Consider the following 72089-nt stretch of genomic DNA (forward strand, 5'->3'; position numbering starts at 1 on the left):
AATGTTTGATCGTTTAATATAACTGTCAGGGAAGCACGGTGGCGCAGTGGTTAGAACAAAGAAAAGTACAGCACAGGAACAGGCCCTTCGGCCCTCCAAGTCTGTGCCGATCATGCTGCTCGTCTAAACTAAAATATTCTACACTTCCTGGGTCCGTATCCCTCTATTCCCATCCTATTCATGTATTTGTCAAGATGCCCCTTATATGTCACTATCGTCCCTGCTTCCACCACCTCCTCCGGCAGCGAGTTCCAGGCACCCACTACCCTCTGTGTAAAAAACTTGCTTCGTACATCTCCTCTAAACCTTGCCCCTCGCACATTAAACCTATGCCCCCTAGTAATTGACCCCTCTACCCTGGGGAAAAGCCTCTGACTATCCACTCTGTCTATGCCCCTCATAATTTTGTAGCCCTCCCACCTGGTCGCTCCTCAACCTCCATCATTCCAGTGAGAACAAACCGAGTTTATTCAACCTCTCCTCATAGCTAATGCCCTCCATACCAGGCAATATCCTGGTAAATCTCTTCTGCACCCTCTCTAAAGCTTCTGGTAGTGTGGTGACCAGAATTGAACACTATACTCCACGTGTGGCCTAACTGAGGTTCTATACAGCTGCAACATGACTTGCCAATTCTTATACTCAATGCCCCGGCCAATGAAGGTAAGCATGCCGTATGCCTTCTTCACTACCTTCTCCACCTGTGTTGCCCCTTTCAGTGACCTGTGGACCTGTACACCTAGATCTCTCTGAATGTCAATACTCTTGAAGGTTCTACCTTTCACTGTATATTCCATACCTGCATTTGACCTTCCAAAATGCATGACCTCACATTTGTCCGGATTAAACTTCTTTTGCCATCTCTCCGCCCAAGTCTCCATGAATCCTGCTGTATCCTCTGACAATCCTCATCGCTATCCGTAATTCCACCAAACTTTGTGTCGTCTGCAAACTTACTAATCAGACGAGTTACATTTTCCTGAAAATCATTTCTATATACTACGAACAGCAAAGGTCCCAGCACTGATCCCTGCGGAACACCACTAGTCACAGCCATCCAATCAGAAAAGCACCCGTCCATTGCTACTCTCTGCCAGTTCTGTATCCATCCTGCCAGCTCACCCCTGATCCCATGTGACTTCACCTTTTGTACCAATCTGAGTAACAGGGGCTGGTTTAGCTCACTGGGCTAAATCATTGGCTTTTAAAGCAGACCAAGCAGGCCAGCAGCACGGTTCAATTCCCATACCAGCCTCCCCGGACAGGCGCCTGAATGTGACGACTAGGGGCTTTTCACAGTAACTTCATTGAAGCCTACTCGTGACAACAAGCGATTTTCATTTCATTTCATAAGAACATAAGAACTAGGAGTTCTTTGAGCCTGCTCCGCCATTCTATAAGATCATGGCTGATCTTTTTGTGGTCTCAGAACCACTTACCCACATTCTCACCATATCCCGTAATTCCTTTATTTTTCAAAAAAAACATCTACCCTATCTTTAAATATATTCAATGAAGTAGCATCTACTACTCCTTTCGGTAGGGATTCCATACTTTAGCCACCCTCTGAGTGAAGAAGTTCCTCCTTGATTCAGTCCTAAATCTGCCCCCCCTAATCTTGAGGCTATGCCCTCTTGTCCTACTTTCACCTACCAGTGAAAACATCCTTTCTACTTTTATCTTATCCATTCCCTTCAAAATGTTATATGTTTCTATTAGATCCCCCCTCAACCTTCAGAATTCCAGCAAATATGATCCCAATCAACTCAGCCTCTCCTCATGCGATAACCCCCTCAACTCCGGAATCAGCCTAGTGAACCTCCTCTGCACCCCCTCTAGTGCTAGCACATCCTTTCTCAAGTGTGGAGACCAAAACTGCACACAGTACTCCAGGTGTGGCCTCACCAGCACCTTGTACAACTGTAACATTACCTCTCTACTTTTAAACTCAATCCCCTTCGCAACGAAGGACAAAATTCCATTTGCCTTCCTAATTACTTGTTGCACCTGCAGACCAACCTTCTGTGACTCATGCACAAGTACACCCAGGTCCCTCTGCAAAGCAGCATGCTGCAGATTTTTACCATTTAAGTAATAATCCGTTCTATTGTTACTGTTACCAAAATGCACGACTTCACACTTATTGACATTATACTCCATCTGCCAGACCTTTGCCCACTCACTCAATGTGTCAATGTTCCTCTGTAAGGTTTTACAGTCCTCAGTACACTTTGCTCTGCCACACACCTTCGTGTCATCTGCAAACTTGGATACCTTACACCTAGTTCCCAACTCCAAATCGTCTATATAAATTGTAATTAATTGTGGTCCCAACACCGATCCCTGAGGCACACCACTCGTCACTGATTGTCAGCCAGAATAGCACTCATTTATTCCCACTCTGTTTCCTGTTAGACAACCAATCCTCTATCCATGCCAGTACTCTATCCTTAACACCATGCATCCTTATCTTATGTAGCAGCCTCTTGTGCGGTACCTTGTCAAAGGCCTTTTGGAAATCTAGGTACACCACATCCACTGGGTCCCCTTTTGTCTACCTTGCTCGAAATGTCTTCATAGAATTCCAAGAGATTCGTCATGAATCTCTTTCCCTTTTTAAACAGTGGCGTCACATTTGCTGTTTTCCAATCCTCTAGGACTGCCCCAGTGTTCAGCGAATTTTGGAAAATTACCGCCAGTGCATCTGCTATTACTCCAGCCATCTCTTTCAGTACCCTGGGATGCATTCCATCAGGGCCAGGAGACTTATCTATCCTGAGCTCCATTAGCTTGCCCAACACTTGCTCTTTCATGATAGTAATGGTTTCCAGGTCCTCACCTACCTCTCGGTTAATTGCTGGCATGTTATTAGTGTCCTCCACTGTGAAGACCGATACAAAATATTTGTTCAATGCCTCCGCCATTTCATCATATCCCATAACTAAATGACCACTCTCATCCTCTAACGGACCAATGTTTACTTTAGCCACTCTTTTTAGTTTTATATAATTATAAAAACTTTTGCTATCTGTCCTTATATTCTGTGCCAGTTTTTTTCGTGTTCTGTCTTACTTTTCTTTATGGCTCTTTTTGTGGCTTTCTGCTGACCTTTAAAGTTTTCCCAATCTTCTAGTTTCCCGCTGATCTTGGCCACTTTGTAAGCCTTCTCTTTCAATTTGACAGCCTCGTGTATCTCCTTAGACACCCATGGTAGATTACCTCTTTTCTTACAATTCTTCCTTCTCACTGGAATATACTTTTGTTGAGCACTATGAAAGATTTCTTTGAAAGTACTCAACTGTCCTACCATAAAATATTTGTTTCCAGTCTACTTCAGCGAGGTCCTTCCTCATTCTATCATAGTCCCCTTTGTTCAAGCATAGGACCCTGGTATTGGATTCTATCATCACACTCTCCATCTGTATACTAAATTCAACCATGCTGTGATCACTCCTCCCAAGAGGATCCCTAACGATGAGGTCATTAATTATTCCTGCCTCATTACACAGGACCACATCTAGGATAGCTTGCTCTCTCGTCGGTTCCATTACATATTGTTCCAGAAAACTATCCCGGATACATTCAACGAACTCCTCTTCAAGGCTACCCTGACCGAGCTAATTTGACCGATCTATATGCAGATTAAAATCTCCCATGATAACTGCTGTACCCTTTTCACAGGCATTAGTTATCTCTTCATTTACTGCCCATCCGAGTGTAATGCTATTATTTGGTGGCCTATAGACTACACCTATCAGTGTCTTTTTCTTCTTCGAATTTCTAATTTCTACCCAAATGGATTCAACCTCATTCTCTATAGCACCTATATCATCCCTCAATGCCACCCTGAAAATGAAAAATGAAAATTGCTTATTGTCATGAGTAGGCTTCAATTAAGTTACTGTGAAAAGCTCCTAGTCACCACATTCCGGCGCCTGTCCGGGGAGGCTGGTACAGGAATCGAACCGTGCTGCTGGCCTGCTTGGTCTGCTTTAAAAGCCAGCGATTTAGCCTGGTGAGCTAAACCAGCCCTGATGTCATCCTTGATTATTAGTGCTACTCCCTTACATACCTGTCTATCCCTCCGAAACATCTGGTACCCCTGGATATTTAACTCCCAGTCGTGACCATCCTGCAACCATGTCTCCGTTATGGCTATCAAGTCATATTCATTCGCGATGATTTGTGCCGTTAATTCATCAACTTTGTTACGAATGCTATGAGCATTCAGGTAAAGTGCCTTAATGCTGACTTTCTTATCATTAATAGAGAAATTGGACATCATGAGATGTCCTAAGTTATCCTTCCTTTTTGCTTCATTCCTAGTCTGCCTTGAACTTAAACCCACCTGCGCACATGCTAACCTGCTGCTTCTCCTTCCATTTAACTCCCTACTCCCTGCCGCTTTCCCTTCACCCCGACTCAGAAGTTTAAAGTCCTACTGACCACCCTATTTATCCTCTTTGCTAGAACACTGGTTCCAGATCGGTTCAGGTGGAGACCGTCCCAACGGTACAGATCCCCCCGGTTCCAAAACTGGTGCCAATGCCCCATGAAGTGGAATCCCTCTTTCCCACACCAATCCCTTAGCCATGTGTTTACTTCCCTAACTTTCTTATCCCTATGCCAATTAGCATGTGGCTCGGGCAGTAATCCGGAGATTATGACCCTCGAGGAACTGTTCTTCAATTTCCTTCCTAGTGCTTGATAATCCCCAAACATGTCCTCCACCCTAGCTTTACCTATGTTGTTAGTCCCAACGTGGACCACAACAACTGGATCCTCCAGTATCCTATCAAGCGGGTCGGAGATGTCCTGCACCCTGGCACCGGGCAGGCAAGACACCATGCGAGACTCCCTATCCGGCTTGCATAGGATACTATCTGTCCCTCTAATTATAGAATCCCCTATAACAACTACTTGTCTTTTTGCTCCCCCCTCTTGAATGGCCTTTTGCACCATGGTGCCATGGTCAGCTGGCTCATCCTCTCCAAAGCTCTTTTCCTCATCTGCACAGGGAGCAAGAATCTCATACCTGTTGGACAAGGTTGAGGCTCCTGCACTCCTGAACTCCGAATCCCCCTGTTTCCTTGGCGCGAGCTAACGACCTTCATGGGTGGTACCCGGTTATCTATCATAGAATCACAGAAAGAAATACATTGCAGAAGAGGCCCTTCAGCCCATAGAGTCCACGCCGACACATGGAAAGCATTTTACCTACCTACGCAATCCCATTTGCCAGATACTTTTTAAAGGATTGGATTTGTTTATTGTCACGTGTACCGAGGAGCAGTGAAAAGTATTTTTCTGCGAGCAGCTCAACTGATCATCAAGTACATGAAAAGAAAAAGAAATAAAAGAAAATACACAATAAAAGAAAACACATAACAGGGCAACACAAGGTACACAATAGAACTACATAGACACCGGCATCGGGTGAATCATACAGGAGTGTCGTGTTAATGAGGTCAGTCCTTAAGATGGTCATTTAGGAATCTGGTGACAGTGGGTTTAGGAATCTGGTGACAGCTGTTTTTGAGTCTGTTTGTGCGTGTTCTCAGACTTCTGTATCTCCTGCCCGATGGAAGAAGTTGGAAAAGTGAGTAAGCCGAGTGGGAGGGATCTTTGATTATGCTGCCCGCTTTCCCCAGGCAGCGGGAGGTGGAGATGGAGTCAATAGATAGGAGGCAGGTTCGTGTGATGGACTGGGCGGTATTCACGATTCTCTGAAGTTGTGAGGTGACCCGCCTCTACTAACGCCCCAGGCACTGCCATCCAGACCGCCACCACCCCGTGGATAAAACGTTTTTTTTCAAATCCCCCCAAAACCTCCTGCTCCTTACTTTTAACGTTTGTCCCCTCATGACTCGCCCTTGAAATAAGTGGAACAGCTGCAGCGGCCCACCCTGCCCACGCCGCTCATCATCCTATACACCGCGCTGCACAGTGGTTAGCACTGATGCATCACAATGCCGGGGATCCAAATTCCGGGGCACTGATGTGTGGAGTTGACACATTTTCCCTGTGCCTGCGTGTGTCACACCCTACAACCCAAAAATGTACAATACAGGTGGATTGGCTATGCTAAAGTGTACTTTAATTGGAAAAAAATAAGCATTTTTAATTTATTTTTTAAAAATCATAATAATCTTGTACATCCTCGTCAGATCCTCCCACTGACTTCTCGGCTCCAGCAAAAACAAACAGAGCCTATCAAACTGTTTTTATAACTGAAAGTTAATTGCCAGTCAACATTCTTGTGAATCGCCTTTTTAAACTCCTTCATTGCAATCACATTGTGTATATAATATGGTGCCCTGAATTCGAACCCTGAAATAATTATTGGGCAGCAGGAGGCAATTCGGCCCATCTGTCAATGCCAGCCCGAGGATAACCAGTTTCCCATTCTAATCTAACCTTTTTGCACCTGTCCCATTGCCTTGTGTCTTATGGCCATCAACGTGCAGACCCAGGTACATTTAAAAAGAGGGTAGAGTCTCTGTTTCCACCACCAACTCGGGCAGCCAGTTCCAGCCTCCCATTACCGTCTGCATAGAAAGTTCGTCCTCATGTCGCCTCTCCCTTAGTGCTCGTGGCTTTGTCGGGGCAGAGTTTATAAGGATCATCCAGGAGGGCTTCTTAAAACAATATGCAGACAGTCCAATTAGGGAAGGGGCTGTACTGGACCTGGTATTGGGGAATGAGCCTGGCCAGGTGGTAGAAGTTTCAGTAGGGGAGCATTTCAGGAACAGTGACCACAATTCAGTAAGTTTAAAGTGCTGGTGGACAAGGATAAGAGTGGTCCTGGGGTGAATGTGCTAAATTGGGGGAAGGCTAATTATAACAATATTAGGCAGGAACTGAAGAGCCTAGATTGGGGGAGGATGTTTGAGGGTAAATCAACATCTGACATGTGGGAGGCTTTCAAATGTCAGTTGAAAGGAATTCAGGACCGGCATGTTCCTGTGCGGAAGAAGGATGAATACGACAAATTTCAGGAACCTTGGATAACGAGAGATATTGTAGGCCTCGACAAAAAGAAAAAGGAGGCATTTGTCTGGGCGAGAAGGCTGGGAACAGACGAAGCCTGTGTGGAATGTAAGGAAAGTAGGAAGGAACTTAAGCAAGGAGTCAGGAGGGCTAGAAGGAGTCACGAAAATTCATTGGCGAATAGGGGTAAGGAAAATCCCAAGGCTTTTTACACGTACATAAAAAGCAAGAGGGTAGCCAGGGAAAGGGTTGGGCCACTGAAGGATAGGCAAGGGAATCTATATGTGGAGCCAGAGGAAATGGGTGAGGTACTAAATGAATACTTTGCATCAGTATTCACCAAAGAGAAGGAATTGGTGGATGTTGAGTCTGGAGAAGGGTGTGTAGATAGCCTGGGTCACATTGAGATCCAAAAAGATGAGGTGTTGGGCGTTTTGAAAAATATGAAGGTGAGGAATTGAACAAACAAATGTGATATAAAATAGGATTATCAGTTAGAATAATGTAGATGTGAGCCAGTCTGATAGTAGTGAGCTCAGAGACAAAGGACAAAGGGATTCAGCAAAGCATGGCTAGGAGGGGGGGGGGGGGGGTGCAGGGTGGTGAAAAGGATGCTGGGTAACAAGAGTAAGAAGTCTTACAACACCAGGTTAAAGTCCAACAGGTTTGTTTCAAACACGAGCTTTTGGAGCACTGCTCCTTCCTCAGATGAACGAGGAAGGAGCAGTGCTCTGAAAGCTCGTGTTTGAAACAAACCTGTTGGACTGTAACCTGGTGTTGTAAGACTTCTTACTGTGCTCATCACAGTCCAACACCGGCATCTCCACATCATGGGTAACAAGAGGCCCAGGGTTGAGGAATGCAAAGTGAGCCAATCAGGATATATGGCCAGGTCAGTAGGTGTATAGGGTGACCGATGGAAATCTTTTAGTGAAACTTGATGCCATTTGAATGATATGTGTAGAGTTCTCTTTGTCTCCGATTTCACTCGGTTCTGGGGCTTCAGAATACTGCCTGTGTTCTGAATCTCTACAGAGCGGGTGAGCCTTGCAAGTTGTTTTAAAATAAATAATACTATACCGACAGATCCCTCTCGAGTTTTATTGAGGCCACACTGATGTGTAAAGAACTCAATATTGTCATTTGGTGCCGAAACCCGGGATTTCACCAGACGGTCACCGGCCAGCTGCGAAATCAGAATTAGACTGATGTTGGACAAGGAAAGTGGAAATGGGTCCACAGTGTGAGTAGCTGGAAAATGACCACATTGATTTTCCCCTTTTCTTATGGTCTGATTGATTGGGTCACACGCGGTTGGCAGGGAAAGATCGTCTCGATGAAATCAAAGGTCAGTCTGGGGATTAGAAAATTAAAAAATTCAGTCGATGTAGGTGCGACTGAGGGTTGGAAAAAAACTGATAGGATGTTGGAAAGACAGTTCAATTAAGGGTTGATTGTCGAATTGATGGGATGTCGGAAGGACAGTTCAGTTCCACGTGTGTTTTGGAAACTATAATTGATTAAGTTAAAATTGTATCCTTGGACTGTAGTGGCGAACAATGCAGTCTTGAGGACTAGTTCGAGATTACGGGGAATTGCTTGGCTAACACGAGTGATCCAAACAGTTCATTGCAAATATTATGTGATATTTATCCAGATAAACCGAGAGATTTTAGAAAAATGTCAGCAACTTTAAGGAAGAAATTGGGTGACGAATGGCCACAATTAGAATTAGCTAAAATTGGTTATATTAAATTACACTTTAATTCAGTTAAGTTCTTTAACGGGTTGAGGGAATGTCACAGAGACAATTCAGTTAAGACGGCTGATGGAATGTTCTGGAGACAATTCAATTCCGTACATTTAGAATTGGCTAAGTTAAAATTTATTGTTGGGAGATATGTTTTCTGAGTGAAACAAAGAATTGGGAGATGAATGGCCACTAGTGGGAACTAGAGACTTGGAAAGTTTAGAACTGTATCGGAAAGTGGAGGCTTCAGGATTGTTAAATTTATATTCTGGTTTCTTTGAAAATTTTAACTTTTATTGTTCAGTTGGCTGAGATGAATGTAAGTATAATGATTTGAATTCCTTTTGTTTGAATGGAGATCTCCAACGAATGAATGAGTCCGTTTAAATTTGTGAACATCCTCTGGTATTCCTAGTTTTTAAAATGTTGTGCTTTGCAAAACGAAGTTGCACATCAATTAGGAGTTGGCCGTTAAAGTGAGATTTAAAACGGGGTAAGTATTTGAAAGTTTTTTAGAAAATCAGTAATAATGATTAACATTGTGTGAGTTAATTAGAACATAATTCTCAGGAAGTAAACAAAAAGCAAAATCAAAATGTATAAATTGGGATTTGTAAATGATTAGTTTCAACTCGGCATAGTCTTGGCTGCTCAAAAAAAAATTAAGAAATAAGAGAAGAAAGGAATCTAAATTGAAATGACTAGGCATGTGCTCCTTTGTTAGATTCAGCCATGATGTACCTACAATTAAACATTTTGTTTGGTGTGTTCCAAATTTCAGTATTTTCTCTGGAAACTCACTACACATCAAATTTACTGATTGGGGATTTTCATACAGCAAAGACTATGGATTTTTTTGGACTACATTGCAGATGGAGCTTTAAGGAATAAAGATATAGAACATAGAACGATACAGCGCAGTACAGGCCCTTCGGCCCTCGATGTTGCACCGACATGGAAAAAAACTAAAGGCCATCTAACCTACACTATGCCATTATCATCCATATGCTTATCCAATAAACTTTTAAATGCCCTCAATGTTGGCGAGTTCACTACTGTTGCAGACCGGAGACAATATGGGACCGGAGCTTAGATTAGGAGTATTACTTGCAGAATCAGGAAATGAGAATCTGATGGCAGGGAAAGATTAATAAATATAGATGCAAAAAAAAGAAAAAATTAAGATATAAACACCAATTGATAACTAGAGGAGATAAGGAAAGCAAAACTAGTAATACCTTTGGCACTAAACATTACGTATACTGTAAATTGCCACAAGGATATGTTAATTCCCCGAACCACTTTCAGGCAATTGTAAGGGAGCTGATTAAACATGATTTGGCTTTAGTATGTATTGATGATGTGTTAATTAGAGATGATGATCAGGGGGACACATGTTGAAAGAGTGACCAAAATTATTAAAACACTTAGTGAAGTAGGATCTAAAATAGAGTTAAAGAAATGCCAGATTGGCAGGAGCGAATACCCTACCTATTTAGGGTATTCAGTGTCAAAGGCAGGCAGGGAGGCCAGTGTTGGGATGAGAGAGAAAGTTACTAGAATCACAGCGCCTGTTTCACAAAACGGGGTTCAGCTAATCATGAGAGTATACAGGCCCTCTTTTTCCTCGGAGCAGCAAAGGTAATTTGTACTTTTTAATCACAGCTGATAGAAGCACAGGGGAAGTTGCATTAGATAATTGGTCCCCAGTTTAAAATGATTCATTGTGAACATAATGAAACATCGTGTCAAATATGTGGCATGTCCTGGATCCCAGTAGTTTGGTCAAGGAGTAATCATATGAAACCTAGGAGAATGACAGACACAGCGTAGTCAGACAATTTGATATTGCATTTAGAACAATAGAAATGGGGAAATGCTTCGGCTCAAAGCAATACTTGTGATTGAAGTTTGTGATGACCTGGGGACGTAAAATTAGCCTATCAGTGCTTAGAGACTGTATCACTGCAATGACGCCGTGCCACAGGGTAGATCATATTCCCTAACCGCTCGGACAAGGGAAAAAATAATGTTTGGGTGTGGGTGTCAGGATGGCAGTGAATTGAAACCTGTTAGCAGCATCGATAGGACAGGTGATACAGTGAAAATATCATGTTCGGAACTTAGCTTTCAAACAAAATCCTGTCACAATCAGAATTAAAAACATTGAAGTAGATGCAGTAGCAATATCCGAAATGAAGCAGGGAAAGTTTCGACCTGATTGAATCACAGTTAGGAAAAGAGGAATGGTGGCAATGGAAATCCGGAAGTCCTGGAGAGAGTACTTCTGGAATATCCAAGCAAGGATAGGAAGATACAAATCAAGAAATAGGGCCCTCTCCGCCTTTGATCTGTTCATTTGGGTTTCAGATGAAGCAACAATAATACAGATGACGAACCTGAACAACACTCCGGAGAAGAATGTTTCAGACAGTATGGGGGAAACACTAATGATACAATTGGCTACATATTTGAGGGAATTAAATGACAGAGCCCGGAAGAAAAACCTTACGGGTTAGAAACAAATCAAAATATCAAATTATTACTGAATAGTGAAACCTCCAGTCAGACATCTCTAACTGGACGTTAGCTGATGGGTGATCTGTGGTCTCCAGGAGGGGCGTATTACACGGTGGAGTTATTAAGGGTCTCGGCAGACAGCAGCGATTGACGAGGAACCCCCCATGTTTTAAATGACAATAGTTTAAGAATCTTGGCAGCTTGATGCCACGAGGGGAAATTTGTAACCAATGCAGCAACCAATATAGCATTGGAGACTATAACAGTTATTACAGACGAATTGTCCTGAAAGTTGTTAGGGACTGTTATGTATGGATTCAATTGGGTTGTAACCCCAAAAAGTTAACTGTATTAAATGTGCGAGTGGTGTTATTGCAAAAAAAAACCGAATAATGGCAAGTATACACATCATGCTGTAAGGAAAATGATAACGGACAAAAGGGGTTTGAAGAAAACTGAGTTATTGTCTCAAGTAAGCCAGGGCTGGCAGGCTACATGGTTCAGTACAATGTTCGACGTTAGAGTAAGGAAGTCAGGAATAGAAACAGGATCGGTTGAAACTCCTGCAATTAATAAAGCAAGATAATCAGTGGATAATACATGATACATAATTTACCATTCCAATGAGTAACGGAAAGCACTTCCTATATAAAAAAACCCAGTGAGGGATAAAGACCTATTGGTCGCTGATGGACTGAGTTGTGTGCTGTTTCTAAGGGACATGAGGAAGCTTTTACGGTGCTGCTACCCCAAGGTAGTCAGGTGCCTTGGAGGTAGTGGAACACACGGATATCGCTATTGTTTTACCTTCCTGAGCGGCGACAGCTATGGTTCACGGTGATTGGACTTGAGGAAAGCACAACACAAAGGGCCTATCGACACTGGTCTGTGAGATGGATGCATTTACCATTGATTTCCGTGCACAGATTACAAACCATGACATGTACATACGAATGACAAGAATGAGGGATAGTTGCTAGTCAGTACAACAATAAGAGGGATATAACCCCTACAGCAGGATTCAGCTCAGAGTTAGCTCTCATAGCTCGGTCATGGTGTTTTAGCTGATGCATGGATTGATAATACTTGGTATTATAATTGTATACTGTCTAATCATTGGATGCCTTAATATGTGTTGTAAGCTGCCTATGGCTCGGATGATGCCGATAAAGCCAAGTCGGCCCATCATTACTCACCAAGATGACATCCCGTTACTGGTGACCATCACACCAGAAGGAAGCTGGACGGAGAGCCAGAGGCTGTAAAAATGTGATGAGGTGTTTATGTACGGAATACCAGCTCAGTTAAGTTCTGATAATGGGCCCCATTTTATTGGACAGATTAACGAGGAGGTCTGCTCCCAGTTGAGCATACGCCAGCAGTTCCACTGTGCGTACTGGTCACAGACGGCCGGCTTGGTTGAGAGACACAATCAGACCCTCAAAAGCAACTTGCCGAAATTGCGAGTGGACAGGGGGTTAACATGGTTTAAGTTACAAGTGTGGAGCATGACGGATTGGATACGGGCCACCTGTGCTGTCCTCGGCTTTGCCTCACTTGGAACTGGTATTCTACCTGTAATCCTGACCAAACTTGGGGCAGCAGGGTAGCATGGTGGTTAGCATAAATGCTTCACAGCTCCAGGGTCCCAGGTACGATTCCCGGCTGGGTCACTGTCTGTGTGGAGTCTGCACGTCCTCCCCCTGTGTGCGTGGGTTTCCTCCGGGTGCTCCGGTTTCCTCCCACAGTCCAAAGATGTGCGGGTTAGGTGGATTGGCCATGCTAAATTGCCCGTAGTGTGCTAATAAAAAAAGTAAGGTTAAGTGGGGGGTTGTTGGGTTACGGGTATAGGGTTTGAGTAGGGTGATCATGGCTCAGCACAACATTGAGGGCCGAAGGGCCTGTTCTGTGCTGTACTGTTCTATGTTCTATAACTACAAGGACATTTCACTTATGCAGAGGTGGCGTTCTCCGCTGCCCCCAACTACGAGGGCATAGTATCGACTCATGGAAGGTTATCAAATTAAAGGACAATGAAGGGCTCATGAAACAATTAAATCGGTCCCAGCGATGGGAAGGGAACATTGCATGGACATTGCCTTGTTTTTTGAGTAAATGTACATTTGATTTTGGATGTGATAAGACTGGTGCCATAAAGGTAAAATCAGACCGTGTGGAGGGGGTAGGAAAAGGTTGTAGGGGTGAGAGGAGGAATAGCAAGAGGATGGAATAAGTAAGGAGGGAGGCACGACGAGAACACAGGTTATCAGGAGGTATACTTACTTCACTTAGGACCCAGAATGAGGGAAACCTGGGCAGCATGAATCTCTTCTACCAAATCTACCACCGCATGTATGACCAGGGACGTGTTGTCTGCTACCCAAACCCCGCATCGGTGTCGAGGTTATTTTCCATCTCACCGCTTTGGGGAACTCCCCAAACGGTGGTTCATTGTCAGCGTTCCGAGCCACTGCCCGAGCAAGTCACTCTTCCTTACGATCCGGGTTCAGCACCACCGGCTATATCCCTTCCTCGGGATAATTCCCACTCATAGTATGATAAGCTTCAACGATGGAGGGCGTATATACCTAGCCACTTCACTCTCAATAGAGACTCCAGGTCGTACGAGAATTGTTTCAGCAGTGAGGGGTACGGCTGTTTGCTGGTAGAGGTGGAAACGAATATACCATGTCTGTTCCCCACCTGTATGGACAGGAGGTGTCACGTCACTCAGGCGTCCGGCCAATGCGTCTGTTACAACACCACCTGCATTCCAGTGAACGCCGGCCTTCAGCTCCTTTGTGGCTGGGCGAATGTCTCTCATATCACTGTTGGGACTAGGGCTTTCCGCATTGCTAGGAGGCCCGAATGGGCATTCCAAAGCTGGATAAACTGGGCTACTGGGGGATCACTGCTCAACCGATATACTGATTGTGATGCTAGCCTGTACATGGAGCAAGGATACTAATTTATTTTCAATGGCACAGCGACCAATGTTTTCTCACCCCCATTTCCCCGCCAAATTGCTTAGTCCCTACCACAGTCCCTTGCCCCTCTGCGTGGATACTGCACAATCGGTTGGCACGCAGGGCAGTCTCAGCCGAATTCTGCGAGAACTGGAAAAAACCTCAGGTTCTAGCCCCCAACCGGGGCCACTCAGCCGGATGGGGAATTCTGAGCATCTTGACACTGGGAGGTGTGGGGGGTTCCTTGGCGGTCAGCGATAGGAATTATTTTATTTGTGGCCTTATCATCCTGGGAAACGAAACCTTGGGAGCCCTCGAGGCAATAACCAATGAATTGTCTCAACTGCGGTTGATTGCTATGCAGAACCGGTATGCTCTTGACTATCTTCTGGCCCATGAGGGTGGGGTATGCGCCATAGTGCAGGGCAAGTGTATCATGGGAGTTCAAGACCTAACCACTAAATTTATGGATCACATGCGGGATCACCTGGATGGTATGCAGGACCCTAGCTCTTGGGGCAACTGGGGATTTGGAGGTTGGAAGGACTGGTTGATAAATATGGCCATGTATTTAGCAGCGGCACTCGGCTTCATCTTTGTGGGCCAGGCCATCCTTCAATGCGTGATGGGTAAAATGTAGGGTGCACTGGAACAGATAGACGCCCCTAGAATCTTGGCTGTTAGGATCCACGAGGGTACAGCGGATGACGTGGTGCTGCAACAAGAATTGGAAATGCAGCAACAAATTTTCTTAGATGAGGGGCCGTAGCTACGGATTGGACCGATAGTTTATCATGAAATGATAAAAGGAGGGAATGAGGAATTGAACAAACAAATGTGATGTAAAATAGGATTATTAGTTAGAATAATGTAGATGTGAGGACAAAGGGATTCAGCAAAGCATGGGGGGGTGGAAGGGAGCCTCATGCAGGGTGATAAAAAGGATGCTGGGTAACAAGAGGCCCAGGGTTGAGGAATGCAAAGTGAGCTAATCAGGATATATGGCCAGGTCAGTAGGTGCATAGGATGACCGATGGAAATCTTTTATGTGAAACTTGATGCCATTTGAATGCTATGTGTAGAGTTCTCTTTGTCTCCGATTTCACTCGGTTCTGGGGCTTCAGAAGACTGCCTGTGTTCTGAATCTCTACAGAGCGGGTCAGCCTTGCAAGTTGTTTTAAAATAAATAATACCATACCGACAGATCCCTCTCATGTTTTATTGAGGCCAGACTGATGGGTAAAGAACTCAATATTGTCAAAGGAGGAGACTCATCCGGAGTGAGACTCATACAGAGTGGGAGATTTAAACTTGGTAATTTGGTGCAGTGAGGTAATTCGGTGCAGAGTGTGAGGAGGTGCTTTTTAACCCTGGTAAGTGACTGGTAAGTAGTCTCTCTTTTTCTTTTCATTGTCTAATTTATTTACTTTTATTTTGAAATTCTAGTTGTTTAAGTTTACCAAGGGTTTAAGACATGGCAGGAGATCCCAGACCCGTGTCATGCTCCTCGTGTGCGATGTGGGAGCTCAGGGACACGTCCACTGTCCCTGGCTCCTTCACGTGCAAGAAGTGTGTTCAGTTGCAGCTCTTGTTAGACCGCTTGACGGCTCTGGAGCTGCGGATGGACTCACTTTGGAGCATCCGCGATGCTGAGGAGGTCGTGGATAGCACGTTTAGCGAGTTGGTCACACCGCAGGTGAAGGTTACTGAGGGAGATAGAAAATGGGTGACCAAAAGAAAGAGCAAGAGTAGGAAGGCAGTGCAGGTGTCCCCTGCGGTCATCTCCCTGAAAAACAGATATACCGCTTTGGATACTGTTGAGGGAGATGGCTCACCAGGGGAAGGCAGCAGCAGCCAGGTTCATGGCACCGTGGCTGGCTCTGCTGCACAGCAGGGCAGGAAGAAAAATGGCAGGGCTATAGTGATAGGGGACTCGATTGTAAGGGGAATAGACAGGCGGTTCTGTGGACACAATCGAGACTCCAGGATGGTATGTTGCCTCCCTGGTGCAAGGGTCAAGGATGTCTCGGAGCGGCTGCAGGACATTCTGGGGGGGGAGGGTGAACAGCCAGCTGTCGTGGTGCACATAGGCACCAACGATATAGGTAAAAAACGGGATGAGGTCCTACAAGCGGAATTCAGGGAGTTAGGAGTTAAACTAAAAAGTAGGACCTCAAAGGTAGTAATCTCAGGATTGCTACCAGTGCCACGAGCTAGTCAGAGTAGGAATGTCAGGATAGATAGGATGAATGCGTGGCTCGAGAGATGGTGCAAGAGGGAGGGATTCAAATTCCTGGGGCATTGGGACCGTTTCTGGGGGAGGTGGGACCAGTACAAACCGGACGGTCTGCACTTGGGCAGGACTGGAACCGTTGTCCTAGGGGGGGTGTTTTCTAGAGCTGTTGGGGAGGGTTTAAACTAATGTGGCAGGGGGATGGGAACCAATGCTGGAAGTTGGAAGGTAGTAAAACAGGGACAGAAACAAAAGGAAGTAAGGGGAAAAGTGCAAGGCAGAGAAGACATAGTCAGAAATCCATAAGGGCGACAGTACAAGGTACAGTGACTGAGGGGAGCACAGTGAATAGGCCCAGTAATAACAAAAGGAATAAAACTGGAGATGTTAAGATTCAAAACAGAGGTAAAAAAACCAACATAAGTGTACTTTACCTGAATGCTCGTAGTATTCGGAATAAAGTAAATGAGTTGGTGGCACAAATCATCGTAAATGACTATGATTTAGTGGCCATTACTGAAACATGGTTAAAGGATGGTCACGACTGGGAGTTAAATATCCGAGGGTATCAAACTATTCGGAAGGACAGAGTGGATGGTAAGGGAGGTGGTGTTGCTCTGTTATTTAAGGATGACATCCGGGCAATAGTCAGGGATGACATCGGTGCTATGGAGGATAAGGTTGAATCCATTGGGTGGAAATCAGGAATAGTAAGGCGAAAAAGTCACTGATAGGAGTAGTCTATCCGCCACCAAATAGTAACGAGATGGTGGGGCAGGCAATAAACAAAGAAATAACTGATGCATGTAGAAATGGTACAGCAGTTATCATGGGGGATTTTAATCTACATGTCGATTGGTTTAACCAGGTCGGTCAAGGCAACCGTGAGGAGGAGTTTATAGAATGTATCCGCGATAGTTTCCTAGAACAGTATGTAATGGAACCTACGAGGGAACAAGCGGTCCTAGATCTTGTCCTGTGTAATGAGACAGGATTGATTCATGATCTCATAGTTAGGGATCCTCTCGGAAGGAGCGATCACAATATGGTGGAATTTAAAATACAGATGGAGGGTGAGAAAGTAAAATCAAATACTAGTGTTTTGTGTTTAAACAAAGGAGATTACAAGGGGATGAGAGAAGAACTAGCTAAGGTAGACTGGGAGCTAAGACTTTATGGTGGAACAGTTGAGGAACAGTGGAGAACCTTCCAAGCGATTTTTCACAGTGCTCAGCAAAGGTTTATACCAACAAAAAGGAAGGACGGAAGAAAGAGGGAAAATCGACCGTGGATATCTAAGGAAATAAGGGAGAGTATCAAATTGAAGGAAAAAGCATATAAAGTGGCAAAGATTGCTGGGAGATTAGAGGACTGGGAAATCTTTAGGGGGCAACAGAAAGCTACTAAAAAAGCTATAAAGAAGAGTAAGATAGAGTATGAGAGTAAACCTGCTCAGAATATAAAAACAGACAGTAAAAGTTTTTACAAATATATAAGACAAAAAAGAGTGGCTAAGGTAAATATTGGTCCTTTAGAGGATGAGAAGGGAGTTTTAATAATGGGAAATGAGGAAATGGCTGAGGAACTGAACAGGTTTTTTGGGTCGGTCTTCACAGTGGAAGACACAAATAACATGCCAGCGACTGATAGAAATGAGGCTATGACAGGTGAGGACCTTGAGAGGATTGTTATCACTAAGGAGGGAGTGATGGGCAAGCTAATGGGGCTAAAGGTAGAAAAGTCTCCTGGCCCTGATGGAATGCATCCCAGAGTGCTAAAAGAGATGGCTAGGGAAATTGCAGATGCACTAGTGATAATTTACCGAAATTCACTAGACTCTGGGGTGGTCCCGGTGGATTGGAAATTAGCAAACGTGACGCCACTGTTTAAAAAAGGAGGTAGGCAGAAAGCAGGAAATTATAGGCCAGTGAGTTTAACTTCGGTAATAGGGAAGATGCTGGAATCTATCATCAAGGAAGAAATTGCGAGGCATCTGGATAGAAATTGTCCCATTGGGCAGACGCAGCATGGGTTCGTTAAAGGCAGGTCATGCCTAACTAATTTAGTGGAATTTTTTGAGAACATTACCAGTGCAGTAGATAACGGGGAGCCGATGGATGTGGTATATCTGGATTTCCAGAAAGCCTTTGACAAGGTGCCACACAAAAGGTTGCTGCATAAGATAAAGATGCATGGCATTAAGGGTAAAGTAGTAGCATGGATAGAGGATTGGTTAATTAATAGAAAGCAAAGAGTTGGGATAAATGGGTGTTTCTCTGGTTGGCAATCAGTAGCCAGTGGTGTCCCTCAGGGATCCGTGTTGGGCCCACAATTGTTCACAATTTACATTGATGATTTGGAGTTGGGGACCAAGGGCAATGTGTCCAAGTTTGCAGATGACACTAAGATGAGTGGTAAAGCGAAAAGTGCAGAGAATACTGGAAGTCTGCAGAGGGATTTGGATAGGTTAAGTGAATGGGCTCGGGTCTGGCAGATGGAATACAATGTTGACAAATGTGAGGTTATCCATTTTGGTAGGAATAACAGCAAACGGGATTATAATTTAAACGATAAAATATTAAAGCATGCCGCTGTTCAGAGAGACTTGGGTGTGCTAGTGCATGAGTCACAGAAGGTTGGTTTACAAGTGCAACAGGTGATTAAGAAGGCAAATGGAATTTTGTCCTTCATTGCTAGAGGGATGGAGTTTAAGACTAGGGAGGTTATGTTGCAATTGTATAAGGTGTTAGTGCGGCCACACCTGGAGTATTGTGTTCAGTTTTGGTCTCCTTACTTGAGAAAGGACGTACTGGCGCTGGAGGGTGTGCAGAGGAGATTCACTAGGTTAATCCCAGACCTGAAGGGGTTGGATTATGAGGAGAGGTTGAGTAGACTGGGACTGTACTCGTTGGAATTTAGAAGGATGAGGGGGGAATCTTATAGAAACATTTAAAATTATGAAGGGAATAGATAGGATAGATGCGGGCAGGTTGTTTCCACTGGCGGGTGACAGCAGAACTAGGGGGCATAGCCTCAAAATAAGGGGAAGTAGATTTAGGACTGAGTTTAGGAGGAACTTCTTCACCCAAAGGGTTGTGAATCTATGGAATTCCTTGCCCAGTGAAGCAGTTGAGGCTCCTTCATTACATGTTTTTAAGGTAAAGATAGATCGTTTTTTGAAGAATAAAGGGATTAAGGGTTATGGTGTTCGGGCCGGAAAGTGGAGCTGAGTCCACAAAAGATCAGCTATGATCTAATTGAATGGCGGAGCAGGCTCGAGGGGCCAGATGGCCTACTCCTGCTCCTAGTTCTTATGTTCTTATGTTCTTATGTTCTAAGTCCACAGGGCCTGATGGGATCGATCCCAGAATACTGAATGAGGCTAGAGAGGAAATTGCTGAGGCCTTGACAGAAATCTTTGGATCCTCGCTGTCTTCAAGTGATGTCCCGGAGGACTGGAGAATAGCCAATGTTGTTCCTTTGTTTAAGAAGAGCAGCAAGGATAATCCAGGTAACTACAGGCCGGTGAGTCTTACGTCAGTGGTAGGGAAATTACTGGAGAGAATTCTTCAAAGACAGGATCTAGTACCATTTGGAAGCAAATGGACGTATTAGTGAGAGGCAGCATGGTTTTGTGAAGGGGAGGTCGTATCTCACTAACTTGATAGACTTTTTCGAAGAGGTCACAAAGATGATTGATGCAGGTAGGGCAGTGGATGTTGTCTATATGGACTTCAGTAAGGCCTTTCACAAGGACCCTCATGGTAGACTGGTACAAAAGGTGAAGTCACACGGCATCAGGGGTGAGCTGGCAAGGTGGATACGGAACTGGCTAGGTCATAGAAGGCAGAGTGTAGCAAAGGAAGTGTGCTTTTCTAATTGGAGGGCTGTGACTTGTGGTATTCCCCAGGGATCAGTGCTGGGACCTTTGCTGTTCGTAGTTTATATAAATGATTTGGAGGAAAATGTAACTGGTCTGATTGGCAAGTTTGCAGATGACACAAAGGTTGGTGGAATTGCGGATAGCGATGAGGACTGTCAGAGGATACAGCAGGATTTAGATCGTTTGGAAACTTGGGCGGAGAGCTGGCAGAGAGATGGAGAGACAGTCACGGAGGCTGGGGTTCAGGAGAATGCATACCCTAGAAGCCCCACCTACCATTGACGAGGAACAACTAAATTGTGTAACGATGGTGAAATCAAAACCCATTAAATTATCCAAAAGATTGAATGGACGTCCAACACTGATGGAAGTCAACACTGGAGCAGTCGTATCAGTGATAGGGTAAACAGTATTCAATAAAATTCGCACTGGACTCCAACCCTTATCCTTAACCATGAGACCTCGGCAAAACTGAGGACATACAGGGCAACCACTGAGAGTGTTGGGCACAACACATGTAACTGTGGCTCATGGAGAGCAACTGGTTAGGCTGCCTTTAATGGTCATGAAAGGTGTGGGGCCAAGCTTATTGGGACACAACAGGCTAAAGGATATCCAGCTGGATTGGCTAAACATTTTCCAGCTGGAATTGGCCGCCTGAAAGAACTCCTGTGCAAATACCCAGAGGTTTTCCGGGAAAGGCTCGGAACAATAAAGAGAGCAAAGGCGACATTGCATGTAGATCCAGAGGAAGTGCCAAAATTCTACAAAGCCCAACCAGTACCCTTCACATTACGGCAGAAATTCAATATGGAAATAAAACGATTAGAGCGTGAGGGAATAATAAAACCGGTCCAGCTTGTAGAGTGGGCGGCACCCATGGTGCCTATCCTTAAGTCGGACGGCTCGGTCCCCCTTTGTGGAGATGTCAAACAAACAATTAATCGCTACTCACAACTGGACAAATACTCAATTCCCCGGATTGAGGGTTAGTACGCAAAGCTGACTGGAGAACTCCTATTCTCAAAGCTGGATATGAGCCATGCATATCTACAGGTGAAGCTGGATGAAGAGTCCCAAAAATTCTCAACGATAAGGGGCTTTTTCAGTGTACAAGATTACCCTTTGGGGTATCGTCAGCTTGTGCGATATTCCAGACAACAATGGAGAATATATTGCAAGGGCCACCACAAGTCGCCATTTACCTGGACAACGTCCTCATTACAGGAAAAGCAAAGGCAGAACACCTGCAAAACATGGAGGAAGTCCTGAGGAGGTTTCCAGCAGCAGGCCTGCGCCTAAAGAGGGAGAGATGTGTTCTCCTAGTACCTCAAGTAACCTATCTGGGGTACAAGGTTGACAAAGCAGGGCTACACCCTTTGGAGGATCGGCTGACGGCGATTAAAGATACCCCGGCCCCCATCACAATCCAGAAGTTAAGGTCTTTTTTAGGACTGGTGACACATTATGGAAAGTTCATACAGAACAGAGCTTCCATCTTGGACCCCCTACACCAATTACTAAAAAAGGGGCAAGCCTGGGATTGGTCCGCCCGCCAAGACAGGGCTTTCAAGAAGATAAAAGAACAGCTTTCGTTAGAGAATGTCTTGGCACACTACGACCCCAGGAAAGAGTTGGTGCTCACGTGCGATGGGTCTCCATATAGCGTTGGCAGTTTTGGCACAGAGGGCAAAATGGACAGGAACGACCTCTGGCGCCTGCTTCCAGGACGCTGGCAGCAGCAGAGTGAAAGTCCGCTCAAATTGAAAACGAAGGACTGGCTGTGATCTTCACGGTGAAGAAATTTCACCAGTACTTGTACGGGCGGAAATTCACTATAATTAGAACATAGAACAGTACAGCACAGAACAGGCCCTTCGGCCCTCGATGTTGTGCCGAGCCATGATCACCCTACTCAAACCCACGTATCCACCCTATACCCATAACCTAACAACCCCCCCCCCCCCCAACCTTACTTTTAAGGACACTATGGGCAATTTATCATGGCCAATCCACCTAACCCGCACATCTTTGGACTGTGGGAGGAAACCGGAGCACCCGGAGGAAACCCACGCACACACAGGGAGGACGTGCAGACTCCGCACAGACAGTGACCCAAGCCGGGAATCGAACCTGGGACCCTGGAGCTGTGAAGCATTTATGCTAACCACCATGCTACCATTACAGACCACAAGCCATTGCTGGGTTTGTTGAAAGAAGACAAAGCATCCAACGCTGGGCCCTACTACTGGCGGCGTACCAGTATCAACTGGAGCATCGGCCAGGAACACGACTGGCAAACGCCAATGCACTAAGCAGGCTGCCATTACCGGACAGGACGTCATTAGCACTCAAAATAGAGGAAACGGTCATGATGTTACATTTCCTGGACACCCTTCCAGTGGCTGCTAAAAACATTCGTTTATGGAGCCAAAAGCACCCGGTTTTATCAAAAATTAAACACATGGTGCTAACGGTCGTGGTGGAAAGATCAGTCCAGGCGGAATTCCAGCCTTACTGCAGCAGAAGAGAGCAGATCACCGTGGAAGACGGGATTCTCCGATGGGAGGGCTCGAGTAATGGTTCCAAGTCAAGGCCGTCGAGCCATACTGGCTGAATGACACCATGGGCACCCTGGAGTCCCAAAAATGACGATGCTGGCCAAAAGCTATGTTTGGTGGCCGGGCCTGGACACTGACATAGCGGCGTTGGTAGGTCGGTGCCAAGAATGCCAACAAGGGCAGAAGGTGCCAACAGCAGCCCCCCTGCACCCATGGAATGGCCGGGTAGACCATTGTCACGACTTCATGTCGAATTTACGGGCCAGTTTACGGGTTAAATGTCTTTTATAATCGTAGACGCCCATTCCAAATGGCTGGACGTCCAGAAAATGAACTCTGCAAATTCAACAACTACCATTGGAAAAACACCGCAACTTATGGTATCCCAGAGGTGTTAGTTTCAGAAAATGAATCGATTTTCACCAGCCAGGACTTACATAGAACATAGAACTGTACGGCACAGTACAGGCCCTTCGGCCCTCGATGTTGTGCCGAACTAGTCTGAAACTAAGATCAAATCAACATACTCCCAATCATTCTAGTGCACTCCATATGCCTATCCGATAACTGCTTGAATGTTCCTAAGGTGTCCGACTCCACTACCATAGCTGGGAGTGCGTTCCACGCCCCAACCACTCTCTGAGTAAAGAACCTACCTCTGACATCCCTCCTACATCTTCCGCCATGAACCTTATAGTTATGCCCCCTTGTAACAGCTACATCCACCCGAGGAAAAGTCGCTGAACGTCTACTCTATCTATCCCCCTCATCATCTTATACACCTCAATTAAGTCACCTCTCATCCTCCTTCGCTCCAATGAGAAAAGCCCTAGCTCCCTCAACCTTTCCTCATAAGACCTACCCTCCAAACCAGGCAGCATCCTGGTAAATCTCCTTTGCACCCTTTCCAATGCTTCCACATCCTTCCTATAATGAGGTGACCAGAACTGCACACAATACTCGTCAAGTGGTCCAAACAAGGTCTTGTACAGTTGCAGCATAACCTCACGGCTCTTAAACTCAATCCCCCTGTTAATAAATGATGTGGAGATGCCGGCGTTGGACTGGGGTGAGCGCAGTAAGAAGTCTTACAACACCAGGTTAAAGTCCAACAGATTTGTTTCAAACACGAGCTTTCGGAGCACTGCTCCTTCCTCAGGTGAATGAAGAGATATGTTCCAGAAACATATATATATATATAGACAAAGTCAAAGATGCCATACAATGCTCGGAATGCGAGCATTTGCAGGTAATCAAATCTTTACAGATCCAGAGATAGGGGTAATCCCAGGTTAAAGAGGTGTGAATTGTCTCAAACCTGGACAGTTGGTAGGATTTCGCATGTCCAGGCCAGATGGTGGGGGGGGTGAATGTAATGCGACATGAATCCCAGGTCCCGGTTGAGGCCGCACTCGTGTGTGGAACTTGGCTATAAGTTTCTGCTCGGCAATTCTGCGTTGTCGCGCGTCCTGAAGGCCGCCTTGGAGAACGCTTACCCGGTGATCAGAGGCTGAATGCCCTTGACTGCTGAAGTGTTCCCCGACTGGAAGGGAACATTCCTGCCTGGCGATTGTCGCGCGATGCCCGTTCATTCGTTGTCGCAGCGTCTGCATGGTCTCGCCAATGTACCACGCTTCAGGACATCCTTTCCTGCAGCGTTGAGGTAGACAACATTGGCCGAGTCGCATGAGTATGTGCCGCGTAACTGGTGGGTGGTGTTCTCACGTGTAATGGTGGTATCCATGTCGATGATCTGGCACATCTTGCAGAGATTGCCCTGGCAGGGTTGTGTAGTGTCGCTGTTCTGAAGGCTGGGTAATTTGCAGCAAACAATGGTTTGAGGTTGCGCGGTTGTTTGAAGGCAAGTAGTGGGGGTGTGGGGATGACCTTGGCAAGATGTTCATCTTCATCGATGATATGTTGAAGGCTGCGAAGAAGATGTCATAGTTTCTCCACTCAAGGAAAGTACTGTCCCATGTTTGTCTTCTGAGGAGGTCGGTGCGGTTTTTTGCTGTGGCGCGTTGGAACTAGAACATAGAACATAGAACATTACAGCGCAGTACGGGCCCTTTGGCCCTCGATGTTGCGCCGACCTGTGAAACCATCTGAAGCCTATCTGACCTACATTATTTGATTTTCATCCATATGTCTATCCAGTGACCACTTAAATGCCCTTAAAGTTGGCGAGTCTACTACTGATGCAGGCAGGGCCTTCCACACCCCTACTACTCTCTGAGTAAAGAAACTGCCTCTGACATCTGTCCTATATCTACCACCCCTCAGTTTAAAGCTATGTCCCCTCGTGTTGGTCATCACCATCCGAGGAAAGAGACTCTTACTGTCCACCCTATATCTTATATGTCTCTATTAAGTCACCTCTCAGCCTTCTCCTCTCTAACGAAAACAACCTCAATTCCCTGAGCCTTTCCTCGCAAGACCTTCCCTCCATACCAGGCAACATCCTAGTAAATCTCCTCTGAACCCTTTCCAAAGCTTCCACATCCTTCCTATAATGTGGTGACCAGAACTGCACGCAGTACTCCAGGTGCGGCCGCACCAGAGTTATGTACAGCTGCAGCATGACCTTGTGGCTCCGAAACCCAATCCCCCGACTGATAAAGGCTAGCACACCATATGCCTTCTGACCAGCCCTATTAACCAGGGTGGCAACTTTCAGGGATTGTAGTTTTGGGGTACAGGAGATTGAGAGTATAGAGGTCAGGAGCACAGATTTGACTTCGCAGAAGGGTGCCAGTGTTCAGGTAGGTGGTTTGAAGTGTGTCTACTTCAATGCCAGGAGTATACGAAATAAGGTAGGGGAACTGGCAGCATGGGTTGGTACCTGGGACTTCGATGTTGTGGCCATTTCAGAGACATGGATAGAGCAGGGACAGGAATGGTTGTTGCAGGTTCCGGGGTTTAGGTGTTTTAGTAAGCTCAGAGAAGGGGGCAAAAGAGGGGGAGGTGTGGCGCTGCTAGTCAAGGACAGTATTACGGTGGCGGAAAGGATGCTAGATGGGGACTCTTCTTCTGAGGTAGTATGGGCTGAGGTTAGAAACAGGAAAGGAGAGGTCACTCTGTTGGGAGTTTTCTATAGGCCACCTAATAGTTCTAGGGATGTAGAGGAAAGGATGGCGAAGATGATTCTGGAAAAGAGCGAAAGTAACAGGGTATTTGTTATGGGAGACTTTAACTTTCCAAATATTGACTGGAAAAGATATAGTTCAAGTACATTAGATGGGTCATTCTTTGTACAATGTGTGCAGGAGGGTTTCCTGACACAATATGTTGACAGGCCAACAAGAGGCGAGGCCACATTGGATTTGGTTTTGGGTAATGAACCAGGCCAGGTGTTAGATCTGGAGGTCGGTGAGCACTTTGGAAACAGTGACCACAATTCGGTGACCTTTACGTTAGTGATGGAAAGGGATAAGTATACCCCGCAGGGCAAGAGTTATAGCTGGGGGAAAGGCAATTATGATGCCATTAGACATGACTTAGGATGTGTTGGTTGGAGAAGTAGGCTGCAAGGGTTGGGCACACTGGATATGTGGAGCTTGTTCAAGGAACAGCTATTGCATGTTCTTGATAAGTACGTACCAGTCAGGCAGGGAGGAAGGGGTCGAGCGAGGGAACCGTGGTTTACCAAAGAAGTGGAATCTCTTGTTAAGAGGAAGAAGGAGGCCTATGTGAAGATGAGGCGTGAAGTTTCAGTTGGGGCGCTTGATAGTTACAAGGAAGCGAGGAAGGATCTAAAGAGAGAGCTGAGACGAGCAAGGAGGGGATATGAGAAGTCTTTGGCAGGTAGGATCAAGGAAAATCCAAAAGCTTTCTATAGGTATGTCAGGAATAAAAGAATGACTAGGGTAAGAGTAGGGCCAGTCAAGGACAGTGGTGGGAAGTTGTGTGTGGAGGCTGAGGAGATAAGCGAGATACTAAATGAATACTTTTCGTCAGTATTCACTCAAGAAAAAGATAATATTGTGGAGGAGAATGCTGAGACCCAGGCTATTAGAATAGATGGCATTGAGGTGCGTAGGGAAGAAGTGTTGGCAATTCTGGACAAGGTGAAAATAGTTAAGTCCCCGGGGCCGGATGGGATTTATCCTAGGATTCTCTGGGAAGCCAGGGAAGAGATTGCTGAGCCTTTGGCTTTGATTTTTAGGTCATCATTGGCTACAGGAATAGTGCCAGAGGACTGGAGGATAGCAAATGTGGTCCCTTTGTTCAAGAAGGGGAGTAGAGATAACTCCGGTAACTATAGGCCGGTGAGCCTAACGTCTGTGGTGGGTAAAGTCTTGGAGAGGATTATAAAAGATACGATTTATAATCATCTAGATAGGAATAATATGATTAGGGATAGTCAGCATGGTTTTGTGAAGGGTAGGTCATGCCTCACAAACCTTATCGAGTTCTTTGAGAAGGTGACTGAACAGGTAGACGAGGGTAGAGCAGTTGATGTGGTGTATATGGTGTAAAGCGTTTGATAAGGTTCCCCACGGTCGGCTATTGCAGAAAATACGGAGGCTGGGGATTGAGGGTGATTTAGAGATGTGGATCAGAAATTGGCTAGTTGAAAGAAGACAGAGAGTGGTAGTTGATGGCAAATGTTCAGAATGGAGTTCAGTTACGAGTGGCGTACCACAAGGATCTGTTCTGGGGCCGTTGCTGTTTGTCATTTTTATAAATGACCTAGAGGAGGGCGCAGAAGGATGGGTGAGTAAATTTGCAGACGACACTAAAGTCGGTGGAGTTGTAGACAGTGCGGAAGGATGTTGCAGGTTGCAGAGGGACATAGATAAGCTGCAGAGCTGGGCTGAGAGGTGGCAAATGGAGTTTAATGTGGAGAAGTGTGAGGTGATTCACTTTGGAAAGAATAACAGAAATGCGGAATATTTGGCTAATGGTAAAATTCTTGGTAGTGTGGATGAGCAGAGGGATCTCGGTGTCCATGTACATAGATCCCTGAAAGTTGCCACCCAGGTTGATAGGGTTGTGAAGAAGGCCTATGGTGTGTTGGCCTTTATTGGTAGAGGGATTGAGTTCCGGAGCCATGAGGTCATGTTGCAGTTGTACAAAACTCTAGTACGGCCGCATTTGGAGTATTGCGTACAGTTCTGGTCGCCTCATTATAGGAAGGACGTGGAAGCTTTGGAACGGGTGCAGAGGAGATTTACCAGGATGTTGCCTGGTATGGAGGGAAAATCTTATGAGGAAAGGCTGATGGACTTCAGGTTGTTTTCGTTAGAGAGAAGAAGGTTAAGAGGTGACTTAATAGAGGCATACAAAATGATCAGAGGGTTAGATAGGGTGGACAGCGAGAGCCTTCTCCCGCGGATGGAGGTGGCTAGCACAAGGGGACATAGCCTTAAATTGAGGGGTAATAGATATAGGACAGAGGTCAGAGGTGGGTTTTTTACGCAAAGAGTGGTGAGGCCGTGGAATGCCCTACCTGCAACAGTAGTGAACACGCCAACATTGAGGGCATTTAAAAATTTATTGGATAAGCATATGGATGCTAATGGCATAGTGTAGGTTAGATGGCCTTTCGATTTTTTCCATGTCGGTGCAACATCGAGGGCCGAAGGGCCTGTACTGCGCTGTATCGTTCTACGTTCTATGTTCTATGTTATGTACCTGGATGCCGAGATCTCTCTGTTCATCTACACTACAAAGAATCTTGCCATTAGCCCAGTACTCTGCATTCCTGTTACTCCTTCCAAAGTGAACCACCTCACACTTTTCCGCATTAAACTCCATCTGCCACCTCTCAGCCCAGCTCTGCAGCTTATCTATGTCCCTCTGTATCCTATAACATCCTTCAGCACTATCCACAACTCCACCGACCTTCGTGTCATCTGCAAATTTACTAACCCATCCTTCTACACCCTCTTCCAGGTCATTTATAAAAATGACAAACAGCAGTTGCCCCAAAACAGAGCCTTGTGGTACACCACTAGTAACTGAACTCCAGGATGAACATTTGCCATCAACCATCACCCTCTGTCGTCTTTCAGCTAGCCAATTACTGATCCAAACCGCTAAATCACCTTCAATCCCACACTTCCTTATTTTCTGCAATAGCCTACCGTGGGGAACCTTACTGAAATCCATATACACCACATCAACCGCTTTACCCTCATCCACCTGTTTGGTCACCTGCTCAAAAAACTCAATAAGGTTTGTGAGGCATGACCTACCCTTCACAAAACCGTGTTGACTATTGCTAATCAACTTGTTCTTTTCAAGATCATTATAAACCCTATCTCTTATAACCTTTTCCAACATTTTACCCACAACCGAAGTAAGGCTCACAGGTCTATAATTACCAGGGTTGTCTCTATTCCCCTTCTTGAACAAGGGGACAACATTTGCTATCCTCCAGTCTTCCGGCACTATTCCTGTCAACAAAGACGACATAAAGATCAAGGACAAAGGCTCTGCAATCTCCTCCCTGGCTTCCCAGAGAATCCTAGGGTAAATCCCATCTGGCCCAGGGGACTTATCTATTTTTACACTTTCCAAAATTGCTAACACCTCCTCCTTGTGAACCTCAATTCCATCTAGCCTGGTTGACTGAACCTGAGTATTCTCCTCGACAACATTGTCTTTCTCCAGTGTAAACACTGACGAAAAAGATTCCACACACAACTTTCCACTACTATCCTTGATTGGCCCTAATCTTACTCTAGTCATTCTTTTGTTACTGATATAACTATAGAAAGCCTTAGGGTTTTCCTTGATCCTATCCGCCAACGACTTTTCGTGTCCTCTCCTCGCTCTTCTTAACTCTCCCTTTAGGTCCTTCCTGGCTAACTTGTAACTCTCAAGTGCCCTAACTGAGCCTTCATGTCTCATCCTAACATAAGCCTTCTTCTGCGTAAGATAAAGATGCATGGCATTAAGGGTAAAGTAGTAGCATGGATAGAGGATTGGTTAATTAATAGAAAGCAAAGAGTTGGGATAAATGGGTGTTTCTCTGGTTGGCAATCAGTAGCTAGTGGTGTCCCTCAGGGATCCGTGTTGGGCCCACAATTGTTCACAATTTACATTGATGATTTGGAGTTGGGGACCAAGGGCAATGTGTCCAAGTTTGCAGATGACACTAAGATGAGTGGTAAAGCGAAAAGTGCAGAGGATACTGGAAGTCTGCAGAGGGATTTGGATAGGTTAAGTGAATGGGCTCGGGTCTGGCAGATGGAATACAATGTTGACAAATGTGAGGTGATCCATTTTGGTAGGAATAACAGCAAACGGGATTATAATTTAAACGATAAAATATTAAAGCATGCCGCTGTTCAGAGAGACTTGGGTGTGCTAGTGCATGAGTCACAGAAGGTTGGTTTACAAGTGCAACAGGTGATTAAGAAGGCAAATGGAATTTTGTCCTTCATTGCTAGAGGGATGGAGTTTAAGACTAGGGAGGTTATGTTGCAATTGTATAAGGTGTTAGTGCGGCCACACCTGGAGTATTGTGTTCAGTTTTGGTCTCCTTACTTGAGAAAGGACGTACTGGCGCTGGAGGGTGTGCAGAGGAGATTCACTAGGTTAATCCCAGAGCTGAAGGGGTTGGATTATGAAGAGAGGTTGAGTAGACTGGGACTGTACTCGTTGGAATTTAGAAGGATGAGGGGGGATCTTATAGAAACATTTAAAATTATGAAGGGAATAGATAGGATAGATGCGGGCAGGTTGTTTCCACTGGCGGGTGACAGCAGAACTAGGGGGCATAGCCTCAAAATAAGGGGAAGTAGATTTAGAACTGAGTTTAGGAGGAACTTCTTCACCCAAAGGGTTGTGAATCTATGGAATTCCTTGCCCAGTGAAGCAGTTGAGGCTCCTTCATTACATGTTTTTAAGGTAAAGATAGATCGTTTTTTGAAGAATAAAGGGATTAAGGGTTATGGTGTTCGGGCCGGAAAGTGGAGCTGAGTCCACAAAAGATCAGCCATGATCTCATTGAATGGCGGAGCAGGCTCGAGGGGCCAGATGGCCTACTCCTGATCCTAGTTCTTATGTTCTTATGTTCTTATGTTCTTCCTCTTGACAAGTGCTTCAACTTCCTTAGTAAACCACGGTTCCCTTGCTCGACAACTTCCTCCCTGCCTGACAGGTACATACTTATCAGGGACACGCAGTAGCTGTTCCTTGAAAAAGCTCCATATTTTGATTGTACCCATCCCCTGCAGTTTCCTTCCCCATCCTATACATCCTAAATCTTGCCGAATAGCATCATAATTGCCTTTCCCCCAGTTATAATTCTTGCCTTGCGGTATATACCTATCCCTGCCCATTGCTAAAGTCAACATAACCGAATTGTGATCACTATCACCAAAGTGCTCACCTACATCTAAATCTAACACCTGGCCGGGTTCATTACCCAGTACCAAATCCAATGTGGCCTCGCCCCTTGTTGGCCTGTCTACATGCTGTGTCAGAAAACCCTCCTGCACACACTGCACAAAAACTGACCCATCTATAGTACTCGAACTATAGTATTTCCAGTCAATATTTGGAAAGTTAAAGTCCCCCATAACAACTACCCTGTTACTCTCGCTCCTGTTGAGAATCATCTTTGCAATCCTTTCCTCGACATCTCTGGAACTATTCGGAGGTCTATAGACAACTCCCAACAGGGTGACCTCTCCTCTCCTGTTCCTAACCTCGGTCCATACTACCTCAGTAGACAAGTCCTCAAACGTCCTTTCTACCGCCGTCATACTTTCCTTGATTAACAATGCCACATCCCCCTCTTTTACCATCTTCTCTGTTCTTACAGAAACATCTAAATCCTGTAACCTGCAACAACCATTCCTGTCCCTGCTCTACCCATGTCTCCGAAATCGCCACAACATCGAGATCCCAGCTACCAACCCATGCTGCAAGCTCACCCACCTTATTCCGGATGCTCCTGGCGTTGAAGTAGACACACATCAAACCAGTGTCTTGCTTGCCGGTGCCCTCTTTCGAACTTTTAACCCTATCCCTGACCTCACTACTCTCAACATCCTGTACATTGGGACTACAATTTAGGTTCCCATTGTTGCTCGTTCTACTGTTAGTGTGATTAACACGCCTCCATTTAAAGGACATGTGCTTAACACTGGTTTGGCTCTGTATCTGTATCTATGCTCAGGAGTCGCCAGGTGCCGTAACAGACACCGTCACAAGTTATCAAGGTCAAGTTCAAAGAAATAAGTCTTAACACCAATCAGTAAGTCTAAACAATTAGTGTTTATTATAACAGATATAATAAATACTCATGCACACGCTAAAAGACTAATACTTATTTCTACTATTAAACGACTAAATACTTATCTAAGTAGGAACCAGCAAGGTCAGGGGACAAGGCCTTTGTTCCTTTCTGGACTGCACCTTCTGTTCACTAATAGTCGGTAAGAGTATAAGCAATGCCTGGGTCACGTAGCGATCGTTGGTTTGGCACTTACTGAAAGATGGCTGATGCACAACGGCCGGTGATGAAAGACAGAATCTGGAGGCTGGGATCGGAGTCTGGATACAACAGCCTAGGCCGGAGTCTGGAAGCAACAGATCTGGATGCAACAGATCTGGGCCGGAGTCTGGAAGCAACAGATCTGGATGCAACAGATCTGGGCCGGAGTCTGGAAGCAACAGACCGAATCATGTGCTTGACCTTCTTTTTATAGGTCCTAGAGGTCCGTGCCCCTTGGGGCGGGCTCTTTCACCTGCTAGGTATCGATTGGGTCTTTCCCAATCGATATCATTCTAATTCCCCTATCCTGGAGTCCTTCCTCGGTGGCGGGGGCGGTTCCTAGGGGTCATTGACCTGGGTTCTCTGGCGCCATTCTGGCTGGGTAGCTATAGAAAGTATCAATCGATACTTAAAATGTTTCTATTGTATCTGGGACTGGGCCGGTATCATCTCATTAGTATGCAGATCGTTCTCCTATTTGCCCCTTTGGCTGAGTTTCTGCAACTGCCTTGAAACCGGTTTTGTACGTGTGTCTCACTGTTGAAAGCTTCTGCAAGCTGTGTGTCCTTACTATGGCTGTTTTTCCCTGCAGTCTTAGCAGTTCTCCATTTTGTAGACTGGTGTCCATTTTAGAGGGCTACATTCCCTCCTTGTGATCTTCACGAGAAATTGTGACGGATCACATATGTATGGTTCTTCTATGTTACTTCGATTTCCTTTGGGTTCCTTTTCGGGTTCCCTGACCTTAGCAAGTTCCTGGGCGTCTATTCTGTCCTTAACTATGGCAAGAAAATTTTAACTCACATTTTCTACTTGGCGCTATGTCAAAGGGGACATGCATTACCAATATTCGGGAACCTCTACCTATCACAATTCCTATTCTCGTCTTACTTTAAACATTTCATCACATTCTAAAGTCTTATCCATTCACACCACATTACATGTCGCTTTCTGACTCGACAGTCGAGTTCAGAACCATATAATACATCAATGTCTCATTTTTATTTACATATCGCTATCAATACATTTCCTATGCATCAAGGGGTTGGGGGGATTGGTGAAAACCGAAAATAGGGGATTGAACTCCGTAAATGGTTGAGGGGCAGGAACGGGAGGCTCTCCTTTTCCATTTCCTCAACCTGAGGGTCTGTACAATGATGCAGAGAATTGCAATCACCAACAGTGATTCAATCACATACGACAGGGGCGAAATTCTCCGCAGACCGTCGTAACGCCGATTTCCGGCAAGCATAATTGGTGTGGATGACTCCGGCGTGGGGGCCTTCTTTTAGGCGGCTATTCTCCGTTCCCGGAGGGGCCAGCAGCGGACTGACGCGATACGCGTCAGTTTCACCCGCTGCGGAAGTGGTGAGACCCGGCATTGCGGGGGGGGGGGGGGGAGAGAGACAGACCCGGCGTTTTTTGGGGGGGGGGGGGGGAGAGAGACAGACCCGGCGTTTTGGGGGGGGGGGGGGGAGAGAGACAGACCCGGCGTTTTTTGGGGGGGGGGGGGGGGAGAGACAGACCGGCATTTTGGGGGGGGGAGGAGGAGAGAGAAAGAACGGCATTTTGGGGGGGGGAAGGAGAGACAGGACCCGGCATTTGGGGGGGGGGGGGGGGAGAGAGAGACATACCCGGTATTTGGGGGGGGGGGGAGAGAGACAGACCCGGCATTTGGGGGGGGGGGGGGGGAGAGAGAGACATACCCGGTATTTGGGGGGGGAGGAGAGAGACAGACCCGGCATTTGGGGGGGGGGGGGAGAGAGACAGACCCGGCATTTGGGGGGGGGGGAGAGAGACAGACCCGGCATTTGGGGGGGGGGAGAGAGGCAGACCCGGTATTTGGGGGGGGGGGAGGAGAGAGACAGACCTGGCATTTGGGGGGGGGGAGAGAGACAGACCCGGTATTTGGTGGGGGGGGGGGGAGAGAGACATACCCGGTATTTGGGGGGGGGGGGAGGAGAGAGACAGACCTGGCATTTGGGGGGGGAGGAGAGAGACAGACCCGGCATTTGGGGGGGAGGAGGAGAGAGACAGACCCGGCGTTTGGGGGGGGAGGAGGAGGAGAGAGAAAGAACGGCATTTTGGGGGGGGAAGGAGAGACAGGACCCGGCGTTGGGGGGGGGGGTTGCGGCTTTGAGTTGAGAGGAGGGGGGGGTTTGCGGCGTTGAGTTGAGAGGAGAGGGGGGGGTTTGCGGCGTTGGAGGGGGTAGGGGTGGTGAAGGGGGTAGGAGTGGTGAGGGGGTGTTGGGGTAGGGGCAGCGGCGTGCAGAGGAGGGGGACGACGGATGCCCGGGGCCAACGCACCGTCGCCCCCCCTCAGCACGCCGCTGCCCCTACCCCAACCCCCTCCCCTCACCACCCCTACCCCCCTCCCCACCACCCCTACCCCCCTCCAACGCCGCCTCCCTCTCTCAACGCCGCCCCCCTCTCTCAATGCCGTAACCCCCCTCAATGCCACAACCCCCCCCGAACGCCGCAACCCCCCCCAAACGCCGCAACCCCCCCGAACGCCGCAACCCCCCCCTGAACGCCGCAACCCCCCCCCGAACGCCGCAACCCCCCCCGAACGCCGCAACCCCCCCCGAACGCCGCAACCCCCCCGAACGCCGCAACCCCCCCCCCGAACGCCGCAACCCCCCCCCGAACGCCGCAACCCCCCCCGAACGCCGCAACACCCCCCAACCCCCCGAACGCCGCAACCCCCCCCGAACGCCGCAACCCCCCCCGAACGCCGCAACCCCCCCGAACGCCGCAACCCTCCCGAACGCCGCAACCCCCCCCACCCCCCCCGAACGCCGCAACCCCCCCCCCGCACTCGCCCCCCCCCGCACTCGCCCCCCCCACTCGCCCTCGGACTCTGAACGGCGTCAACCATCTTCAATGGTTGACGCCGTTTTAAAGCTACTCTGTTTTTCGCCGACGTGACCCGTGGCCACGTCGGCGGGACTTCGGCCCATCCGGGCCGGAGATTTGTTGAAACAAAAATATAATGAAATCCCGCCGGCGCTAGCTGTTTTCAGAGGCTGCCGGCGGGATTTGCACAACGCCGGTTTTTGGCCGGTCGGAGAATTAAAAACCCTGCGGGAGCGGGATTAACGCCGCTGCCGGCCGATTCTCCGACCCTGCGTGGGGTCGGAGAATTTCGCCCCAGGTCATGAATTTCGTGCACCAGGTCTGAACCTCATTGATCAGTGCTGAGCATGGAGAAGTCGGTGTGTGGGAAACATTAACGGCGGGGGTCGTGGGGGAAACATGATTTGCTTCTACATGCAAAAATACAACATTTAATAGTAATAGGTAGGCTTCCATCATGGTCTTCTTTGTTCTCTTCCTTTGTATGGCCGATCCTTGCCGTGAACCCTCCTTCGACTTTTCAAAAGCTATGGGATCAAGCACAGTATCTGTCAATACATAGTTTAATATCTGTACTGTTAGTGTATCTGTCCTCTCATTCCAATTGACCCTTAAATGAATGGCCAAGTCACACCCTGTGACTCCCCTCATTTTTTTCAAATGCGAGTTTAGGAGCAGATATACACCTAACAACTTTTCTACTGCGAGCCGTCTCGCAGGCTTTGCGATTTACCATCCGAATGTTCCTGGATGTAAATAGCATGTGGGATGGCTGCCGAAGGGCTACCTAAAGAAAATGAAACAAAGTTTGGAACGAAAAGGTCGAATGAGTTGCGTATGGGCCGCTGCGGGTAAGATTTGAATGGGATCCCCGGGTAAGGCTTGCTGTGCCGTACCCGAGCTTGGCTGACCAAAGGGGGGTTCTCAGACAGGGCGGGTCCTCAATGCCGTTTCTCCACTGCCTGAGCAACCTGAAATAAACGGGTAGGAATGTATTCATCGTGGGATTGCAGCCTCTATTCACAGAATAGAGGGGCACCTGAAAAACAAGGGAGGGGCCAAGATGCTCCAACATCTGAAAACAGGGGACAAGTCGTGAACTTTGTCGGTTCACCAGAGGATACCTAACAGAAGTTCTCAGAGGTATCTGCAGACAAGCTAACGTGCGTGCGAGGCGGTCACAAGCTTTTCAGCTGAAAAGAAGATGGCCAACCTCCAATCAAACCTTTAACAAACAACAAAGTGATCTGATCTCCAATCAAACCCTTAATATTATCAAAAACAAACAAACACAAACAAACAACATACGTGCAGGTTCCATCAGAAAGGATATCGCTTCCCTCAAGCGGTTCCTCTTTTACATCATCTAGACACCTCACTTCTCTTTCTCTGTGAACAGGGTCACAAAGGGGTTGCCGTATCGGGAGTCAGACATCACATCACGTCAGTCTTCCTCTTCTCCCGGATCCCACACTCTTGTGTGGATCAGGCATGCGATCTGTGCGTTATGTGACCGGGGGTCGCTCTCATCATTGCGGACAAGTCTCCATGAATTGTCCCTGTGCCAAAGTGTGGTATCTGAGTTTGAAGGGGCATTGTCGGTGTCGTCGGGGTCGGGTGGTGGGTCTGGGTATTTAACGTAGGTGACCTCCATGGTGTCACTGGAGTCGGGGTCGTAGTCGCTAAAGTGTGGGCTGTAGGGTTGAGTGCTGTGGCTGTCCTCATTGTCAGAGTCAGTGTCGCTGTCGCTGCTGTGGCAGCTTGTGGGCGTTTCGGGGCGTGGTCTGAAGTCAGTGGGCGGAGTCGTGGGCGAGTCTGATGAGGAACTGGTCTGTGAGGGGGATGGTGGAAATGTGTCTCTAGTGGGCGGGGCGAGATGTTCTGCTGCTGGATGTTCTAGCAGGACATGGTGTGCGTGGTTAGACTGTGTTCCATATGCCTTCAGTTGGTTAATATGAAACCACGCAGTCTTACCGTTGGGATATTTTATTCTGTAAACGGAGGGGCTAATTTTGTCCGAAATTGAATACGGGCCGGAAAATTTAGGTGCCAAAAAGCTGCTGGGGTTATAAACAGATAACATTACCTGTTGTCCAACCTGAAATTCTGTGGGGTGTACGTTCTTATAAACTTTCTTATATGTGCTTTGTTTTCATCTTTTTCCCAATTTGACTGTGGCTGCTAACTGTGCAGACCTCACAGTCTCAACTAGGTCTTTGACTGCCTTTTCATGTGTGAGTGCCATCACTTCGGGGCTAGTCATGTCCAGTCCTAAAAGGAATTCTGTACCTTTGGGGCAGCAGGATAGCATGGTGGTTAGCATAAATGCTTCACAGCTCCAGGGTCCCAGGTTCGATTCCCGGCTGGGTCACTGTCTGTGTGGAGTCTGCACGTCCTCCCCCTGTGTGCGTGGGTTTCCTCCGGGTGCTCCGGTTTCCTCCCACAGTCCAAAGATGTGCGGGTTAGGTGGATTGGCCATGCTAAATTGCCCGTAGTGTCCTAATAAAAGTAAGGTTAAGGGGGGGGGGTTGTTGGGTTACGGGTATAGGGTGGATATGTGGGTTTGGGTAGGGTGATCATGGCTCGGCACAACATTGAGGGCCGAAGGGCCTGTTCTGTGCTGTACTGTTCTATGTTCTTTCATAGGGCGTCCGGTCATGAGTGTGTGTGGGGTGAATCCTGTGGATGATGAAACCATGTTGCGGATGAACATTAGTGCAAATATGAGTACTGAATCCCATGTTGAATTGTTCTCCTGAACCATTTTTCTAAGGGTCGATTTTAGGGTCTGATTCATGTGTTCAACAATCCCGCTTGACTAGGGGTGATATGCAATGTGGAAATTTTGTTTAATGCCAAATATTGTCAGGACGTTCTTCATGACCCGTCCTGTAAAATGAGATCCCTGATCTGACTCAATACTTCTCGGGAGACACCATTTCGTGAAGATGTGGTGGGTCAGGATCTTCGCAGCTGTCTAAGCTGTATTCGTTCGTGAGGGGAATGCCTCTACCCATTTGGTAAAGGTGTCTATAACGACCAGAACATATTTATAGCCATTCCTACAAGGGGGCAATGGTCCTATAAAATCGATCTGGAGGTTAGTCCAGGTGCCATTAACTGGTCGAGTATGTCTAAGTTGTGCCTTTTTCAAGTACCTCTCCGGGTTATTTTGTGCACAAATTAGGCAATTCTCGATGTAATGGGTCACATCGTTTCTTAAATTTGGCCACCAACAGAGTTGCCTGAGGTGCCTCGTGATCGGGTCGATCCCTTGGTGTCCATGACTGTCATGGAACAAGGCAATCATCTGATTCCTATCCTGTTTTGGAACTACATAAAGTTTATCCTTAATGATCACACCCTCATGTGTGGTCAAAGCGTGTCTGAACTTATCGTATTGGTGCACAAAATTTCCTTTAAAAATCTCCCTGAGATCTCTATCCTGTTTCTGTGCCTCAACTAAATCTTTAATTTCCGTCTGTGAGACCTGAACTGCACTCATAGGGGCGCTAGCTGGTGCGCTAGCTGGGGGTGTCCAAAAGTGTCCTCGCCTGGAACCTGCTTTTGCCAGTGCGTCGGCTTTTACATTTCCAGGGGGGGATGACCTATGGTGACTTCTAACTTTGATTATGCCATACGTCCTATCCTTTGCCTTGTCTAAGATATGGCGGAGTAATGGGGCTGATGGAAGGGGCTTCCCGTCTGCGGAGACAAAACCTCGTGTTCTCCACAGGGGTAGAAAATCTGTTAGACTGTTGCAGACATATAGACTGTCCGAATATAGAACATAGAACGATACAGCGCAGTACAGGCCCTTCGGCCCTCGATGTTGCACCGACATGGAAAAAAAAACTAAAGGCCATCTAACCTACACTATGCCCTTATCATCCATATGCTTATCCAATAAATTTTTAAATGCCCTCAATGTTGGCGAGTTCACTACTGTTGCAGGTAGGGCATTCCACGGCCTCACCACTCTTTGCGTAAAAAACCCACCTCTGACCTCTGTCCTATATCTATTACCCCTCAATTTAAGGCTATGTCCCCTCGTGCTAGCCACCTCCATCCGCGGGAGAAGGCTCTCGCTGTCCACCCTATCTAACCCTCTGATCATTTTGTATGCCTCTATTAAGTCACCTCTTAACCTTCTTCTCTCTAACGAAAACAACCTCAAGTCCATCAGCCTTTCCTCATAAGATTTTCCCTCCATACCAGGCAACATCCTGGTAAATCTCCTCTGCACCCGTTCCAAAGCTTCCACGTCCTTCCTATAATGAGGCGACCAGAACTGTACGCAATACTCCAAATGCGGCCGTACCAGAGTTTGGTACAGCTGCATCATGACCTCATGGCTCCGGAACTCAATTCCTCTACCAATAAAGGCCAACACACCATAGGCCTTCTTCACAACCCTATCAACCTGGGTGGCAACTTTCAGGGATCTATGTACATGGACACCGAGATCCCTCTGCTCATCCACACTACCAAGAATTTTACCATTAGCCAAATATTCCGCATTCCTGTTATTCTTTCCAAAGTGAATCACCTCACACTTCTCCACATTAAACTCCATTTGCCACCTCTCAGCCCAGCTCTGCAGCTTATCTATGTCCCTCTGTAACCTGCAACATCCTTCCGCACTGTCTACAACTCCACCGACTTTAGTGTCGTCTGCAAATTTACTCACCCATCCTTCTGCGCCCTCCTCTAGGTCATTTATAAAAATGACAAACAGCAACGGCCCCAGAACAGATCCTTGTGGTACGCCACTCGTAACTGAACTCCATTCTGAACATTTCCCATCAACTACCACTCTCTGTCTTCTTTCAACTAGCCAATTTCTGATCCACATCTCTAAATCACCCTCAATCCCCAGCCTCCGTATTTTCTGCAATAGCCGACCGTGGGGAACCTTATCAAACGCTTTACTGAAATCCATATACACCACATCAACTGCTCTACCCTCGTCTACCTGTTCAGTCACCTTCTCAAAGAACTCGATAAGGTTTGTGAGGCATGACCTACCCTTCACAAAACCATGCTGACTATCCCTAATCATATTATTCCTATCTAGATGATTATAAATCGTATCTTTTATAATCCTCTCCAAGACTTTACCCACCACAGACGTTAGGCTCACCGGCCTATAGTTACCGGGGTTATCTCTACTCCCCTTCTTGAACAAAGGGACCACATTTGCTATCCTCCAGTCCTCTGGCACTATTCCTGTAGCCAATGATGACCTAAAAATCAAAGCCAAAGGCTCAGCAATCTCTTCCCTGGCTTCCCAGAGAATCCTAGGATAAATCCCATCCGGCCCCGGGGACTTATCTATTTTCACCTTGTCCAGAATTGCCAACACTTCTTCCCTACACACCTCAATGCCATCTATTCTAATAGCCTGGGTCTCAGCATTCTCCTCCACAATATTATCTTTTTCTTGAGTGAATACTGACGAAAAGTATTCATTTAGTATCTCGCTTATCTCCTCAGCCTCCACACACAACTTCCCACCACTGTCCTTGACTGGCCCTACTCTTACCCTAGTCATTCTTTTATTCCTGACATACCTATAGAAAGCTTTTGGGTTTTCCTTGATCCTACCTGCCAAAGACTTCTCATGTCCCCTCCTTGCTCGTCTCAGCTCTCTCTTTAGATCCTTCCTCGCTTCCTTGTAACTATCAAGCGCCCCAACTGAACCTTCACGCCTCATCTTCACATAGGCCTCCTTCTTCCTCTTAACAAGAGATTCCACTTCTTTGGTAAACCACGGTTCCCTCGCTCGACCCCTTCCTCCCTGCCTGACTGGTACGTACTTATCAAGAACATACAATAGCTGTTCCTTGAACAAGCTCCACATATCCAGTGTGCCCAACCCTTGCAGCCTACTTCTCCAACCAACACATCCTAAGTCATGTCTAATGGCATCATAATTGCCCTTCCCCCAGCTATAACTCTTGCCCTGCGGGGTATACTTATCCCTTTCCATCACTAACGTAAAGGTCACCGAATTGTGATCACTGTCTCCAAAGTGTTCACCTACCTCCAGATCTAACACCTGGCCTGGTTCATTACCCAAAACCAAATCCAAAGTGGCCTCACCTCTTGTTGGCCTGTCAACATATTGTGTCAGAAAACCCTCCTGCACACATTGTACAAATATATGTCTGCCGGGCTGGGGAACGAATCTGGGCGGTCCACTATGTATGCTATGGCCGCGAGCTCTGCTGCCTGCGCGCCTAAGTGTCCTGGTAATTTTAAAGAGATTTCTTCTAATGCGCGACCTTGCGCATCCTCAACACACGTGTCTGTGTGCTGGGGGCTCTGGCTTGAATTCCCTATCTTTCTGGGGGGTGTCTGTGCTATGAAGGGTCCTGTGTTGTGTAGGGGTGCTACAATTTCGCATTCATGGGGCTGTCCTGGATATTGGAGGTTGTCGGCTAAAAATGTGTGTGTCCGGGTCCGTTTAACTGTGATGTCCCGTCATTGTAAAAGTAACGTCCATCTAGCTGCCCTAATCTGGCTAACTGAACCGTCCTTCAGTCGACCGTCTAGGAGTAACTGTGTGGGGGTGTGCTTGGTCAAAATGGTGATGGGATTGAGTCCGGTAATGTCCGCGAAGTACTGAACTGCCCAAAATACTGCTAGGAGGTGCCTCTCGCAGGCTGAAAATCCTTGCTCTACGGGGTCTAAAAGTCTGGAGGCATAAGCCACTGGTCTTAGCTGCTCGTGCCGTTCCTGAAGTAACACAGCCGAGAGGGTCAGATCTTTGCTCGCTACCTCTATTGCATAGGGGGAGAGTTGGTCTGGAACTTGTAGCGCGGGCGCTGCGCTAAGGGCTTTCTTTAAATCTTCCACAGCCTCTGTATGCTGCGGAAGCCATTCCCATGGGGCTCCTTTCTTAGGGAGGTCTGAGAGTGGGGCTGCCTTTACATAGAACATAGAACAGTACAGCACAGAACAGGCCCTTCAGCCCTCGATGTTGTGCCGAGCCATGATCACCCTACTCAAACCCACGTATCCACCCTATACCCGTAACCCAATAACCCCCCCCCCCAACCTTACTTTTTAGGACACTACGGGCAATTTAGCATGGCCAATCCACCTAACCCGCACATCTTTGGACTGTGGGAGGAAACCGGAGCACCCGGAGGAAACCCACACACACACGGGGAGGACGTGCAGACTCCACACAGACAGTGACCCAGCCGGGAATCGAACCTGGGACCCTGGAGCTGTGAAGCATTTATGCTAACCACCATGCTACCGTGCTTCCCCTTTGTCGCGAAGCCATCGATATGGTTCCGACAGTAACCAACCAGTCCTAAAAACGACCGGAGGGCTGAAACATTCTGGGGAAGGGGCAATTTGACAATCGAATCAATCCTTTTGAATTCGATCTCGCGTTTGCCGTGCGTGATGACTATACCCAAATACATCACTTTGTTTTCTAATATCTGGGCCTTTCTGGGGTTAACTTTACATCCAATCGAGGTTAAAAGTTCCAGGAGCTCGGCCAGAAGCGTAATGTGCTCTGCCTTTGTGTCTGTCTGCAGTAATAGGTTGTCCACATACTGTACCAGACATTCGGGGTGGGAAAATTTTACTAAACCATTTGCCAGCTGTCGGTGGAAAATGGAGGGTGAATTGTGGAATCCTTGTGGAAGGCATGTCCACGTATACTGCTGTCCTTTGAATGTGAAGGCAAATTTGTACTGGCACGCCTTTGCCAATGGGATTGACCAGAAGCCGTTGCTAATGTCCAATACCATGAAATATTTGGAGTGGAGTCCCTGTTTGAGCATGGTCTCGGGACTTGTTGCTACCGTGGGGGCTACTGCTGGGGTTACTTTGTTGAGTTCCCGATAATCGATGGTCAGACGCCATGATCCGTCGGGCTTTCTCACTGGCCAAATAGGAGCATTATTGGTCGAGGCTACTGTCCTAAGTACACCTTGCTCCAATAAGCCATCTATTACTTTTCCTATTTCTCCCTCTGCTTCTAGGGGAAATCGGTATTGTCTCTGTGGTCGGGGGTCAGGTCCGGTAACGTGAACTTGTCCAGCCATTCTGCCGCAGTCATGCCGGTGACTGGAAAATGCTGTCCTGTGTTTATTTAAAACTGCTCTCACTTGTCTGTCCGTACTAAGCATGGTTGGGTTGAAACAATAGTCGCCTACAGCGCTAATCCTATTCGCATACTCTCCTACTGTAAGAGTAGCAGGTGCTCTGTCTGATTTTGCCATTCGCCAGACACACTGGTTTACTGGATCGAACGACAGGCTGTGGGCATTCATGAAATCTATACCCAGTGTGTGTTCTGCTGTACGGGGTAGATTAACTAATACAACGGGGTGTCTGGTGGAAATGTTCCCTAGCTGGATTGCTACGGGGGCTGTAATGTGTCCCTGCTGCGAGTGACCTGTAAATCCGCTGAGTGTGATGGTGGATGTGGTCGGCCACGTGTCTGCCTGTGCCGTGGTGGTGGAATTAATTGTGGTGCGGGACCCTCCTGTGTCCCAAAGTAACTCTATGGACTTCCCTCGAACCTTTGCTGTGACTACCGGTCTCCCGGATTGGTCCCAGAGGGTGTCACAGACCCAAGTGGGGGAGCCCGAACACCGTCAGTCCGTTCCGTCCACATTGGTCTGTCCTGACTGTATTCCTATACTGTGAATAGGCTTCGCTCTATTTCTGTTCAGAGTGCCTGTCTGCTGGCCTCTCTGTGATCTTTGGGGTGCATTTCATTCCTTAGCCCAATGTCCTAACTGGCCACAGTTGTAGCATTCCTGCGACTTCTGTGGAGGGCTGGTCTTCCCTTCATTTACCCATGCGGGGTTTTGGTGCGCTCTCACTGCCTGAATGTCCGCTGCAGCCTGAGCTTCATCTGGGGTCTTTATTTTAATTTTGCCCTGAACCGATTGTTCCCAAACGCAGGACAATCTTTTCAGAACCCATTTCTCGTTATGGGCCTCCTCTGAGGGGTCGTAATTATTGCAAGCACTCTGTCCTGCATCTGTGGCATGGGAGATTATGGTGCGCGTCCATTTAACCATGTTGTCACGGTTCAAATGTGCTCGGTTTAATTCGCCAAAAACTGCCGTGAAATGGATCCACAACCTTCCTGCAAATGCTGTGGGATGCTCTGTTCTCTTTTGTCTGCATTTATTTAGTCCTTCAACTGGGTCTCCTCGGTTATACCCTATTGCATCTAAAATGGAGGTGTGCATTTCCTCTAGTGTGCCTCCTCCAACGTTCTGTGGGTCTGGGAGGGCTGCTACTACGGATGGGTATAAGCTCAGAACCGTGAGCTTAACCTGCTCTCTATCATCCAGGCCGTACATGGTAGCCTGCTGTTTAACATTTGCGAAAAATTGGTGGGGGTCTGCGGTGGGGAGAAACGGAGTGATTTTCTCACACGCGTCCCTGAGTTGCGTTACAGTTAAGGGTGTGGTGTAGGTGATATCGGGTGCGCCGTCTGTGGTCGCCTTTCTTTGGGTGGTGACTGGATTCATGGGTGCGGGTGCTATCTGATCTGTGGGGGGTTGGGGTGCTTTCCTTTTCTGCTGCGCTGCTGGCGCACATGTTCCTTGAACATAGCGCTGCGCTGTCTCACTCAGTTCCTGCCAGTCTGGGGCATTCTCCTCATCTAACTGCGTTCCAAAGGTGTTTTGGAACCCATTCTGAACTGAAAGCAGCGATTGCAGCTCCGCAATCTGCTTCCTACATTTTGCATGGTCTACTGTGCTCTGTCTTTGCTCAGTAGTGGCAGCATGGAGTGCTCTCAAAGCTGCCTTTAGGTCAGAGCATTGCCTCTGCAATGTCTCTACCTGTTTTTCTGATTCCTCTCGTATCAGGACTCCATGTTGCACATCTTGATAGGCCTTTTTGTATTGTGTCTGGGAACTGCTCAGATGGGCTAGACATGACTGATGTGCCCTTTTGGCATCATCCACCTCTCTACCCTTCTCTGCCAGCTTCCCTCTTAGTTCTAAGTTTTCCCTCTCGATGTCCCTGACATCCAGTTTGCTCATTCTATTGCGTTGTTCTAATTCTGCTCAGAGCAACCGAACGACCTCCTCAGTGCCTCGCAACTGTGCCAAACAGGACACGATTGCCATCGGCTTGCGTGCTTTACTTGGATTTTTCTTATGAATTTGAGAGAGGTTCTCCCACCAAGTATGTCCTATACACCCGGGACCTGTCTCCTCATTCATACAGAACTCGTTCCAAAGGGGCCATCCCTTTCCTTTCAGATACTTGCGGAGTTCCAGCTCCCACACGGGACACTGACCTACTCTGCTACTGCTGGTCGCTGCGACCAAGAACTGATCTGGGTTCATGAGGCGTTCCATTGCCTGCATGGCCATTTTCTCTTTCTTACTTAAATTTGGAACAGGGGGTGTTGAGGTAATGTTTTAAAAGACGGGTAAGGCTTACGCTATGTTCCGCTTAAAAAACTCCCGACAGTTCGTTGCAACAAAAAGCTCTCAGGTTAACCTTACAACCCTGTTAGTACGCATGCACAAAACACACTTCCGAATTATCGTTATTGGTTTGAACATCTTGACCACTTGTGATTTTTTTCTTTTTTTTTCCAATCAGATTTCTAATTCAAATTTCTGGGGTTCTCACGGAGTGGGGGTGCCACTTCTAATCGCGTCCCGGCAGAGTCTGCCACTAAATGTTGCTCGTTCTACTGTTAGTGTGATTAACACGCCTCCGTTTAAAGGACATGTGCTTAACACTGGTTTGGCTCTGTATCTGTATCAATGCTCAGGAGTCGCCAGGTGCCGTAACAGACACCGTCACAAGTTATCAAGGTCAAGTTCAAAGCAATAAGTCTTAACACTGATCAGTAAGTCTAAACCATTAGTGTTTATTATAACAGATATAATAAATACTCATGCACACGCTAAAAGACTAATACTTATTTCTACTATTAAACGACTAAATACTTATCTAAGTAGGACCAGCAAGGTCAGGGGACAAGGCCTTTGTTCCTTTCTGGACTGCACCTTCTGTTCACTAATAGTCGGTAAGAGTATAAGCAATGCCTGGGTCACGTAGCGATCGTTGGTTTGGCACTTACTGAAAGATGGCTGATGCTCAACGGCCGGTGATGAAAGACAGGATCTGGAGGCTGGGGTCGGAGTCAGGATGCAACAGCCTAGGCCGGAGTCTGGAAGCAACAGATCTGGATGCAACAGATCTGGGCCGGAGTCTGGAAGCAACAGATCTGGATGCAACAGATCTGGGCCGGAGTCTGGAAGCAACAGACCGAATCATGTGCTTGACCTTCTTTTTATAGGTCCTAGAGGTCCGTGCCCCTTGGGGCGGGCTCTTTCACCTGCTAGGTATCGATTGGGTCTTTCCCAATCGATATCATTCTAATTCCCCTATCCTGGAGTCCTTCCTCGGTGGCGGGGGCGGTTCCTAGGGGTCATTGACCTGGGTTCTCTGGCGCCATTCTGGCTGGGTAGCTATAGAAAGTATCAATCGATACTTAAAATGTTTCTATTGTATCTGGGACTGGGCCGGTATCATCTCATTAGTATGCAGATCGTTCTCCTATTTGCCCCTTTGGCTGAGTTTCTGCAACTGCCTTGAAACCGGTTTTGCACGTGTGTCTCACTGTTGAAAGCTTCTGCAAGCTGTGTGTCCTTACTATGGCTGTTTTTCCCTGCAGTCTTAGCAGTTCTCCATTTTGTAGACTGGTGTCCATTTTAGAGGGCTACACCATCCCCCACTGTCGATCGATGAGTTGAGCACCATACCCCGTTCGTACGAGGGCATCTTTCAGCATCTGTAGATGTCTGTTACGCTCCTCCTCGTCTGAGCAGATCCTTGTATACGGAGGGCTTGTCCATAGGAAATGGCTTCTTTAATGTGTTTAGGGTGAAAGCTGGAGAAGTGGAGTATCATGAGGTTATCTGTGGGCTTGCAGTAAAGTGAAGTGCTGACGTGATAAATGATAACACACTTTCTTCACGGCTCTATCCACTTGGGGTGGCAACTTTCAGAGATCTATGAACATGAACTCCGAGATCTCTTTCCTTCTCCCGCGGATGGAGGTGGCTAGCACGAGGGGACATAGCCTTAAATTGAGGGGTAATAGATATAGGACAGAGGTCAGAGGTGGGTTTTTTACGCAAAGAGTGGTGAGGCCGTGGAATGCCCTACCTGCAACAGTAGTGAACTCGCCAACATTGAGGGCATTTAAAAATTTATTGGATAAGCATATGGATGATAAGGGCATAGTGTAGGTTAGATGGCCTTTAGATTTTTTCCATGTCGGTGCAACATCGAGGGCCGAAGGGCCTGTACTGCGCTGTATCGTTCTATGTTCTATGTTCCACATTCCTCAGAACCCTGCCGTTAACCCTGTAATCCGCACTCAAATTTGTCCTACCAAAATGAACCACCTCGCACTTATCAGGGTTAAACTCCATCTGCCACTTTTCAGCACAGCTCTGCATCCTATCAATGTCTCTTTGCAACCTACCACAGCCCTCCACCTCATCCACTACTCCACCAATCTTGGTGTCATCAGCAAATTTACTGACCCACCCCTCAGCCCCTCCTCCAAGTCATTGATAAAAATCACAAATAGCAGAGGGCCCAGCACTGATCCCTGTGGTACACCGCTGGTAACTGGTCTCCAGTCTGAAAATTTTCCATCCACCACCACCCTCTGTCTTCTATGTGATAGCCAGTTACTTATCCAATTGGCCAAATTTCCCTCTGTGCCACACCTCCTTACTTTCTTCATGAGCCGACCATGAGGAACCTTATCAAACGCCTTACTGAAATCCATGTATACGACATCAACTGCTCTACCTTCATCTCTGTACTTAGTTACCTCCTCAAAGAACGCAATCAAACTTGTGAGGCAAGACTTACCCCTCACAAATCTGTGCTGACTATCCTGGAATAAGCTGCATCTTTCCAAATGATCATAAATCCTATCCCTCAGGACTTTTCAATAATTTACCGATGACCAAAGTGAGACTAACCAGCCTATAATTCCCAGGGTTATACCTATTCCCTTTCTTGAACAAGGGGACAACATTCGCCTCTCTCCAGTTTTCTGGCACTATTCCTGTAGACAGTGAGGACATAAAGATCAAAGCCAAATGCTCTGCAATCTCATCCCTCACCTCCCAAAGAATCCTAGGATATATCCCATCAGGCCCAGGGGAGTTATCTATACTCAGGCTTCTCAACATTTCTAACACATCTTCCTTCAGAATATCTACCTCCTCCAGCCTACCAGCCTGCATCGCACTGTCCTCAACAACATGGCCTTTGTGAACACTGAAGAAGATTTAGGGCCTCTCCTATATCTTCTGACTCCATGCATATGTTCCCACGACTGTCCTTGACCGGCCCTAACTTCTCCTCGGTCATTCTTTTATTCCTCACATAAGTGTAAAAAGCCTTAGGGTTTTCCTTGATCCTAAGCGCCAAGGACTTCTCATGCCCCCTCCTAGCTCTCCTAAGCCCGTTCATGTGCTCCTTCCTTGTATCCCTCAAGTGCCCTAACTGATATTGTTTTCTCATCCTTACATAAGCCCCCTTCTTCCTCTTCACAAGACATTCAACTTCTTTTGTAAACCATGGTTCCCTCACTCGACCATTTCCTCCCTGCCTGGCAGGGACATACGTATCAACGACACGCAGTATTTGCTCTTTGAACAAGCTCCACATCTCAATTGTGCTTATCCCTGACAGTTCATGTTTCCATCTTATGCTCCCCAATTCTTGTCTAATTGCATCGTAATTACCCTTCTCCCAGTTATAAACCTTGCGCTGCTGTATGTTCCTATCCCCCTCCATTGCAATAGTGAAAGCCACCGAATTGTGGTCACTATTTCCAAAGTGCTCGCCCACAACCAAATCTAGCATTTGGCTCGGTTCATTACCCTTGTCGTTCTGTCCACATATTGTGTGAGGAAACCTTCCTGCACACACTGGATAAAAACAGCCCCATCCAAACTTCGAATTATAGTGGTTCCAATCAATATTTGGAAAGTTAAAGTCACCCATGACAACTACCCTGTGACTATCGCACCTGTCCAAAATCTGCATTGCAATAATTTCCTCCACATCTCTGTTACTCTTTGGGGGCCTATAGAAAGCTCCTAACAAAGTGACCGCTCCTTTCCTATTTCTAACTTCAGCCCATACTGCCTCGGTAGACAGATACTCCTCAAACTGTCTTTCTGCCGCCATTATACTATCGTTGTTAACAATGCTACTCCTCCACCTCTTTTATCACCTTCCCAAATTTACTGAAACATCTTAACCCCGGAACCTCCAACAGCCATTCCTGCCCCCGTCTATCCACGTCTCTGTAATGGCCACAACATCGTAGACCCAGGTACCAATCCATGCTTCAAGCTCACCAACCTTATTCCTGATACTCCTCGCATTGAAGTGAAGACACTTCAAACCATCTTCATGCCTGCGGGTCCACTCTTGTGACCTTGGTGCCTTCCTTAGTACTGCACTACCCTCAAATTCCTCAACTCCAGCAACGCTATCTCCTTGACTACAAATCAGTTTCCCATCCCTCTGCCAAATTAGTTTAAACCTGCACTCACCCCCCCCCCCCCCCCCCCCCCCCCCAAGAGCTGTAGCAAATTTCCCTCCCAGGATATTGGTGCCCCTCTGGTTCAGGTGTAACCCATCCTGTTTGTACAGGTCCCACCTTCCCCAGAATGTGCTCCAATTATCCAAGTAACTGAAACCCTCCCTCCTACACCATCCCTGTAGCCACGTGTTTAACTGCACTCTCTCCCTGTTCCTCACCTCCCTCCCACACCAACCCTGTAGCCACGTGTTTAACTGCACTCTCTCCCTGTTCCTCACCTCCCTCCTACACCAACCCTGTCGCCACGTGTTTAACTGCACTCTCTCCCTGTTCCTCACCTCCCTCCTACACCAACCCTGTAGCCACGTGTTTAACTGCACTCTCTCCCGGTTCCTCACCTCCCTCCTACACCAACCCTGTAGCCACGTGTTTAACTGCACTCTCTCCCGGTTCCTCACCTCCCTCCTACACCATCCCTGTAGCCACGTGTTTATCTGCACTCTCTCCCTGTTCCTCACCTCCCTCCTACACCAACCCTGTAGCCACGTGTTTAACTGCACTCTCTCCCGGTTCCTCACCTCCCTCCTACACCATCCCTGTAGCCACGTGTTTATCTGCACTCTCTCCCGGTTCCTCACCTCCCTCCTACACCATCCCTGTAGCCACGTGTTTAACTGCACTCTCTCCCTGTTCCTCACCTCGCTAGCACGTGGCACTGGCAGCAAACCAGAGATAACAACACGGTCTGTCCTGGCTCTCAGCTTCCACCCCAGCTCCTGTTTTATTTCCCCATCAATTTTCCTACCTGTGTCGTTGGGACCGATGTGTACCACGACTTGTGGCAGCTCTCCCTCCCCCTTAATGATCCTGAAAACACGATCAGAGACGTCACGGACCTTGGCACCCGGGAGGCAACACACCAACCGTGAGCCTCTATCATTGCCACAGAACCGCCTATCTGCACCTCTAACTATCGAACCTCCAATAACTAATGCTCTCCCCCCTTCCCTTCTGAGCCACAGGGACAGACTCACTGCGAGAGACCTGATCACCGTGGCTTACCTCTGGTAGGTCGTCCGCCCCAACAGTATCGAAAACGGTATACCTGTTATTGAGGGGAACAACCGCAGGGGTTCCCTGCACTGACTGGTTCTCCCCCTCCTTTTAAATGTCATCCAGCTACCTTCATTCTTAGGAATAACTACATCCCTGTAGCTTCTATCTATAACCGACTTACCTCCCGAATGATCGTCCAGCTCCAGTTCCCTAATACGGTCTTTGAGGAGCTGGAGATGGATGCACTTCCCGCAGGTGAACTCAGCAGCTCCAAAACTTATGAAGGTGAATGGCATTCGGCACTTAAGGACGGCACCATATCACCCAGCATCGAATGGGTTGGCGGAGAGAGAGCCATCCAGACCTTAAAAGTCAGGTTGAAGAAACAGTTTCATTGGACATCAAACTGTCGAGCTGGCTATTAGCTACAGAACAGCCCCACACACCACAACAGGAATAGTTCCGGCAGAGCTACTCATGGACATATGACTCCGAACAACGACTGAGTCTACTATTCCCAAGTTTAGGTGGCAGAATTGAGCAACACCAAGAGGCCCAATGCATGGGCCACAACACTCGCCAAGAAAGGCAGTTGAACACGGGTGAAAATGCAAGGGTCAGAAATTATGCGAATGGCCCCACATGGGTAGCAGGAACAGTCAAGGCCAGGACAGACCTGTGTCGTATGTGGGAAAACATGTAATAAAGAAACACCTGGACCACGTGCGGGCCTCAGATTCATTTCCTCCTCCAGAGCTGACTCAGATCAGCGTACCAAGGACAGTGGAGAGTCCTCCTCAACAACCTATTCACGTCCCTCTAACACTACTGGTGAGGACATCGGACTCGAATGATGCCGCAGCAGTACCTCTGCATCCGGAGGAAATGGGTGGACCGCCGCTCAGGCGCTCACATCGGAAAAGACGGGCGCCTAGCCCTACGTCGGAGGCCGAAGTGGAGGAGCCGGACCCGGCACAGAAACGGAGCACGAGACCCATGAGTCATGAGGAGCACGGGAGCTCCTTGGGCTTTGGGGCGGAGGGGTTAAACGACTTACGCCAAGCCTTTGAGACTGGCCAATTAGAATACGAGCTCCTTGATTAGTGGCCCAATTAGGGAACCCCTTTCTGTGTATATTTATTTTATTTTATTTTTAAATTTAGATTACCCAATTATTTTTTCCAATTAAGGGGCAATTTAGTGTGACCAATCCACCTACTCTGCACATTTTTGGGTTGTGGGGGCGAAACCCACGCAGACACGGGGAGAATGTGCAAACTCCACACGGACAGTGAACCAGAGCCGGGATCGAACCTGGGACCTCAGCGCCATGAGGCAGCTGTGCTAACCACTAGGCTACCGTGCTGCCCCCTTTCTGTGTATATAACAGGAAGTATCAGATCCTCTGCAATCCCGGTGTAGACAGCCGACTGAATGGTCATGTTTGGTCAGCTGTTGGGTTTGTAAATAAAAGGAATTCTGGTGACGGGACTCCTGCCTCCGTGGACTTATTACAAGCTGCGAGTCCTGCCCCTCTCTTCGCCATATTTCAGTTATGGCTAGAATATCCCAGTCCCATGTCCTGAGTTAATCTACCTTCGCCGTCAGGCCTCTGCATCAAAATGCCCTGCTTTCCCAGACAATCTGTACGGTCATGTTTTGTGCACACTCCCTGGGTATTATTTCTCTTTGACTTACTGAACCATTCGCCAAATTCTCCACAGTCTCTGTACTCTGTACTGTGGCCCTATTTAATTTTTTTGGTTCCACTGCCTTTCACTTTTCCCCTTAGTGCCTTTTGTTTCTGTGGCAATTTGTCAAATCCCTCTGACTTCCTGTATTGGTTCCCAACCCCCTAACCTTCTCAGATTATTTAAGTTTCATGTCATAACCCTCTCGAATCACAAGTGAAACACAGATTGCTCAAAGCAAGCGCCTCAACAGCCCTTCCCACACAAACACACACACACAAACGTACATACCCATACACACAAACACATATACCCACACACACATACACACACATACCCACACACACATAATACAGGCCACCAAATAGTAACATTATTGTGGGGCAGGCAATAAACAACAAAATAACTGATGTGTGAAGAAATGGTACAGCAGTTATGGGGGATTTTAATCTACATGTTGATTGGTTTAACCAAGTTGAGGAGTTTATAGAATGTATCCGTGATAGTTTCCTAGAACAGTATGTAATGGAACCTACGAGGGAACAAGCGGTTCTAGATCTGGTCCTGTGTAATGAGACAGGATTGATTAATGATCTCATAGTTAGGGATCCTCTCGGAAGGAGCGATCACAATGTGGTGGAATTTAAAATACAGATGGAGGGTGAGAAGGTAAAATCAAACACGAGTGTTTTGTGCTTAAACAAAGGAGATTACAATGGGATGAGAGAAAAGCTAGATAAAATAGACTGGGAGGAAAGACTTTATGGTGAAACAGTTGAGGAACAGTGGAGAACCTTCCAAGCGATTTTTCACAGTGCTCAGCAAAGGTTTATACCAACAAAAAGGAAGGACGGCAGAAAGAGGGAAAATCGACCGTGGATATCTGAGGAAATAAGGGACACTATCAAATTGAAGGAACAAACATACAAAGTGGCAAAGATTAGTGGGAGACTAGAGGACTGGGAAATCTTTAGCGGGCAACAGAAAGCTGCTAAAAAAGCTATAAAGAAGAGTAAAATAGATTATGAGAGTAAACTTGCTCAGAATAAAAAAACAGATAGCAAACGTTTCTACAAATATATAAAACAAAAAAGAGTGGCTAAGGTAAATATTGGTCCTTTAGAGGATGAGCATGGAGATTTAATAATGGGAGATGAGGAAATGCCTGAGGAACTGAACAGGTTTTTTGGGTCGGTCTTCACAGTGGAAGACACAAATAACATGCCAGCGACTGATAGAAATGAGGCTATGACAGGTGAGGACCTTGAGAGGATTGTTATCACTAAGGAGGTAGTGATGGGCAAGCTAATGGGGCTAAAGGTAGACAAGTCTCCTGGCCCTGATGGAATGCATCCCAGAGTGCTAAAAGAGATGGCTAGGGAAATTGCAAATGCACTAGTGATAATTTACCAAAATTCACTAGACTCCGGGGTGGTCCAGGCGGATTGGGACACTATGGTTAGAGCTAAGAAATAAGAAGGGTGCAGTAACATTGTTGGGACTTTACTACAGGCTTCCCAAAAGTGAGCGTGAAGTAGAGGTACAAATATGTACATAGATTATAGAAAAATGTTGGGTAATAGGGTGGTCGTGATGGGAGATTTTAACTTCCCCAACATTGAATGGGACTCATGTAGTGTTGGAGGCGTAGATGGAGCAGAGTTTGTAAGGAGCATCCAGGAGAGCTTTTGTCGAGCAGTATGTAAGTAGTCCAACTCGGGAAGGGGCCATACTGGACCTGGTATTGGGGAATGATCCCGGCCAGGTGGTTGATGGTTTCAGTCGGTCATGACTTTGCAAATAGCTATCACAATTCCGTAAGTTTTAGAATACTCATGGGCAAAGACAAGAGTGGTCCTGAAGAAAGAGTGCTAAATTGGGGAAAGGCCAAGTATAACAAAATTCGGCAGGAACTAGGGAATGTGGATTGGGAGCAGCTGTTTAAGGGTAAATCCACATTTGAAATGTGGGATTTTTTGAGGAAAGATTGATTAGAGTGCAGGACAGACGTGTCCTTGTAAAAATGAGGGAGAGAAATGGCAAGATTAGGGAACCATGGGTTACAGGTGGAATTGTGAGAATAGCTAAAATGAAAAAGGAAGCATACATAAGATCGAGGTGACATAAAACTGATGAAGCTTTGGAGGAATATCGGGAAAGTAGGACAAATCTCAAACGTGCAATAAAGAGGGCTAAAAGAGGTCATGAAATATATTTGGCTAACAGGGTTAAAGAAAATCCCAAAGCCTTTTATTCGTCTATCAGGAGCAAAAGGTTAACTAGAGAAAGGGTTAGTCCACTCAAAGACAAAAGAAGAAAGTTATGTGCGGAATCAGAGGAAATGGGTGAAATTCTTAACGTGTACTTTGCATCAGTATTCACAAAGGAGAGGGACATGACGGATGTTGAGTCTAGGGATGGATATTCAATCTAGGTCAAGTCGACATAAGGAAGGGGGAAGTTTTGGGTATTCTAAAAGGCATTAAGGTGGACAAGTCCCCAGGACCGGATGGGATCTATCCCAGGTTACTGAGGGAAGCGAGGGTTGAAATAGCTGGGGCTTTAACAGATATCTTTGCAGCATCCTTGAGCACAGGTGAGGTCCTGGAGGACTGGAGAATTGCTAATGTTGTCCCTTTGTTTAAGAGGGGTAGCAGGGATAATCCAGAGAATTATAGACCTGTGAGCCTGACGTCAGTGGTAGGCAAACTGTTGGAGAAGATACTCAGAGGTAGGATCTGTTCACATTTGGAAGAAAATAGACTTATCAGTGATAGGCAGCATGGTTTTGTGCAGGGAAGGTCATGTCTTACAAACCTAATAGAATTCTTTGAGGAAGTGACAAAGTTAATTGATGATGGAAGGGCTGTAGATGTCATATACATGGACTTTAGTCAGGGGTATGATAAAGTTTCCCATGCCAGGTTGATGGAAAAAGTGAAGTTGTATGGGGTTCAGGGTGTACTAGCTAGATGGATATAGAACTGGCTGGGCAACAAGAAACAGAGTAGTGGTGGAAGGGAGTGTCTCAAAATGGAGAAAGGTGATTAGTGGTGTTCCACAGGGATCCGTGCTCGGACCACTGTTGTTTGTGATATATATAAATGATCTGGACGAAGGAATAGGTGGTTTCATTAGCAAGTTTGCAGATGATACTAAGATTGGTGGAGTTGCAGATAGCAAGGGGGCTGTCAGAGAATACAACAAAATATAGATAGATTGGAGAGTTGGGCAGAGAAATGGCAGATGGAGTTTAATCCAGACAAATGCGAGGTGATGCATTTTGGAAGATCCAATTCAAGAGCGGACTATACGGTCAATGATTGACGTCTACAAAATTATGAGAGGTATGGACAGGGAGGATAGCAACAAGCTTTTTCCAAAGTGGGGGTGTCAATTACAAGGGGTAACGATTTCAAGGTGAGAGGGGGAAAGTTTAAGGGAGATGTGCGTGGAAAGTTTTTTACGCAGAGGGTGGTGGGTGCCTGGAATGCTTTACCAGTGGAGGTGGTAGAGGCGGGAATGATAGCATCATTTAAGATGCATCTAGACAGATATATGAATGGGCAGGGAGCAGAGGGATACAGATCTGTGGAAAATAGGTGACAAGTTAAAGGATCTGGATTGGCGCAGGTTTGGAGGGCCGAAGGGCCCGTTCCTGTGCTGTAATTTTCTTTGTTCTTTGTTCTTTGATTGGAAATTAGCAAACGTGACACCACTATTTAAAAAAGGAGGTAGGCAGAAAGCGGGTAACTATAGTCCAGTGAGCTTAACTTCGGTAGTTGGGAAGATGCTGGAATCTATCATCAAGGAAGAAATAGCAAGGCATCTGGATTGTCCCATTGAGCAGACGCAGCATGGGTTCATAAAGGGCAGGTTGTGTCTAACTAATTTAGTGGAATTTTTTGAGGACATTACCAGAGTGGTAGATAACGGGGAGCCAATGGATGTGGTATATCTGGATTTCCAGAAAGCTTTTGACAAGGTGCCACACAAAAGATTGCTGCATCAAATAAAGATGTTTAGGGTAAAGTAGTAGCATAGATAGAGGATTGGTTAATTAATAAAAACAAAGGGTGGGGATTAACGGGTGTTTCTCTGGTTGGCAATCAGTAGCTAGTGGTGTCCTTCAGGGATCAATGTTGGGCCCACAATTGTTCACAATTTACATAGATGATTTGGAGTTGGGGACCAAGGGCAATGTGTCCAAGTTTGCAGGCGACACTAAGATGAGTGGTAAAGCAAAAAGTGCAGAGGATACCGGAAGTCTGCAGAGGGATTTGGATAGGTTAAGTGAATGGGTTAGGGTCTGGCAGATGGAATACAATGTTGACAAATGTGAGGTTATCCATTTTGGTAGGAATAACAGCAAAAGGGATTATTATTTAAATGATAAAATATTAAAACATGCTGCTGTGCAGAGAGACCTGGGTGTGCTAGTGCATGAGTCACAGAAAGTTGGTTTACAGGTGCAACAGGTGATTAAGAAGGCAAATGGAATTTTGTCCTTCATTTCTAGAGGGATGGAGTTTAAGACTAGGGAGGTTATCCTGCAATTGTATAAGGTGTTAGTGAGGCCACACCTGGAGTATTGTGTTAAGTTTTGGTCTCCTTACTTGAGAAAGGACGTACTGGCGCTGGAGAGTGTGTAGAGGAGGTTCACTAGGTTAATCCCAGAGCTGAAGGGGTTGTGGTACGAGGAGGTTGAGTAGACTGGGACTGTACTCGTTGGAATTTAGAGGGATGAGGGCGGATCTTAGAGAAACATATGAAATTATGAAGGGAATAGATAGGATAGATGGGGGCAGGTTGTTTCCACTCGCAGGTGAAAGCAAATCTAGGGGCATAGCCTCAAAATAAGCAGAAGTAGATTTAGGACTGAGTTGAGGAGGAACTTCTTCACCCAAAGGGTGAAAAAATGAAAAATGAACATCGCTTATTGTCACGAGTAGCCTTCAATGAAGTTACTGTGAAAAGCCCCTAGTCGCCACATTCCGGCGCCTGTCCGGGGAGGCTGGTACGGGAATCGAACCGTGTTGCTGGCCTGCTTGGTCTGCTTTAAAAGCCAGCGATTTAGCCCAGTGAGCTAAACCAGCTAAACCAGGTTGTGAATCTATGGAATTCCTTGCCCAGTGAAGCAGTTGAGGCTCCTTCATTAAATGTTTTTAAGATAAAGATAGATAGTTTTTTGAAGAATAAAGGGATTAAGGGTTATGGTGTTCGGGCCGGAAAGTGGAGCTGAATTTACAGAAAGGTCAGCCATGATCTCATTGAATGGCAGAGCAGGCTCGAGGGGCCAGATGGCCTACTCCTGCTCCTAGTTCTTATGTTCTTATACACACACACACACACACACACACAGACATATGCACACACATACAAATATCGTTTTCTCCCGTGAATATAACAACATGTTTACTCTTCCTTACACGGAAATGGATAAATAAACAGAGTTGAAATGCATCGTATTTCTCATTTTATCAAAATGTAGCGAACTGGAAGCTACGTCGGCTCTCTCGACACTGGTTAATCTGTCAACTGATTCTGCTGATTCCCCGACTCGAGTGAAAATCCGATGAACCACCAGCCTAGAGCACAACGATGGCACCCGGACCCCTCTGGACCGGAATCTTGCATTATGTTCACAAAACATGCTGTTACCTGATTGGCCCTCTCCCCTCCACCATCCACCCCACCCCCATTCCCTCACCATTCCACCGGTCCTTAAAAGTAGTAGCGCTGGGGAATTCTCTGGTGAAAGGGGCAAAAGGAATTCTTACCTTCATTATCCGAGGCATAGGGTCCAAGAGCAGGAACATATGTTGGAACTGTATAAACGGTGTTTTGGCAAATATGATAAGATAAGATATATAGGAGCAGAATTCAGCCATTTGGCCCATCGAGTCTGTTCCGCCTTTCGATCAGGGCTGATCTCTTCCTGGCCTTAAACTCGCGGTCGTGCCTTTCTCCATAAACCTCCAAACCATTAACAATTACAAACCTGTCCAACTCCTCCTTAAATTTACTCACTGTCCCAGCATGAAGGTGCTGAGGTTACTCGTGACATTTCTCAATCATACTATCTTCCTGTTTCAATGGATTGTTATGGGTCAGGGTTTAGAAAAGAACAAATAACACAGAAAAGTGCAACACGGGAACAGGCCCTTCTGCCCTCCAAGCCTGCGTCGTCCATGCTGCCCGTCTAAACCAAAAGCTTCTGCACTTCTGGGGCCCTTGTCCATCCTATTCATGTATTTGTCAAGATGCCCCTTAAATGTCACTATCGTCCCTGCTTCCACCACCTCCTCCGGCAGCGAGTTCCAGGCACCCACAACCCTCTGTGTAAAAAACCTGCCTCGTTCATCTCCTCTAAACCTTGACCGTCGCACCTTAAACCTATGCCCCCCAGTAATTGACCCCTCTACCTTGGGAAAAAGTCTCTGACTATCCACTCTGTCTCTGCCCCTCATAGTTTTGTAGACCTATATAAAGTCGCCCCTCAAGCTCCGTCGATCCAATGAGAACAAACTGAGTTTATTCAACCTCTCCTAATAGCTAAATGGAGTTCACTTGCCCTACAACTGTTTATCATTTTTTGTTACGATGACCATAAGGGCCTACCTTTCAGGTGTTATTCAACAGAGGCCTTAAGCACTTTTAATCAAAAACAAGCTGTATTCTACGAATGTTGTAAACGTTTTTATAAACACACACAGTAAGCACTTTTATCAACTATAAAGATAAATACCCCACACAGCTACAGTCATCTATGTATTGCCTTTATAGGTTCCCCCTTTAACTGTTCCAATTTAAATACAGGATCCCATAAACCAAAAACCCCTTTTCAATGGTGTGGCTCAGCACACAACACTCAAGACCTGGTCTGGATGCTCTTGGTTCCTTTCAAAAACAGCAGCTTTGAATTCCTTCTAGAAAATGGTTATCACTTTTAAGTTATCAAGTAATCTGGAAACAGCTTTTAAACTGAAGATAGAGAGACAGGCCAAGTATGAAGCCAAATGTGAAAACGAAAGTAAAAACTCAGAGCCACAAACAAGCCCCAAACCAAAGCGAAAGTAAAGCCAACTCCCAACGCCACAGCCCAACTCCACCCACACAATGACATCACTGAAGCCATGTATAAGACAAAAACAGTTCTTAAAGGGACACTCCCATGGCAGGATGAGTGCGATAGTCCGCGTTAGTGAAAAGTAGGGTTCAGCCTGGAGACTAGTTATGTTTGCCAACATGTGTCTGTCGAATTTCGGATTCACCATTGGTACCGGTCTTCATTCCCATTCCCAAGACCACGGAGAATTACGTGCATCGCCATGTGGATCAGACTGGTCATCGGAGAGAAGCACCAGTTCTCAACTTCCCAGTTATCATGGGGATTTTAAATCTTTATTCATCATATGAACAGCACCCCCCTACCCCCCCCCCCCCCTCCCGAGCCACTTTACAATTAGATGCAGAACGTTGCCGACCCATGATTCCACACCACCAAGGCAACATGATCTACAGTATCTATGACATCACTTCGGGGAACAGGCTCAGAAAAACTCTGCTATTATAATGATTTACCCACCAATACCCCGATGGAAATTTGAAATGAAATGATCAAGTGACTTAAAGGCTCAATGAGTTAATTCTTATCACCAATGAATGAGTTGAAGAATTGCGGTGAAGGGATATTTTAGTACACCGGTGAACTGCGCTCTGAACTTTTTCTGGGTCATGGCATATATGCAATTGTTTGTGGAACAGCTCAATAGCTGCAGCATGAAACCAAATTCCATCACAAAATAATCCAGAAATAAAGACCTGTAACCCAACTCCCACATTCGGTCCCATATTGAATATAGCATAAACGCTGACCAGAGCAGGATGAAATTCGCCGACACAACAAACAGTAAGATAATAGATTTCCTTCGACTTTCCATCTCCGGGTCTCTTTGATTCTTTCCACAGCTGTGAGCCCGGAGTCTCTTGCGAGCTCTGCTGCTCACTAAAATGTGTCTGATGGTGACGATATTAAGCAGCAGAATTATAAGGAATGGGAGTCCTGGGGTAAGAATGTAATGAAGGAACTCGATTGCTCCCCAGACAGGAGAAAATTCCACATCGTCTGTCACATCACAAAACCAGGGTTCATTCCATAACCGATACCAACTCGTTAATATAAAATACCAGGTGATGTCTTTTAGACAGCTGAACAGAATCACTGCTCCCAGGACCACAGTTGCCGTTTCTTTTGTGCAATATTTCCTGCTAATATTCTGACAACAAATGGCCACAAATCGATCAAAGGTGAAACAGACGGTGAACCAGACAGAACAGTCAGTAGCTGCGTAAAGCAACACAGCATGGATATTGCACACAGGGATATATTTCAGGAAAATAAACTGGTCTGGATAAACAATGGGAATGTGCCTCAATATCAGGTCGATTACAACTACAAGTAGATCAGCCGCTGCCATGGCCACCAGGTAGTAAGTGACACATTTGGAGAGACCGCACATTCCACGAACAAGGATCATCATCGTCAATAAGTTAACTGTGATGAAAGAAAGTGAAAAGGTAAATTATACATCAGTTTGGGAGAAATGTTACTAATTGTTCTTTGTTCTTTGGAGACAGCTTTAGATAAAGGATCTGGATCGGCGCAGGCTGGGAGGGCCGAAGGGCCTGTTCCTGTGCTGTAATTTTCTTTGTTCTTTGTTCTTTGTAATTACCCCGCTAGTTTTTCTCCAATACTCTATCAAAGTTATTTTACATGAAGGTTCACATGATAAGATTTAGGGATAGTGGGTGAAGTTGTGATTAAATAAGAAAACGATGATACAGTGACTCATAATCACACCTCCAGTCAAAACCCACATTGGCACATTGAATGCATTGGCACATGATCAAGAACCTAAGTGTGTTCTGCACTTCTCGCGTATCAAATATCCCATGGATTGCCCTGGAGAAGGAAATAGAGGGTGAAGGGCGAAGTCTTATGGAAGGAACACCTATGCTTTCGGAGCAGCCAAAGGAGGGCTCAGTTACAAATGTTTGCGAGATTAAAATCAGAGTTACCTTAGAAGCAATCATTAGAAAATGGTAGACAACAATGTGTGCACTGGGGCCGGAAGCCATTACAGGGATAGGGGAGGTGAGGCCATGCGGAGTTGTGAAAGGAAGTGGGGGAATGTAAAAGTTTATCATAGCCTTACATAAATGCAACAAAAATCACGAAGCACAGGGGTGAGATGTCGGTGGGACGTTGTGGGAGTTAGAACACGAAAAACAGACGTTTTGACGAGGCACAACTTATGCAGCGTGGTATGTTGATTCCAGTCCCAGTGCTTTGCAATTGTCAAGTTTGAAAGTAGCAAAATAATGAATGAATGGTTGAGCAGGAGATGAGACAGGAATAACTTTGGGAGCATGTTGTGAGGTTGAAACCGGTTAAACTGTAAGATGGCTTCTCTTTGAGTACATTAGATGGGTCGTTCTTTGTACAATGTGTGCAGGAGGGTTTTCTGACACAATATGTTGACAGGCCAACAAGAGGCGAGGCCACATTGGATTTGGTTTTGGGTAATGAACCAGGCCAGGTGTTAGATCTGGAGGTAGGTGAGCACTTTGGAGACAGTGACCACAATTCGGTGACCTTTACGTTCGTGATGGAAAGGGATAAGTATACCCCGCAGGGCAAGAGTTATAGCTGGGGGAAGGGCAATTATGATGCCATTAGACATGACTTAGGATGTGTAGGTTGGAGAAGTAGGCTGCAAGGGTTGGGCACACTGGATATGTGGAGCTTGTTCAAGGAACAGAAATTGCGTGTTCTTGATAAGTGCGTACCAGTCAGGCAGGGAGGAAGGGGTAGAGCGAGGGAACCGTGGTTTACCAAAGAAGTGGAATCTCTTGTTAAGAGGAAAAAGGAGGCCGATGTGAAGATGAGGTGTGAAGTTTCAGTTGGGGCGCTTGATAGGTGCAGGGAAGCGAGGAAGGATCTAAAGAGAGAGCTAAGACGAGCAAGGAGGGGACATGAGAAGTCTTTGGCAGGTAGGATCAAGGAAAACCCAAAAGCTTTCTATAGGTATGTCAGGAATAAAAGAATGACTAGGGTAAGAGTAGGGCCAGTCAAGGACAGTGGTGGGAAGTTGTGTGTGGAGGCTGAGGAGATAAGCGAGATACTAAATGAATACTTTTCGTCAGTATTCACTCAGGAAAAAGATAATGTTGTGGAGGAGAATGCTGAGACCCAGGCTATTAGAATAGATGGCATTGAGGTGCGTAGGGAAGAAGTGTTGGCAATTCTGGACAAGGTGAAAATAGATAAGTCCCCGGGGCCTGATGGGATTTATCCTAGGATTCTCTGGGAAGCCAGGGAAGAGATTGCTGAGCCTTATTGAGTTCTTTGAGAAGGTGACTGAACAGGTAGACGAGGGTAGAGCAGTTGATGTGGTGTATATGGATTTCAGTAAAGCGTTTGATAAGGTTCCCCACGGTCGGCTATTGCAGAAAATACGGAGGCTGGGGATTGAGGGTGATTTAGAGATGTGGATCAGAAATTGGCTAGTTGAAAGAAGACAGAGAGTGGTAGTTGATGGGAAATGCTCAGAATGGAGTTCAGTTACGAGTGGCGTACCACAGGGATCTGTACTGGGCCTGTTGCTGTTTGTCATTTTTATAAATGACCTAGAGGGGACTTCCGGTTGCGGCTATGACTAGCTAAGCCGCACATTTGGAAGCTCCTGCAACAAAGGTGTTTTTGGGCCAATTGGAGGGCCCCAACGGCGCTGAAAAAACGAATCCCGGTGGGGGAAGGTCCCCTGAGGAGAACTAGACCGATTTTATGGTCGGTACCCGGAGTGGAGCGGCAAGAAAAACGGCAGCAGCTCCCCAAAAAAAGCGGGGGAAGAAAATCAAAATGGCGGCCGGCGGTGCACCGGAGGAGTGGAAGAAATGGGCGGAGGAGCAGCAGGCCGCTCTCCTCCGTTTTTTCACGGAGATGAAAGTGGAACTCTTAGAGTCCATGAACGCGACGGCCACCAGGTTGGTGGGAGCCCAGGCGATCCAAGAGGCGTCGATTAAAGATCTGCAGCAGGAGATGGCCGCGAGGGAGGAGGAGGCCACAGTCATCGGGGCAAAGGTGGAGGTGCACGAGGCACTCCACATGAAGTGGCAGAGCCGCTTCGAGGAGCTGGACACTCGGATGAGGAGGAAAAATTTGAGGATCCTGGGCCTGGAAGAAGGCCTGGAGGGGTCGGATCTCCCGGGATATGTGGCGGAGATGTTGAGCTCCCTGATGGGGGAAGGGGCCGGTCCGGCGCCCCTGGAATTGGAAGAGGCATACCGGGTCATGGCCAGGAGGCCTAGGGCAAACGAGCCCCCGAGGGCGGTGCTGGTGCGGTTCCAGCGGCTAAGTGATCGAGAGAAAGTCCTGAGGTGGGCTAAAAGGGAGAAAAGCAGCAAGTGGCAGAACTCGACGGTAAGGGTGTACCAGGACTGGAGTGCGGAGGTGGCAAAGCGGCGGGCCCGGTACAACCGGACAAAGGCGGTGCTACACGCGAAAAAGATCAAATTTGGAATGTTGCAACCGGCGCGCTTGTGGGTCACCTACAAGGACCAACATCATTATTTCGAGTCCCCAGAGGAGGCCTGGACCTTTGTACAAGAGGAAAAGTTGGACACGAACTAAAACCTGGGAGCACCGGCGGTCGTAGCCGCCGGGGGACTCTGGATTGTGCAAGTGGCCCTTTTCTTTTTCAGGCCAGGTCGGAACTGGGTAACAGTTTCGTGGAGTGTTTGGGGTGTTTTTTCTCGAACGGTTGACTTTTCTGAATATTTTGAAGGTTTCGAGTTGTTGGGTGTTTCTGTATATTTGTACTGTTGAAATCTCTATTGTGGGTCGTTGGCTTCTTATGGGGTGTTTTTTCCCGTTTCCAATTTCCCTTAGTTATTTACCCCTCTTACCCTTTTTCTTTGGGTGCTTGGGGGGGTTTTTTGTTCTTTTTTTTCTTTTCGGGTTATGGTTATCTGCGGTTATTTATACTGTGTGATGGAGGGTGATGGTTGGGCACACTGTTAGTTGATAGTTAGTTAATTATTTTGTTATTTAAGTATGTAGTTAAGTATTTATGTATTTAGTTGCCATTGGGTATTTGTATTTATATCGTTAAGTTGGGGAGACGGGACGGGGGGGAGCGGGTTGACTATGCGGGTCTTTCTCGGGGGTTTTAAGGGGATCGTTCACGGGCGCAGATGGGGTGAACCGGGAGGAGTCGGAATGTGGCAGGAGCAGCCGGGTCAGCGGAGACCAGCTGACTCTCGGGAGTACGATGTGGGGTACATCGCGGCTAGGAGGGGTCCTAGCCAGGGGGGGGGGGGGGGGGGAAGGGGGGGGGGGACTGGGGGGGGACACCGGGTTGCTGCTAGAAAGACCAGGGACGAGAAGGGGAGAGCCGGGGGGGGTGGGGGGGGGGGGGGGCCATCGCTATGGGAAGCGGGTCAGAAAAGAAGGGATGACCCGGGGTGAGCAAGGGACAAGACATGGCTAATCGACAGGGAGTAGGGACGGGTCGCTCTGCGACCCGATTGATCACGTGGAACGTAAGGGGGCTGAATGGGCCGGTCAAAAGATCAAGGGTCTTCTCACACCTGAAGGGACTGAAGGCTGATGTAGCAATGCTGCAGGAGACTCATTTGAGGGTAGCAGATCAGGTCCGCCTGAGAAGGGGGTGGGTGGGACAGGTGTTCCACTCAGGCTTGGATATCAAGAACCGGGGGGTGGCGATTTTGGTGGGAAAGAGAGTGTCGTTTGTGGCGGCAGAGGTGGTGGCAGACAAGGAGGGCAGGTACGTGATGGTGAGGGGTAGGCTGCAGGGAGAGAGTGTGGTACTGGTAAATGTGTATGCCCCGAACTGGGACGACGCGGGTTTTATGAGGCGCCTGCTGGGCCTCATCCCGGGACTGGAGGCAGGGGGCCTGATCATGGGAGGGGACTTTAATACGGTGTTAGACCCTGGGCTGGATAGATCGAGTTCCAGGACGAATAGGAGGCCGGCAGCGGCAGAGGTGTTAAGGGGGTTCATGGAGCAGATGGGAGGGGTAGACCCATGGAGATTTGGTAGGCCTAGGGCGAGGGAGTATTCTTTTTTCTCCCACGTCCACAGAGTGTACTCTAGGATCGATTTTTTTCGTATTGAACAGGGGGCTGATACCGAGAGTGCAGGACACGGAGTACTCGGCCATTGCGATATCGGACCATGCACCACATTGGGTGGACGTGGACATGGGGGAGGCGCGGGACCAACGCCCGTTGTGGCGCCTGGATGTAGGGCTGTTGGCGGACGAAGAGGTGTGCAGAAGGGTGAGAACGGGCATTGAGAACTATCTGGGTACGAATGACACAGGTGAGGTGCAGGTGGGGACGGTCTGGGAGGCCTTGAAAGCAGTGATTAGAGGAGAGCTGATCTCCATAAGGGCACACAGAGAGAGGAAGGAGAGGCAGGAAAGGGAGAGGCTGGTGGGGGAGCTCCTAGAAGTAGATAGGAAATATGCGGCGGCGCCAGAGGAGGGGCTATTAAGGGAGCGGCGTAGCTTGCAGGCCAGGTTCGACCTACTGACCACTAGGAAGGCGGAAATGCAGTGGAGAAGGGCGCAGGGTGCGGCGTATGAGTACGGGGAAAAGGCGAGCAGGATGCTGGCGCACCAGCTTCGTAAGCGAGATGCAGCCAGAGAGATTGGGGGAGTGAGAGAGAGGGGTGGGGATGTAGTGCAGAAGGGGCAAGAGGTGAATAGGGTCTTTAGGGACTTCTATAGGGAATTGTATAGGTCTGAACCGCCGAAGAGGAGAGGGGGAATGAAGAACTTTCTCGACAAATTGGGGTTCCCAAAGGTACAGGAGGAGCTGGTGGAAGGGTTGGGGGCGCCGATAGAGCTGCAGGAGCTAATTAAAGGGATAGGCCAGATGCAGGCGGGGAAGGCGCCGGGGCCGGATGGGTTCCCGGTGGAGTTTTACAGGAAATTTGTGGACTTGGTTGGTCCAGTGCTGGTGCGAGCCTTCAATGAGGCGCGCGAGGGGGGGGTTCTGCCTCCAACAATGTCGCAGGCCCTGATCTCCTTGATTTTGAAGCGGGACAAGGACCCGGTCCAGTGCGGGTCCTACAGGCCTATCTCCCTCTTAAATGTAGATGCCAAGCTGTTAGCAAAGGTCCTGGCAACCAGGATAGAGGACTGTGTGCCAGGGGTAGTCCATGAAGACCAGACGGGGTTCGTGAAGGGACGCCAACTTAACACAAATGTCCGGAGATTGTTAAATGTGATTATGATGCCAGCAGTGGAAGGGGAGGCGGAGATAGTGGTAGCGCTGGACGCGGAGAAGGCATTTGACAGGGTGGAGTGGGAATACTTGTGGGAGACGTTGGAAAGGTCTGGGTTTGGGGAGGGATTTATCAAGTGGGTAAAACTGCTCTATTCAGCTCCGATGGCAAGTGTGGTAACAAACGGGAGGAGGTCAGAATATTTTGGGCTCCATCGAGGTACTAGGCAGGGATGTCCCCTATCTCCCTTACTCTTTGCATTAGCGATTGAGCCGTTGGCGATGGCACTGAGGGGTTCAGGGGGGTGGAGAGGACTGACAAGGGGAGGGGAGGAACATCGGGTCTCGCTCTATGCGGATGATTTGTTGTTGTATGTGGCAGACCCGGAGGGGGGAATGCCGGAGGTAATGGGGATACTAGCGGAGTTCGGGGACTTTTCGGGATATAAATTAAATCTGGGGAAAAGTGAGGTCTTTGTAATACACCCGGGAGACCAAGGGGAGGGAATTGGGAGGCTCCCCTTCAAAAGAGCAGTTAAAAGTTTTAGGTATTTGGGGGTGCAGGTGGCAAAGAACTGGGGGACCCTACACAAGTTGAACTTTTCCAGACTGGTGGAGCAGATGGAGGAGGAGTTTAAGAGGTGGGACATGGTGCCGCTGTCGCTGGCAGGGAGGGTGCAGTCAGTTAAAATGACGGTCCTCCCGAGGTTCTTGTTTTTGTTCCAGTGTCTGCCCATCTTCCTCCCCAGGGCCTTTTTCAAGAAGGTAACGAGTAGTATCATGGGGTATGTGTGGGCACATGGCACCCCGAGAGTTAGAAGGGTCTTTTTGGAGCGGAGTAGGGATAGTGGAGGGCTGGCGTTACCCAACCTTTCAGGATATTACTGGGCGGCAAATACATCGATGGTACGAAAGTGGATGATGGAAGGGGAGGGGGCAGCCTGGAAGCGCATGGAGAGGGCGTCCTGCGGCAACATAAGCTTAGGGGCACTGGTAACGGCACCATGGCCGCTCCCTCCCACGAGGTATACCACGAGCCCGGTGGTGGCGGCCACCCTCAAGATCTGGGGGCAGTGGAGGCGACACAGGGGGGAAGTGGGAGGTCTGATAGGGGCACCACTAAGAGGGAACCACAGATTTGCGCCGGGAAACACAGGAGGGGGATTCCAGAGCTGGCAGAGGGCGGGTATTAGACAACTGAGGGACTTGTTTATAGAGGGGAGGTTTGCGAGCCTGGGAGAGCTGGAGGAGAAATTTGGGCTCCCCCCGGGGAACACGTTCAGGTACCTCCAAGTGAAGGCATTTGCCAGACGACAGGTAGCGGGGTTCCCCGCGCTCCCCGACAGGGGGGTGAGTGATAGGGTGCTATCAGGGGTCTGGGTCGGGGAGGGGAAGATCTCGGACATCTATAAGATTATGCAGGAGGTGGAGGAGGTACCAGTAGAGGAGCTGAAAGATAAGTGGGAGTTAGAGCTGGGGGAACAGATAGAGGACGGGACATGGGCAGACGCCCTGGAGAGGGTCAACTCGTCGTCGTCATGTGCGAGACTAAGTCTCATTCAATTTAAGGTACTGCATAGAGCCCACATGACGGGGACAAGGATGAGTCGGTTTTTCGGGGGTGAAGACAGGTGTATTAGATGTTCGGGAAGCCCTGCGAATCATGCACATATGTTTTGGGCATGTCCGGCACTGGAGGAGTTCTGGAAGGGGGTGGCAGGGACGGTGTCGAGAGTGGTGGGGTCCAGGGTCAAGCCAGGATGGGGACTTGCGATCTTCGGGGTTGGGGTGGAACCGGGGGTACAGGAGGCGAGGGAGGCTGGAATATTAGCCTTTGCGTCCTTGGTGGCTCGGAGGAGGATCCTGATTCAGTGGAGGGACGAAAGGCCTCCGAGTGTTAACACCTGGTTAAACGACATGGCAAACTTCATCCAACTGGAAAGGATCAAATTCGCCCTGAGAGGGTCGGTGCAGGGGTTTTCCAGGCGATGGCAACCCTTCCTAGACCTCTTGGATCAGAGATAGAAACTGAGGCCATGACAGCAGCAACCCGGGAGGGGAGGGGAGGGCGGGAGGGGAGGGGGGGGGGGGGGGGGGGGAGGGGGGACAACGACGAAGGAAGTACGGTAGCGGCGGTGGCACGGGCAAGGCCTGCCCGAGGACGCTGCTAGAAATGATAAGTTGGTCTGACTGTCGGTTCGCCGGCGGGGGGGGGGGGGGGGGGACGCGCGGGTAGGGGGGGGGGGATTTTTTTTTCTTTTTCTTGTTAAGTAGGGGGGTTTGACTTTGTTTTGTTATAATTGAAATGTAAATGTAGGGGGGGTTAAAATGTTTGTATTTTGAAAAATTCAATAAAAATTATTTAAAAAAAAAAAAAAAATAAATGACCTAGAGGAGGGCACAGAAGGTTGGGTGAGTAAATTTGCAGACGACACTAAAGTCGCTGGAGTTGTAGACAGTGCGGAAGGATGTTGCAGGTTACAGAGGGGCTGCAGAGCTGGGCTGAGAGGTGGCAAATGGAGTTTAATGTGGAGAAGTGTGAGGTGATTCACTTTGGAAAGAATAACAGGAATGCGGACTATTTGGCTAATGGTAAAATTCTTGGTAGTGTGGATGAGCAGAGGGATCTCGGTGTCCATGTACATAGATCCCTGAAAGTTGCCACCCAGGTTGATAGGGTTGTGAAGAAGGCCTATGGTGTGTTGGCCTTTATTGGTAGAGGGATTGAGTTCCGGAGCCATGAGGTCATGCTGCAGCTGTACAAAACTCTGGTACGGCCGCATTTGGAGTATTGCGTACAGTTCTGGTCACCTCATTATAGGAAGGACGTGGAAGCTTTGGAACGGGTGCAGAGGAGATTTACCAGGATGTTGCCTGGTATGGAGGGAAAATCTTATGAGGAAAGGCTGATGGACTTGAGGTTGTTTTCGTTAGAGAGAAGAAGGTTAAGAGGTGACTTAATAGAGGCATACAAAATGATCAGAGGGTTAGATAGGGTGGACAGTGAGAGCCTTATCCCGCGATGGAGGTGGCTAGCACAAGGGGACATAGCTTTAAATTGAGGGGTAATAGATATAGGACAGAGGTCAGAGGTAGGTTTTTTACGCAAAGAGTGGTGAGGCCGTGGAATGCCCTACCTGCAACAGTAGTGCACTCGCCAACATTGAGGGCATTTAAAAGTTTATTGGATAAGCATATGGATGATAATGGCACAGTGTAGGTTAGATGGCCTTTAGTTTTTGACTTCCCATGTCGGTGCAACATCGTGGGCCGAAGGGCCTGTACTGCGCTGTATCGTTCTATAAGACCATAAGACCATAAGACATAGGAGTGGAAGTAAGGCCATTCGGCCCATCGAGTCCACTCTGCCATTCAATCATGGCTGATGGGCATTTCAACTCCACCTACCAGCATTCTCCCCGTAGCCCTTAATTCCTCGCGACATCAAGAATTTATCTATCTCTGCCTTGAAGCCATTTAGCGTCCCGGCCTCCACTGCACTCCGCGGCAATGAATTCCACAGGCCCACCACTCTCTGGCTGAAGAAATGTCTCCGCATTTCTGTTCTGAATTTACCCCCTCTAATTCTAAGGCTGTGCCCACGGGTCCTCGTCTCCTCGCCTAACGGAAACAGTTTCTTTGCGTCCACCCTTTCTAAGCCATGTATTATCTTGTAAGTTTCTATTAGATCTCCCCTTAACCTTCTAAACTCCAATGAATACAATCCCAGGATCCTCAGCCGTTCATCATATGTTAGACCCGCCATTCCAGGGATCATCCGTGTGAATCTCCGCTGGACACGCTCCAGTGCCAGTATGTCCTTCCTGAGATGTGGGGCCCAAAACTGGACACAGTACTCCAAATGGGGCCTAACCAGAGCCTTATAAAGGCTCAGTAGCACATCGCTGCTTTATATTCCAACCCTCTTGAGATAAATGACAACATTGCATTCGCTTTCTTAATCACAGATTCAACCTGCATGTTTACCTTTAGGGAATCCTCGACTAGCACTCCCAGATCCCTTTGTACTTTGGCATTATGAATTTTCTCACCGTTTAGAAAGTAGTCTATGCTTGGATTCTTTTTTCCAAAGTGCAAGACCTCACGTTGAATGTTCTATGTTCTATGTTCTATGTTCTCTCTCTCTGTTCAGAAGCATACACTGAGGTCGAACATGAATCCATGTCTACAAAGATTCAGATATACTCTTGAATATTCTCGAGAGTTGGAGTCGCTTGGTGAACAATAATATTCAGAGCGGTAACTGAAATCATTGGATTCAGTCTCTGCAATACTTCATCCAGATCACATGTTCTGATGTGATAGATAGAGCAGCTAAGCACGTGGCTAAACAGCCGGTGTAGATAGAGCATCTAAACATGTGGCTAAACAGCTGGTGTAGGAGGGAGGGTTTCCGTTATCTGGATCACTGGGAGCTCCTCCGGGGCAGGTGTGACCTGTTATAAGAAGGACGGGTTGCATCTAAACTGGAGGGGCATAAATATCCTGCCCGTGATGTTTGCTAGTGTCACACGGGAGGGTTTAACCTAGTATGGCAGGGTACCGGAGCAAAGGTCAGAAGGCAAAAGCATTGAGGAAGAACTAGGGAATAGGGCCAGTATGGCTCTGAGGCAGAGCAGACAGGGAGATGATGCTGAAAACAGCGGGTCTGGTGGCCTGAAGTGCGTATGTTTTAATGCAAGAAGTATTACTGGTAAGGCAGATGAACTTAGAGCTTGGATTAGTACTTGGAACTATGATCTTGTTGCCATTACAGAGACCTCGTTGAGGGAAGGACAGGATTGGCAGCTAAACGTCCCAGAATTTAGATGTTTCAGGCGGGATAGAGGGGGATGTAAAAGGGGTGGATGAGTTGCGCGACTGGTTAGGGAGAATATCACAGCTGTGCTACGGGAGGACACCTCAGAGGGCAGCGAGGCTATATGGGTAGACATCAGGAATAAGAAGGGTGCAGTCACAATGTTGGGGGTTTGCTACAGGCCTCCCAACAGCCAGCGGGAGATAGATGAGCAGATAGACAGATTTTGGAAACGAGTAAAAACAACAGGGTTGTTTTGATGGAAGACTTCAACTTCCCCAATATTGACCGGGGCCCTCACTTAGTGTGAGGACCCTGGACTGGGCAGAGTTTGTAAGGAGCATCCAGGAGAGCTTCTAAAACAATATGTAGATAGTCCAACTAGGGAAGGGGC

Source organism: Scyliorhinus canicula, chromosome 24 (genome assembly GCF_902713615.1).
Source record: "Scyliorhinus canicula chromosome 24, sScyCan1.1, whole genome shotgun sequence".
In the NCBI taxonomy this organism is placed as follows: Eukaryota; Metazoa; Chordata; class Chondrichthyes; order Carcharhiniformes; family Scyliorhinidae; genus Scyliorhinus; species Scyliorhinus canicula.